The sequence below is a fragment of the Castanea sativa genome, chromosome 2 (genome assembly GCF_040712315.1).
Source record: "Castanea sativa cultivar Marrone di Chiusa Pesio chromosome 2, ASM4071231v1".
NCBI lineage: Eukaryota > Viridiplantae > Streptophyta > Magnoliopsida > Fagales > Fagaceae > Castanea > Castanea sativa.
Window position 1 is genome coordinate 492,619 of NC_134014.1, and position 71,089 is coordinate 563,707.

Consider the following 71,089-nt stretch of genomic DNA (forward strand, 5'->3'; position numbering starts at 1 on the left):
ATTATCTATGAGACACATTTATACCCACTTGCCTACACCATGTTTTAATGTCATATTATCAATAAGTGGAAGATGGTGAGAGAGTTAAGCATACTTTTATTTTATGATAAGCAATCTGTGAACACAACACAGATTATTTGATTTTTATTGTCCTATTATTCTTTTGCATTTATTTCTGGTTTCATGATTATTTTTTTTAAAATTAATCATACCTTAAGAGGGCTACAAATGTGTAATGAAGCTACTAATACCTCAAAATGTATATATTTCTTTACTCTAATTTAGTTTACTTTTTTTTTTAAATGCACAACATTTTTCAAAACTATCTTACATAAAATATAACAAAATTATCTATGTATCACATGAGTAACTTACTAGTTAATAATAAAGAAAAAGCAAAAAAGTTAGTTATAGAGAATCACTTACAAGGTCTACTTATACTTTACACTCCAAATTATGTAATTTACAATCACTATCCTAGTTGTAACAAAATATAAAAATTTCAATCCATAGTTCTAAATAACAGCTAAAATTAACGATTATGCGCAAAAGTCAATTCTTCATTTTGTCTTTCCATATAATTAATGTACTAAATTTTTTATGATCTGATTTTCCCCTGATTGTTAATTTGAATAGTCCATCCAGCTGTGCAGTGTGATTTATAAAGTTTGTTACAGTCGAAATGATGATACCAACCAAGTTTCCTAGTTTGGAAGGTGTATAAGTTACCCTAAAGTTGTGTCCCTTTTTTTTATTATTTAAATAGCCTCTCTGGCTCAGAACAATAAAATGCAGACGTTTCTTCATCTTCATCCTTTGAAAAAGATATGGAGTTTTCGTTTGGTTGACTTTATAAACAAATGGCGTAGAAATGAAGGTAATGTCATGTGGAAAAGGACAGTGCAAAACAGTAATCATGGAAACTAACACACACATGGCAAATAATCGAATCCAGTGGCTCCTGTACTGTGGTAACATGATGTCAACACGCGTGTAGGCAGCCACGTGAGAGTTTTCACAAAGGGTTTGAGTTTGGGGCTCACTGTTCTGTTCTGCTACATATACTTTTTTTTTTTTCCCCCCCTCCATTGTGTCCTACTCCTACTCCTACAGGTACAGGGCCACTGGCAAAGTGGGCATGGCAAGAAGGATATTATTAGAGAGAGAAGGTGTTTAGACTTAGGCCTGGGTGTGTTTCTTGAAAACCCTATCCATCTACTTCTAGCCTTAGATTATTTATATTACTGAAGTTGGAGATAAAAGTACCAGTGTAGTAGGGTGGTCCCTAATTATTACACTGCTACCACTGCATGTACTGTGTGCTTTGAGGAGGCACAATATATAAATATTTACTCTCTCTGTCTCTCTCTCTCTCGTCAAACGTCACATTAGATAGTCACATAAAAGGCAACACAATGGCGAATAAAGCAGCTGGGCACCCCCATTTAACAATTCAACTTAATTTAGTCTTTAGCTCTGGAAGAGTGTAAATGGGTTTCATGCAACTCTCTCATTGTCCATTTATGCTGCTTTTACTCTCTCTTTGAATAGTTTATAGGGGTTTGGAGGAAAAGTTTACTACCTTTTTCTTTTTGGCATAAAGAGGGTTAATTATTATTAACACACACCTACACCTTCTGCATCATGTTCATGTGGGACAGTGGGATCACACCAAGTCAAAACAATACACAAGTTGATCGACTGACTTTTTTTTAAACCCCAAGTTTTTTACTTTTTAAGAACAGCCCCGTGTTGCTTCTGCTTCTTTTCATGACACGGGTTGACTAGCCATGTTACTTTCATTTCTTTCATTAAACAGAGAATCTGCACACTGATTGTTGCCATCGTCTGAAGTAAAGATATCAATGGTTGTCTTTCTTCTCCGCATGTACCATTAAGCACTAAACCTATTAAGTATTAACAGTGGGCAACTTCTAGCAGATTTACCCTCGGAATTTTTTTTTGGGAAGAAAGAAAATGTTTCTATTCTGAAGTTAAAAATTAAGCTCTTGTTCATCTTGAAATTCTCTCTATATTTGAAATTGATCTATTTTATAAATCATGTTAATTATTAAATCTAAAAATATATTTAGTAATACATCATTAAATGATAGGTCTACATACTCTTAAATCCAATAACAAAATACAGAAGATGTATTCCCACAATTCCATAAAATCTCTTGACAAATGCTATAGTAGCATTTGTCAACTGTCATCAACAATTTTATTTATTCGAAAGGGTTAAACTTAAATACAATTCTTTAAGTGAAACATATTAGATTTTCAATTAAATTCAAACACACTACATTTAGTTTAACTGAACTTTGAAAATATACAATATTTTGTTTGTTGATCAATGCACGCAATTATACATTTAAATTTAATTGAGAAACCTAATTTACTACACTAATGCTTGCTTTTTTTCCATTCTAGAAATGGTTTTTGAAAACATTTTGGCAATAGTATGTATTGATATTATTTCTAAGGTAAAACTTAAATACAATACCTTAAATGTAATACATTAAGTTCCTCAATTGAGGAAAAAAAAAAGTTCCGCAATTGAATTCAAATACTTAGTTGTTTTGAATATAATTTTCCTTGAAAAAGACAATTCGATGTGTGTTTTATTGTTCAATAAAACCAAGTATCTGAATTGAATTGAAGAGCCTAATGTAGGCCTAAGATACTATATCTAAGCCTTTGGTTCCGATTTTTTTTTTTTTTTTTAGCAAGTATATTGGTTCTGATACTCTAGACAATCAGCGGCATCCACTGCCCCTCAAGGTCACGTAACGGTACGATTTTATTTTATCCCATTTCTATGGTAACACCCAATCCATTATTTGATCAGTTGCAATCACAATCAGCTGTTGTAAGGAAAATACAAAGGTGCTGAAATAAGGTGCAAGGGGGTTGAATGATTCATCATTGACTGTCCAATATAAAATTCAGATTGATAACTAAGGTAATATTACATTGATGAAAATTCCATGGTAAATTGGTAATTCAGTCTACTTGCAATAGATTAAGCATCAGAAGTTCAAAATGAAAACTTCAACTGAATATGAATATATATCCAGATGAAATTACTTAAACAAAGAGGATAATGTTCATTCAGAAATCTAGAGAACAATCCAGTCTAAACATAGATGTAATCAAAAGCGAATTCCAAAACTGCCAAATCAAAATTGGAATTACTTTTTATAAATTAATAAAGGTCTACTTACATTTGGGAAAGTTACAAGGACGCTTAAGAATTGCACAACCCAAAAACAGAACTACCTACAAAATTTACAGATCTCAATCAGAATCCATATTACTAACCCAACAAATAGAGGAAAACGGGTTACAAATAATTGATGTCCCGAATGTACCTAAACCTCAGATGTTACTGATACAGAAACATAACTCACTGTGGCTGCTAAACTAACCAGTGAAACTACAATAATTATTGGGCAAATCTAAATATTTGATCCCAAGATTTATAAATAAAAATATAAGAATAAGACATCCTAGTCACTAGTGCTACAAAACTTAAAAAATGTGAGAGAGATTATTACCCAAGGCAAAGCTACTTCTGTTCCTAACATCTTGAACTGGTAACATTGCTTGTGCGTGCAAGCAACATTTCATAGAGTTCTTCAGCTTTAGGACGGTTTTTTGGATTTTCCTCAGTACACCGGCGGAATAAATCAACAAGGAATCTCAATGTTTCTAATTCAGCCTCTGATTCCACCAGCTCAGCACCAGATTGAGCCATTGCTGGCTCACTGATTGAGCTTAAAGCCTCCAGCTCATCTGTCAATTGTGGTCGCTTGCTCATCTGTTTATATCAGAGGCAATAAACTGATTAGATTACAGGGCAGAAACCTAGTTTCAACCTAATAACAGCATATCAACATAAATGTAACATTAAGGCCTCAGGTTCACATCTATTAAGTGAATAGTATCGAGAATATGTCAAAAAGGAACTCTCATGATGAAACTGAAAATACTGGCATTCCAGTTACAGGAAAATTCTCTCTTGGTTATTGTTATTAACATAAAATATTATGATACAGACCAAATCCTATAAGAAAAAGAATCCATTTGCTAGGACGAAAGATCTCTCATGCCTGGATTCAGTTACTCTGAGCTCACCTAATCTTCAACTTTTCAAAGATTTCTAGTTTTTTTTTGTTTTTGTTTTTGTTTGTGTGGGGGGTGGGACACACACAGAGTCACAGAGACAGAGAGAGAACCATACCTGAAGGAGATCATATATATGTGAGTCAGAAAATCCAAGATACGGGACTTGCAAAGTTAATAATTCCAAAAGCACACAGCCAAATGACCAAATATCAACTTCCTGTAACCAAATAAATAAGAGTTTTACAATAAAAAACATGTCACATGAAGGATAAGAAGTAGCAAGTGCATAATAGCTGTGAACCCCCAAAACCCTAAGTTTACACACACACCCAATGGATTTTAAAACCACAACCTTACCCTCCACCCTTTCCTATTGGGGAGGAGGAGGTTCTGTTTGGATGCCCAAAGAAAGTTACCATCCTTGAGTTGAACGAAGAGAATTTTTACACAAACACCTGGTATGGGCCCATCAGATATCACCACTTCATAGAGGTCATCGGCTGATTATATGCTACTTTGATGCCTCTCCCATACTCCTTAACTCTAGATGATGGAAATGTATTTCTTTTCTTTTTTTTTCTTTTTTTTTTTTCCCCTCTTTGACAAGGAAATGTACATCTTTATACATGCATAATTCCTTTTTCCCTCCATTGCATTCAATCTTCTATCCTAAATACATTTTATTTGCCCTCAGTAAACCTTTGGCAAGTTCACAAGATTTCAGGGTTGCAGACAATTTCTGCAACATAAGAGATGAACATTTGTACCAAACATGCATAATTCCTTTTTCCCCCATTACATTAGATCCTAAATACATTTTATTTTTCCCTCAGTAAACCTTTGGCAAATTCACAAGATTTCAGTGTTGCAGACAATTTCTGCAACATAAAAGATGAACATTTGTACCAAACACATCACCTTAGACAGACACATATGCAAGTTTATGTATATGACAACACTGCTTGTAATGGCAATGGATTACAGAATGAACAAAATTTAGCTACAAAATTGGATGTAGCCTTAGGCTACAACCTTACTCAATATCTTTTTATTAGAGGTGACTTTTGACAAATCCACCATTGGATTGCATCTTCTTCTTATTGATATTTTATTTCAATTAAATATCAATAGCTATGTTATCAATAAATTATTTAAATTGCAAGTTTTTATAGTTTAAAATTATGCATAAAATATATATTTCTAGATCATATAGTAAATAATATCCAATTGATAAAAAATTTGATGTGTAGTAAGAGCGTAAAAAACATGTAATTTAACAGTTAGATTTTCAAAATATGTAGTAATGATTATTTTATTGAGTAAGGTTATAGTCTTAGGCTACAACCAATTTTATAACTAAACTTTGTCCTTACAAAATTAAGAATAATCATAAAGATCAGATGCTCTGAACCATTAGTCAAATTTTCTAACTGATTGGAGAAAGAACTTACCAGTCCATATGCATTGCGTTCATGCATTGCCCGCAGAACCTCTGGAGCCATCCAACGAGGTGTTCCAACACAAACATCAGGAGGAGGTACTCCAATATGAGCAAGGCAACAGGTATGTAAGAGAGAGCGAAGAGGCACTGCTCTATCAAAATCACAGAGCTTCACAATTGGCATTCCATCAGCTCTCTTCCTATCCAAATCAATCAAAATGTTTTCACTTTTTATGTCACGATGAATAATGTGTTTCGAATGCATCTCTGCCAATGCACAAGCAACATCTCTAGCGATGCACAATGTCAACTCCACTGGGACATGCTTCTCGCCAGCTTTTGATAGCTTCTCTACATAACTCTGTTACATAATGGGTAAGACAATCACTAAGACACGAATAAAAACTGATGAAGGAAAGGTAAGCAAGCTTGATAAACTAACCAAAATTACCTTTAAAGATCCCCCTTCTATATACTCTAAGAAAATTGCAGATGTTAATATACGACGCTCCGGATTTCCTTCCACTGAAGAAACCCACTTAGAAGATATTTGATGTCCATACATTTCTACTATGCAGGAATGTCTCAAAGCACCTAAAATTCTTACTTCCCCTAAACAACTGTACTCAAAATTACTTAATTTGTCCACTGAAGTCCCACATACTTCCAAAGTACGCACCTGCAACATCCAACAAGATAGGCATATTAGTGCTCATACTGAAGCATTTTACAATCAAGATAATGAACCATGATAAACTAACATGAACAAATAAACAAAAAATTTAATCAGCTACTAGTTACTTAAAGCAAGAAAAATATAGCATTCAGAACTACAAAAATTAAGTATTCATAAACTCTGCAATCAATGAATGTCTTAGAAGACCCATCACACAATCATTATCAGCAATAACTGGATGCAATAGTGCAGAAAAATGGAGACAACATTTTTCATTCAGTGATAATGGGAACATGACAAGACTTTCTGAGGTACACACCTTTGCTACAGCCTCAATGGGTCCGAATTTGCAACGAACAAGAGAGCTAGAACCCGCCTTCTCAATTTCATCACAACAAGATATAGATGGAAAAGAACAATCAGCACCTAATCCAGTTTCACTTGAAAGGGGAACTGGAGTCCGCCTGAGAGGAACGTATCTGTTACAAAAAGCAAATCCGTAAGGGGAAAAAAATAGATACGACTCTTTGGCAGAACAATATAATAGTTTCAGAAATATGTTATTGAACCAAACAGATCAGATGAGACTTAAGATAACAGTAGCCTATAATATCATGATGAGTGGAAGATCAGAACATCAAAATTAGACAAGACCTCATAAATTAATGATAGACTGAGAAACTTCCATATATTAAGGTTTACATTCAACCAGGACTGATCAACATGCTACATTGCAGTACATGATATGTGTTGTTCTAAAGGATAGCCAATCCCTTCACACAAGAAATCACACTAGTCAGCAGAACAATACTGTTTCAAAGAGGAAAAGGAGGAAAGAAATGGCTAAAACATACCAAACAAAGCAGAGATCTGAATATCTTAATTAAACACTTCATGCTTAAAGCCGAGCACTTCAGGGGGTTAAGAACATTAAAATATATATATATATATATATATATATATATATATATATATATATATATATATATATATATATATATATAACAGAAGCCAAAAGGCCCAAAACTATAAAGCACCTTTAGGGCATTATAATGTATATGAGCTGGGCTATGAACGCAGGCTGGCCTTGATAAGAAGCTTGCTCAAATGAGAAACAAGCCAAGTCTAAGCCTACTTTTAATTCTTTTCATGTTAAATAAGCATAACTCTAGTAGCCCTTGCCTCAATTCATTGACGACAAACATAAAGGGAAGTATCACTCTGGATCTATAATTTATTCTTATCTGGAAATGTAGAATACAGAGGAAAACAGTCACTCTAATTTTTGAACAGTCTTATAGATACAATTGTTACTCACATCAGCAAAGGGCTGACGCATATTTAAAATGTCTTCTTTTCATAAAGCATAATGGTTATTAGCTACAAGCAAAGGCACCACACTTCTACTTGGGCCTGTTTAAGTTCAGATGCCACAGTGAAGATGCTTGAGCCAAGCTTTAGCAAGCTTCTTATAGCATCAGAAATTGAGATCAACCTAAAACATGGCCTAAATCCTACTGTGCCAAGTGTGAGCAGTCAAATACTCAGCATGGTTTTCTATGGTTTAACATAAGCATCGCCCATTAAAAAGAAAAATCTAAAGGTGCTGACCTGTAAAAATATTCTGAGTCTGTCTCTTCTCTTATATCATGTGGACGACATGCATCAACAACCATGCGAACCCAAGAATCACCCCTCTTGATGGGAACAACATTCCAGGCATGTGGCATGAAATCCAGGTAACCCCTGACAAGCTCACAAGGTACAGGAGGCTCCATCCGGTCACATAAATACTGGAGAAAACATATTTCATCAGATCACGATAATAACTAGAAGGAAAAGGAAAAATAATAAACACATCCAAAACATATAGATCTTGAAACATAAACACATTAGAAGAATCACCTTCATAAGTAATGCTCTATGTCTGCACACACCAAACTGCAGGGCCCCTATAGGAACTATTACAGAATTTCTTCTTACTTTAATAGAGCTGATGGATTTCTCACAGAGATCAGAAAAAATAATATCTTCAACAGTGTCCACAACTGCCTTGTTGGTTGTACCAATACTCTCTTTGTTTCCAGTTGAGCAGGTGCAAACAAAGGGCTTTCGATAGTTTGAACCAGAGACCGCTTTTCGTGTCCTTTCAACGATAGCACCTCTATCGCTACCTCCAAAATGATCTGATACAAAAAGAGCGAGCAATGATGCAATCTGCAGGACATCAACAGCATCCTGATCCCTATTTCTGCTTAAACCATTTAATTGCTTGAAATGAAACACCAATGCTTGAACAGATAGTGTAATCGCATCTAACTCTTCATCCCTGTTCCTGAAGATCAAAATAAACAATCTCAGTTGTTTACATCAAGTGAAACATTACTATCTACCAACCCAGAAACCAAAAAAAGTGCAATCAATGTCTAAATCAATAAAACATTCATGTATAAAATGACCTGTCCACAAGAATGACTTCACGTGAATTAAGATGCAAGTTTTGCTCGTAATCACTCAGTGACATGAAGGGTCGGTCACGCCCTGCATCATAGAAACCATCTGGTAGATGATCCTCAATGCTACAAAATGAGTCATTACTGTACTTGTGAGACAAATTTGAGCTATCTTCAATTGGTTTACGAGACTTGCATGGCTTAGGATTATCAAGATCCCTATCACAATGCCTTTTTGACTTGGAGATACTTTTCAATGTTTCTGAAGATGAACCTTCATCTTCCTCACCAGCCCCATTCTGTATGGAGATCAGAGATAAGTCAGGTTCACAGCATTCATCTTCACCCCCTTTTCTTTTTGGAGCAGAGTCACCAAACCCCTTTCCGGAACCAATTTCATTATCCTCGGCCACGCTAGGCAAATTTTCACTTTCAGCTTCTCCAGAAACAATTTGCTTATCATCATCATCATCATCCACACCTACAATGTCTGAGGCACCTTCTACACAAGTTTCAGTAGCAGGGACATTGAGGTTGCTGGATTTGATGTTTTCTTCTGCTTTCATAGTTAACACCTTGTCACAATCTATACCTTTCCACTTTCTACTGTTGTTCAAGCGTTCTTGACGAGCTTTCTGCTGCAAATAATACCGTCGTTTCCACCGCTTGCCTGTCCTACGGGCTGCGAAACATCTACTGTTTGATGATGTCACAGTTAATAAGGTTGCTGATGTATGGCTAGAGCCTGCATCTATGAGTCATAAGATGAAACTGGTTTCACATATCCGAGCAAAAGCATATACAAAACAAAGTATATTTATTTTAAATAAAGAAAGGAACCATCCAGATTTAATAAAATAGAACTGAGTGCACAGGCCTCACCATTACAGGAAAGACTTCTCTCATTTTCCATGGTAGCGTCATACACATCCATTTCAACTGAAGAACTGATGAAATCATCGTTGGATGCATCTCTACCATTCCCTTCCAAATTGCAGCTTATCCATGAAGGTATTTGACAATAGCTGAGGAGCTTATTGTACTTCAAAGATAAAGAAGAATCAGGACACAAATTAAATGCTAGGCTTTAAACACAGATACAGAATATGAATCAAAGTTAAAAACCACTGAGTAATCCAATTCCAAGATAAGTTAGGATATTCTTTTTTTGATAAGTGAGATTTCCAAAATTCATGAGCATCAAAAACAATGTACATATATATGTATGTGACACAGAAACATTCCAATACATACAATATAGGGTCAGGTGTAATTCTATGTGAGGTTACACCACTCTATAACTTTTCATTGAAAAAGGTATTTTGACAGTTAAATTGTTGGATTACATTATCTTCTTATACCCTACATACTTGCAAAATATCAAGATTATCGGAGATCAATAACTATCTCATCATAAAATGTTTATATTTCAAGTTTATTAACTTTAAACTTACAAACAAAAAATCAGCTTGTGAATCAAATGGTAAATAACAACTGATTAACACCAAACATGGAGTGCACATTAGAAGCAACAAAATTACATAATCCAATAGTCAGATTTTCAGAACATTAATTCTATAAAAAAATTTATGGACTAGTGTAACATTGCAACGACTTACAACTAGGTAGCGTTTGAATAGCGTCCACGTTTGGACGTTTTGCGTTTCAGCCTCTTTTTTTTTTTTCTTTTTTTTTTTTTTTGGGACCAGCGCCTGGTGCACTGTTCATGGGACATGAACAGTGCATCAAGCATATGAACAGTGTTTTGTGAACAGTAACCAAAATTTTTTTTTGTTGTTTTCAGCAAAATAAGTGGTATCCAAACGCACCCAAGTGTAACTCAATCCTAATCCTACAATAGACACACACATGTTCATAAAATGATAATGACTGAATTAGAACAAAAAGATTAAAGAATGAAAATACTAGGAAAATAAGGAATGAAGTCGTCCATTTAAAAGTAGAGGTGGCTCCTACAGAGGAAAAAATGAGGGAGAGTAACTTAAAATGACATAGCCATGTGCAATGAAGACTGATTACTACAATAGCGAAAATGAGTGGTTTAATTCAAGTTGCAGCCTGTGAAAAGAGGTCAAGTGGATAACTGCAATAAGTTGATGAGGCCTATGATCAAAAGAACATAGATCAAAAGAATGGAAGCTAAGATTGAAAAAGAGTGGATAGCTGAACATAAAATTAGGATATGGGCCTAAAATAAAACTGCAATGAACCATAAAAGCAAAGAAATATGATATTAAGTGCCTCTGAAAGCAAGTCAGTATAAGTCATCATATATAAGTACCTGGAGATTTAACTTTTGAAGGTTATGCATTGAGTCAAGTTCAAGAGACCCTATTGATGTCAGCCTATTATTTGAGAGGTCCAAGTTCTCCAGCCTTTGCAAAGTGGACAAACCCGAAGGGAGTTCCACCAATTTATTATTAGCAACTTTAAATGATATCAAGGAATTCAAATTACTTATTTCAGTGGGCAAACTCTTCATCTTATTGAACGAAAGATCTAGAAACTCCAACTTATTTAAGCAGCCAATTTCTGGAGGAAGGTATCTGCAGGAAAATTTTCACCACAATTCAGTGGGTTAAAAGCTGGTAAAGTGAGTACAGCAATACTATTTTTCTATTCGTTACTGAAATGACAATGACAAACGGTCCTCAAATACTCAAGGCTTAGAATTTTAGAGCATTATTAATGTAACTTAATGGCTTCATCTTATGAGAACAAGCATTCTGCTAGAGATTTCATCACATGGTTCATGGTCGTGTGTGTGTGTGTGTGTGTGAGAGAGAGAGAGAGAGAGAGAGAAAGAGAGAGAGAGGTAGGTTTAATCACCTAGTTTATAACATGCTATACCATCACTATCCAAACAATTTGGAAAGACACCAGATTAAACATTAATGAATATCCTTCATAATGTTATGTCCTAACATGATAAGCTCTTACAGAATCTACTACAAGGTTTTTCACCCTTTGGCTTCAAATTAAACTTAAATGGATATCCTTTGAGGTGTTCTGTCCTAGCATGATAAGCTGTTACAGGATCTGCATCAAGGTTTTTCACCCTGTGGCTTCAATCCATGCTCCCTATAATTTCAAATTTCTCTTCTTTTCATTTTTTTCCTGAATTTTAATAACATTACTGTTTGGTTGTTGTGTGTCATGACAGTTCATGCACAATTAAAAAAGGACAACCACATAACCATATTGAACGATGAAAAGTCTACAAATTTTTAAGCAATCCAGGTAGCTCAAGCTTTGCCATTATAGAGCTCATTGAAAGTCACTCAGCAGCCTAGGCATGCATAGATCAGCCTGTTTATGAGTTTGATATTACATTATTACATGTCCTATCCAGAATAATGACACAAAATATACTGATGTATATGTAATTGAGAGCATTCTCTTTTAATTATTTATTATTATTGAAAAACTACTCACACACCAGAGTATGGGATTGAACATGTGAGCTCACCCTCCATCCCTTGTTTACAAGAGAAGGAGATGTCATTTGGTCCAAAGGCCATTAGCAACTTTTCCACTAATTATCTATGCACAGCCTTCATTGTGTCCCAGTTAATCTTGTATGATACATTATAAAAATACTCTTTCTTGTCAAAACTACAGAATTTGTATAATACTGGATAATTCACTTGCAGCAGAAACAGCTATATTTTGCATTTAGTTACATGATTATATAAGGGTATAACACTAAACCAAGACAAATGCTTCTTCTAGCTATTATTACATCCTCACCTAAGCCTAAAGTACATCCCTCCACACACTAAATTCTAAATATATACAACACAAGCCAAATCAACTGGGGCTGGCTTCAGCTACAATAATTATCTCATCAGAGACAGATTCCAAATAATCTTTCCCAGTGTCAATTAGATAAAGCATAACAACTGCTGAACAAAACAGAGTCAAATATAAATAATTCAATTCAACTAAACCAAACAAGTTACACAAACACCCCACACAAAAATTAAAAATTTTCAACTATTTTAAGTTCCATCTCAGCAGACAAGCAGAGAAGAGCAAAATACACACTTACCTAATGGAAAAATGGCAAACAGAGAGCTTAGTCAGGCACTTGAGGCCGGCAATCTCGCCAAGTATGGGGAAAGCCGAAGGCCGAGGCGGCACTTTAGAAAGCTCAAGCTCCTTCAAATCCTCGAGCTTATTCAGTGGCAACCCACCAAAACTGGGCGACGATATCTTAACCTGCAAGCACTCCAATCCAACCAAGCTCTCAAACTCCGAAGGAAACAAATTAATCTCATTCCCGAAGAACTTCAACCTCTTCAGCCGCCCGAGCCCGCCTAGCGACTTCGGTATCAAATTGAAGACGTTTTTGTACAAATACAAACCCTCCGCGGCGTCGTTTGAGTTCTCCAACGTGGAAACCTCGAAACTTTTCCCGGAAACATCAAGAACCGGTCGATCCTCGGCTTCAGCGTCGCCATCGTCAACCACAGAGGGTTTTGGGGGTTTTGAAGTTTCGGACTTTTCCGGGTTTTCGGGGGATTCGGGAGCGGGTTGGTCCGAGTTGGCGAGCTGCATTGGAATTGGAGGCAGAGATGGAGCGGAGCATATAAGCGAGGGATTTGTCAGAGAAGGAAACGAATTTTGTGGAATTGGCAGGAAAAATCAGTGGGTTTTGGGGGGGGTAAAGATCTGTTTGGAAGGTAAGAAAATTAAAATAGTACAAATCATGGAAAGAAAGAATGACGGAAAATCTAAAGGGTTTTACTTTTTGTCTGTAAAAGAGAGGAGCGTAGTAGTACCGCTCCTAGAAAATTAAAAAAGTTACGAAACGAAACACAGATAGCATATAAAGTAAGAGGGAAACCCTAGAATCTGGTTGTACCGCTTTTATTTTGGGGTATAAATAGAATAGAAGAGGAGAGAGAACGAATTTAAATTTATATATAAATTTTTTTTATTTAAAAAAGTGGAGGACGGACTGACTGATTTGACAATTTGGCCACTATTCTTTTCCTGCCTCCTTCGTCGCCACTTACCAACAAGTTTCAGCACGATTGTAGGTAAATTTTGGCCCGAGAGTTTTTTATTACGTGTACGTTTTGGGAAGGTTGTTTTTCGCGTTTTTCAACCGTTAACGTTTTTTTAGTGGGGTTTGTATATTCTTTGAATGCGTTTGGATAGCACAGCACGTTCACGGTCAGTCTTTTTTTTTTTTTTCCACGCTCATATGTTACTGTTCATTAATCATGAATAGTAATTTTAGGCCAATAAACAGTACTTTTGGGATGAACAGTAATTTTTATATATTAAAAAATTATTTTTGTACAGTGTTTTCAGTTTTCAGCAATAAGTTCTATCCAAACGGACTATTTATGTGATTTATAAGTATTTTTTAATAAAATTAATTTTAAAATTGAGCCTTATGATACTATTTATATATTTAAAAATTATTTTATTGCAGTGTTTTAGTTTTTAGTTTTAAATAACCACCGCACATTTTTAATGTGATGGTCCCTTTACAAATATTGTTTGTGGGGTGTGAAAGGGGAGAGCCAAGGTTCAAGTCTTTAGAAGAAAACTTCACACACATATATACTTAAGATTAAAATAAAGTATAGTTCTATCTCGTATAAAAAAAGTTTTCACTTTTGAGCAAATAATGTAATAATTTGTCTGCCTTTAAGTAGATAATAATGTGGTTTTCACTCTGTTTTGGAAAAGAGTAAACCGATCAATGTTACATCATTACATGTGCCAAATTTTTTAAAAGCAATGATTTGGTATTAAATATAGCAGTTCAAATTTTCTTTCAAACATAAAATGTATCAGCAAAAAATTTATAAGAAAATCTTAAAGATACTACAACTTTTTCCGACACATATTTATGTTGCTGGTGGATTTTAATAACATACAAATGAATATTTGAAAAGTAAAATTTTGGTAATTACCGACATATTGTTTTCTAGATATTATGTAATAAAATTTATAGCATTGGTGGATTGGAAAAGTATTAAACCGATGTTGACCCGCTAACTTTTAAAACCAGACAGGTTGGTTGAAATTTTACATAGCTTTTTGACTCGATGGGTTGGAACTTTCATACAATACGCCTTTACTTACATTTGGTTATCTCTAATTGGGCCATAAAAGATTCTCAAAAAAAAAAAAAGGGCTATAAAATACTTGACATTCAAGGGCAGAATTATGAATTTTTATTTGGGCCCACTTGCAACATTAATATATTAGTCAAGACAATCCCTCTCCCCTTCACACCCACACACATATAGGGTCCGTTTGGATAGAGTTTATTGTTGAAAACTGAAAATTGAAAACTGAAAACACTATACCAAAATAATTTTTAAATGTGTGAATAGTACCGTGGGACCCATTTTTAATAAAAAAAATTCTGTAAAGTGAAGTTTGTGGGTCCCGTGAACAGTATACGGGACCCACAGAGGTACTGAAAAGTCAGCAAATGCGGCTACTGTTCATGCACAGTAGCATGAACAGTAACCGCTGTCCCCCCTGAATCGTGCATCAGCAGAAGAAAAAAAAAAAAAACGCAGAAATTTTTCATCAAAACGCAAACGCCAAGTTATCCAAACACACGCATAAACACTCTTTTATTTGATAAGTTATATATTTACACACACCCACACACAAAAAAAAAAAAGCATTTTCTACCAAAATTATTTTTGGTGACAATCTTTCCTACAATAAAATTCATCTTTTACCATTTTCATTGTGAAATTTTTAAAAAGTTTCATTTTTACTACAAATTATCAATTGTATACCAAAGTAAATAAAAAATATTTCAATTAAATTAATGAAATTTTCAAAAACATTAATGATCTAATACTTGGAGAAACAAGTTTGACTTTAAACATATTTGGAGTTATCTTGCTCTAACGCATTATGTGGCAGCTAAAAGACATTTTATGTCTAGTTTTAGACACAATATTTTTTTAATAAGCCTGTGACTTATTTAATCGTCGCATAATGAGTTGAAAAAGTTAGATCCAAACATGTTTGGTGCCACCGAAAATTTAACAAATATAATAGCACATTTTACAATAAAAAATAAAATTGGAAAAAATAAAGTATTATCTCTATAACTATTAGACCAATTTCTTTTAAGTACATCATTGACTGACCCAAATATTTGGGGGGGGGGGGGGGGGGGGAGCTAACCCCTATTTTAATAGGCTAAATTTTTAGAATGTTAAAATAATTATATATATACTAAGAAAATTTTCAAAATTTGGGGACGGGGGGCCATGACCCCCACCCATGTGTGTAGCACCACTTGTGTTTACGTTTTTAATTGGTATTACTTCTAAAAATTATTTATTTTCTCATATGAAAAAGAAAAGAAAAAATATTATCACTATATATATAGGCAAACAAATCAATTCTTGGTGGTTTAGAAAAATCTTAACTTGCAAGTCAACCTGACACGCTAATTTAATGGTCATAATCGCCCAACCCGCACTGCTCATATACTAAATGCATGGGTCGAAGCAAGTCGACATTAATAAATGAGTTAAGCAAATATATTGCATAACCTTTAAATAATGATTTTGAAAACTAAATCGAATCGGGGTAATTGAGAACAAGCCACTATTCCAGCTTTTTAAGTTTATAAAACCAAAAATAATAGTTTTTTGTTGTGAATCGTGCTCAAATCGCCTGGTTTAGCAAACAAGTCACAGGTTTATTAGTTTCACCTCATCTTCATAAGAGGGAGCAATATCCCACTGCTCACCATCGAAAGCCTAATACTCTAATGTGTTAGTCACCAATAGCTCACTATCACTAGATCTTGCTATTTTTGGAGGGGTTTGATTTGTTGAGAGAGAGAGAGAGAGGGACTAATATTTTATATTTTTAATGGGGGTGGGAATAACATCTAACCCGTTGGAGACTTTTTTTTTAGAGAGTTTCAACCCATGGCGTCGACTCCTAATGATGCTCTTTATCATCAGATCAAGATATCAATTGGTTTTTGGTGTAGACATGGATTGAACCTCAGATCTTTTGGGTGTGGTTTGTGGATGAGATTTAAAATAAATAAATAAATTATAAACCTCTCTATCCCCCTCATGTAATATTAAATGATTGGACTTTTTTCTTTTACTTTTTTTTTTTTTTTTGTATAGGCTAAGTATTCATATATCCTAATGAATAAAAAAATTCTCATAATTTAATTTTAAATTTGTGTTTGGAGGGGGTGATTTGGGGGAGGTTGGAAAAGAGGAAGTAGAAAATAGGAGATATTTTGAATAGAGGGGTTGTTTTGTTCAAAGTGGAATGTGAGGTCATTTTGGTGGAGCCCAAGTGTTTTATCTGTATGGCTATCAAAATTGCATTTTCCCAATTTGGGGAGAAAATGAGAGAGGAGAGAGTGTAGAAGTAAAATTATTCATCTACCCCTCTCTTCCCTCCATTGTCTATGAGATTTTTTTAAACCCACCATGCACCTTTTTTTTTTTTAATCCATTGTGTATGTTCTATTTTAAATTTTTAACCTCCACTTTAGTTTTTTTTCCCCTGTAAATTATTAAAAAGAATTTATGTAATAAGGCATGAGAATAAATTTATACAAACTATATATATATATCACTTTTCTTCTCGACCAAATAAAATAGTTTTTTTCATCCCTTTTCCACACCCAACCAAACATACATGAAAGAAAATTAAATATTTTTTATTTCTCATTTTTCCATCCTCCAACCAATTAAAGCCTAAAGTATATTGAAATTTAAAAAAAAATTATATTAGTATATTGAACTCTCTGTTTTTTTTTTAAAAATTTTGTCATATAAATCTGTTAAAATATTTGAAATAATCAAATAATAATTGTCTAATCATTGCAATAAATTTTGAAAAATATCATCTCATCATTAGTGAATATATAATTAACCCATTTAAATATTTTTTTAGTCAAGATTACTAATTTTTATATATTTTATTAAGTGAATTGAAAATTATACCTGTAGGAGCGTTGCCCTTATTCTTTTGGATTAAAATACTAAGCAAAACATGTGTTACAATTAATTTGTGGTATGAGTTGATATTGATCCACAATGGGAAGTTTGGACAAGAACACGTAAAAACCAATCTCCTCTCTTAATTTCAGTATCATATGTTACATGCCCCTTTTGAGTCTTATTTTCTTCCTTTTGGACGAGTCATCTTCTTCTTCTTCATCTTTTGTCCCAGTCCACTTGGATTGCTACATGGATTGTCTCTGGTCTTATCGGGCTCTTCTTTCTATGGCTTTTCATTATGAACAAAAACTTCTAAGGTATTTTTCACTGTTCAGATGTCCACATGTACAACTCCTAGTCTTATCCAACTCTTCTTTTGTAGGGTTTTCACCATGAATGAAGACTTTTGGGGCTCCTCCTACTATTTAGACTTGTCCCTTTGCATTGAATGCGGTGATGTCAAGCAGACGACCTATCTCAATGCAGAGGTCGTTATGGAATCACTAGGAACCTTTAGAAGATTATCTTGGAGAAATTTGGTCTTTCTACTACTTATCTCAGTAGATCGGATAGACCTCGGAGGTGACCTCTGCGTGCTACTTGGGTGGATGTTGGGCCTAATCAAGGGTCCGAGGTTCTGTGTGCATTGATTAAGAAATGGGCTGGCCATCACGGGGTTTATCCCCACTACTTGGGTTGATATTCTAGTTGGGCCTAGTGTTTGTATTTATATAATTAGGCCCAAGACTTGTTTTGCATTCACCCCATTATAATATCTCTAAAGTTTGGGAGCATTTGGATTTTACACTTTGAAATTTCAAAATTTGGAATTTACCCCCATGAAATTTGGGGGTGATTGGATTTTACATTTTAACGTTTCAGAATTTAGATTTTATCCCTTAAAGTTAGGAGTGTTGGATTTTACACTCAAAATTCAAAAACTTTAGAATGTTAAATCCAAATTCTCCTAAACTTTATGGAGTAAAATTCAAACACCCATAAAATTTGGGGGGCAAAATTCAAATTCTGAAATGTTATGGTGTAAAATCCAAACACCCCAAACTTTAAGGGGGTAAAATCTAAATTCTAAAATTTTAGGGTATAAAATTCAAACACCCCTAAACTTTAAGGTATAATTTGAAATTTACCCTTTATTTATTATTTTCATATTAATTAATATTAAAATAATACTACATCATCATCGTTTGACCTTTAGGTTAAACCCTGGTCCAACCTTAAAACTTTAAATTCTTCCTTTTTTTCAATTCTTTGAGCAGTTTAAAAAAAAAATTATTTTTGAATAGAGTGGTTTTGTTTTAAAAAATTGTGCTTTAAATAATTAAATCATTAAAAGGAGAAAAAAAGAAAAAGCAATATAACATATACAAAAAATTTCATGATACTTTTCACAACAATTGAGTTAATAATTTTTTACGAGTTTTTATATTGATACACCACTTATATTCCATTTTTTACTAATTAATTATTACAATCAATCGGCACGTTAGGAGGGCGCGGAATTTGTTGTCAACTTTTTAGAGTTTATAGCCTTTCTTTAAAAAAAAAAAAAAATTTGAGAAGCATGCATTTCACCAACAATATAGGGTCCGTTTCTCAAAAAACAATATAGCCATATAGGGTCCCATCTATTGGTTTGGCGGTCTAAATTTTGACTGAAGCTGACATGGCAAGATCAGAGCCGCTACTGTTCCAAGTCCAACCAATAACAGGAGGGAAAAAGAGCCTAACGAACTTCGTCCAATACTCGATCCTGATTCCCGCCCTTTAAATTCATTTGCACACTCACATTCTAATCCATTACATTTCAAATCTCTAAATATTTTTCTCTCTCTCAGACTCAGAACTCTCAAATTCTGCTCCAGAGTCTTCCTCAGAAACGAAGATGATTGCAACTCTCAAGTAAGGCACAGAGCCGTACACTTGTTCCTCTTCGTTCCTCTTTGATTTTTTTGAGCTTCATTCTAGCTAGGTATTGATCGTCACCGTCATTTTCTGTTTCTGAATCATGTTTTCTCAGAGCCGAAGATCAAGGCCAGTTACAGCTCATGGAGCGCGAAGACATCGATGACGAAGAAGATTTGTTTGAAGCGATCGACAAATGTATGATTTGCAATCTTCGATTTTCTCTTTCATTCTCGATTTCCGAGTGCCTTTGCACTGATTTCGTGTTGTTTTACTAGAAATTCGATTTGTTCACAAACTCTGAATTATATATACTCTCTCTCTCTCAAGCTCTGAATTATAATTTTCTGTAAAGTTCGGATAATCTCATTCTCAGTTTGGCTCTGTTTGCGTGTTGATGCCTCTAATCGTTTGGTTTCGATTTTGAATGAAATTTGCTTTGCTTTTGTGAGAATTTCAGAAGTCTGATTCACTGTCTATCGTTTTGTTTATGATGGTAGAACTTGAATTTCTAGTGCATATGAAGTTGCCTTCTCTCTGTTTGGACTAAATTTTGATTTTGAGTAGCTTCACTTCAATCACCTACAAGCTTGTTCAGGAATTTGAAGTTTCCACTGGAATTACTTATTAATTTTCTTGTGTTTCTTTGCTTCTGTTATCGTATCAAATGAGCGAATTTAGCCTAATTGACGAGAACATTGAGTTCCTATTGGTTTAAGTCACTCCTTATTAGTTTCCATTCAAAACCTGTGCATTCTTTGCAGTGATTGCTCAGGGAATCAATTCCGGAGATGTGAAGAAGCTTCAAGACGCAGGGATCTACACCTGCAATGGCTTAATGATGCATACAAAGAAGGTATATAGCTTAATTTTATGTAAAAATCCTTTTGACGGTGACGGTTTTGGAGCTGTTTGGTTTCTATGATCTATCTGTCTCCAATTTGCAGCACCTGACTGGAATCAAAGGCTTATCTGAGGCCAAAGTTGACAAAATCTGTGAAGCTGCTGAGAAGATTGTGGTTAGCGTTTAGATAATCCATAGTCTCTGTAATTGCTTTGATTTTTAATCAGTTTAGCTTTGGATTCAGTGACTTTGATTGCTCCTTTGTTTCTTTATTCAGAATTATGGTTATATTACTGGAAGCGATGCTCTTCTCAAAGTAAGTTTGAATTTATTTATAATTTTTTTGAATTGAAATTAGATCCATAAGATCTAAGCAGTTCTATTAATTATATTTGACAGTGAGTCTAAAATCTGTTCTCATTTTTTCTTATAGAGAAAGGCAGTGGTCCGCATTACAACTGGAAGCCAAGCCTTAGATGAACTCTTAGGCGGTAATTCTTTGCTCTGAGACGTTCATTCTCTGAATTATTGTTTTTGTGCGTGTAAAAATTTATCTATAATTGATTTGTGCGTAAAATTTGAAAAGGTGGAATTGAAACAATGGCGATTACTGAATCTTTTGGAGAATTTCGGTGAGAACATCGCACATTTTACTAATATGAATTACTGTTGTTTGTTCCTATTGAAACTTGATACTGATTTGGCTTTACACAACATTTAAATTTCTATATTTTGCCACTTCTCTATTCAGGTCTGGGAAAACACAGCTTGCACATACTCTATGCGTTTCTACCCAGGTTCCTTTTCTCACCTAGCATGTACTCTTATACAATTGTGAATAGAGTGGCTATGCTATGTAGTGGTCCTAAAAGTAGCTCTGAGATAGTGTGATATTTTAAGTGAAAGGTGTTCTATTTTGAAGAAATCGAAGTTCATGTTAATGGTCTTTCAGGCACGATCTCAAGCATATTTTATAATAGAAATCAGTAATCTGTGGGACACAAAGAGGGCACTTGCACGTAATGGTTTATAGACTTCAGCATGTCAAGTATGTGTGAAGTTTAATGATTTGACGCCTACATTATGTACTGCTCCTGAAGCTGCTCAATTAAAAATTAGCAATTACAGAAAATCTTGTATTACTGCCCTTAAATTTGTGTGTAATAATAACAAACTTGATTCAATAATATTAAGCTTTGCTGATTGTGCATCCTGATGATTTGCTGATGAATTTGGCAGCTTCCTACCCACATGAGGGGAGGGAATGGAAAGGTTGCTTACATTGATACTGAGGGAACTTTGTATCCTTTTTATCTGTTTTATTTTGCTTTGACATCTGGTTGGCATATTTAGTTTCTTTTCAGGAAAAATTCTAACCAAGAATATCATAAAAAAAAAAAGCGTGTGTTTTAGTATGTTTTCTTCTTAACTATGTCAACTTTCAGCCGACCTGATCGAATTGTACCCATAGCTGAAAGATTTGGCATGGATCCAGGATCTGTCCTGGACAATGTAAGCTTCATTTATTGCATTAGATATCAATGGAAATAGGAACAGCACATATATAAGCTAACTTTATGTTTTCTGTGAATGTGTTAGATCATTTATGCTCGCGCATATACATACGAGCATCAGTACAACCTGCTTCTTGGTTTGGCTGCAAAGATGGCTGAAGAACCATTTAGACTTCTGGTGAGTCTTACTGAAAGAACTACACACTAATTTTGTGAGACCTGGAGAGTTGATGTTTGCATGAATTCGTTATGTCAGATTGTGGATTCAGTGATTGCACTCTTTCGAGTGGATTTCACAGGACGAGGAGAACTTGCAGATCGCCAGGTTAAACTTCAGAAATTCTTACAATGCCTTAGATGTTTAGAACGTTGTCCATATATGTATGCCATTTCTCTTGAATGAAACAAGTCATTTGTAAATTTGCAGCAAAAGTTGGCACAGATGCTCTCCAGATTAACAAAGATAGCTGAGGAATTTAATGTTGCCGTCTACATGACCAATCAAGGTAAGCGCCAACCAGTCTGACACAAGTTTCGGTATGCCCATTTGGTCTCTAATTATTCTTGTCTAGGCAAAGCAAGATAATAATGGAAAACCCATTTGGTTTTCCATGAATAATGGAATACATGAATAAGATCTTTTCTTTTTTGAATGTGGCTAATTGAGTTCAGATTGCAAGTGTATTGGCCCAAAATATATGCAATGAAGCATCAGCGAGCAATATTAATTAATAATATATTTTACAGTAACTCAAGTGAATTTAACATGACAATCCTGAACCGTATTGTTGGACTGTTGGTTGCAGTCATAGCTGACCCAGGAGGTGGAATGTTCATATCGGATCCAAAGAAACCAGCGGGTGGGCACGTGCTTGCTCATGCGGCTACAATAAGACTGATGTTCAGGAAAGGCAAAGGTGAACAGCGTGTCTGCAAGGTGTTTGATGCCCCAAATCTGCCCGAGGCTGAAGCTATATCCTTTTCACTAGTGCTATAATTCAACCTTTCAAATTTTCGATTGACTGAATCAACTTTCATGGAAAATCAACCCTGTAATTGTGACCTTCTGGTCATGAGAGAGACAAGTGGAATCCCAAAAGATCAATTAAAAACGGACATCATGATAAGTTACCCTAAAATCAGGAATTCTGTGTCTTCCATATCAACAGTTAAAAGCTAATACTACTTTTCAGTGCCCGACAAGTTTGTCTTAACAGAAGCACGTGTTTCAGATAACACCAGGGGGCATTGCAGATGCGAAGGACTAAGCTTACGGCCCTTCTGCAGCTCTAAAGTAGCAATATAGTGGAATATACATTTTCCTAATATCTACTTACTGTAGTTTACTTTAAAGTTGTAAATCACGAATGCTATAACCTGTTGGTCCGATTCACGAATGCTATAACCTGTAGTTTACTTTAAAGTTGTAAATCATGAATGCTATAACCTGTTGGTCCGATTCATGAAAGCATTGAAGAGCTTTAGCTGCCCTGGACTATGCTTTAGATACATCTTAACTTCTTTGGTGAATATAGTAGCCATATTAAAAATCAATGGACTTCATTATTTCTTTTCAATGGTTATTGTGTGAACAGGAAACTGACCCCATGTTCAGAAATGGATATTATTGTCATAACGAATGTGACCGTAATAATTATCATCATCACAGCCTGATTCAAGAAGCGATAAAAATAGAGAAATAAATTGAATAGAAATCTACCACAATATCAGTCTTGAAGAGCAATCATATTATTTCATGTATCAAACATGAGATCCTGGCTTAGTTTGACATTACGCAACATGTACAGCAGCATAAAATCATGTCTTAGTTTTGGTAGTACTAAAAAGGATATAAAGCTAAGCACCCAATAAAATGCTTTCAAGCCATTCAAGGTGAGAGTAGTATGATGAGGAAAAGAGATCAAAAGCAAGGCCCACTAACAATAACAGCCATGCCGTAAAAGGAAACTATAATGATATCAGTAGTTAGATGACCAGTTGGCAGCACTTCCAACTCTTGGCATGCCAACAGTCTCCCTCTTCGACTCTTCATCCACGGCAAAAGTTACACCACACACCTGACCAGAACTGTCCACCCTTGGCACAGGCTTCACCTCATTAAGGGGGTGTTCATAACTCCTCAAGCCTCCAGATGATGTGAAGAAGCATCCTTTGGAAAACAACAGAAACAGAGAAATCAGCAAGCTAGTAGTCATGCTCATGAAGTAATATCAAACAGATAGACCATAGTATTAGTATCTGGAAGTCCATGCTAATAATTACACAGAATCAAAACAAGTCCTAATTTTTTTTTTTAACCAATGAGGTAAATAAATGACAGGGAAGATAAATGGGAAAATCAGTCGATCAGAAAGTAGATTTTGAAGCTTATTCTTACTATAGCAGTTTGATATCACCCACATACCCAAAGCTCACATAAGCTTTTATCCCCCATATTTTAAAACCAATAATTTTGACATCTGGATCATTATGAAAAGCAAAAAGAATCCTAAATGAACTCTCCATGCGGGCAACCATTTCCCTAACATGTTAAACATATACCTTTAGGAAATGGTGCAAAAGATTTCCCACAGCCCTTCTTCACAATTTCTGCCTCATCTGAAAGAACAAGATGGCCTTCAGAATCAGTACCCCAGAAGAAGGGAACACTTACATCAGCATCCTGCATAAGATGAGAGTAGAATTAGCTCCAGTAAAGCAAATGATGATCATTACAAAGAAACAAGATAGAATTAAGAGGTGCCCAAAACATGGAGCATATCATTTTAGGAAGAACAATATACTCACAGCAGCTATAAATGCAGTTTTTGCAGAGCTGTCATAGAGAATAAATGCAAACTTCCCATGGATATCTCTCACAACCTGGTCGGCAGGATAAGGACCTCTATCTCGCAGAGTTCTGTAAGCTTCTATAACAATGACTACCTCATTTGCGGTTTTGCTCAATCCATATTGTTGCTTAAGCTGCGCAACATTTTCAATGTGACCTTGAAACAAGCAGAAAATGTCGTCGACCACTGCAAACAATCTGACAGTGTATGATTTGTTAATATCAGAAATTAATTTAATGTGCCAACAAAAAAGATCGTCAAGCTAAAGACCAAAAACTTAGATGCAGTGAAAAAATAACACTGGAAAACAAGATCAACAGTAGTGCAGCAGAAATTATACATGTGGTTCTTCAATGGGATGTGAAACCAAAACACTGTTTTAGAATGTCCAAATTACAAAATAACAGACAAGCCACAAAACCAACAAAATCATGTTTAACAAGAAACCACAATATGCAAATAATATCTTGTGCAAGTAAAAATGAGCCCTTAAAACCTCCAGAAAAGAAATGTTTGCCCATTCAAATGTAGTGTAGAACAGTCATAGAATAATTTAATTCCATTGGGCATTCAAACATGTTCAAAAGAATTGCAAACATATTAGAAAAACAAAAATGACCATAGCCAAAGAGTTAAATCAATCCATTGTCTCATATCAAAATCAGTATTGAGACATGAAACTGAAGACAAAATACAATCTTTACATTTGAACTATATACCATTAAGACAAACACGATCCATAATACACACACACACACACACGCGCGTATATATAACTCTCAAAACATTCACAATTAAAATTTGATTGAATAACTATGATGATAGAAACACTGATCAAACAAGAATTTGATGTCGTGAAGATTGCAGGCGGGCCCTGCTTGCCAAAAGTTCTAGACACAAAATCTAACAACAGCAAATTCAAAGCAAACCCCTCAAGGACACCAAACGAAGCATTAACACTTGCAGCCACAACTCACAGTGATCAAGGACACCTAGATCCATGAAGTAATAACCTAAAAGGTTAAAACTTAGGTTTTCCTAAGTGGATTCCAGTTATCTCATCACTTGTCATTGAATAAAAGTCCTGGTTCGCATCCTGCTTACACTAAAATCGATTGGTATGTTGGCCTAATTATAAACAGCAAGAGATCATCATAGAATGGATGCCATAGGTTCAAATCCTATCTAATCCATCCAAAAATTAAAAAACAATAGTCTAAAGATCACCAAACAAAGTAAAACAAACCCAACAAAAAATCCAAGATCCCAACTTTCCTTTCTTTTTTCCTACCATTTCTCGCCAAAAACCAAACAGACCCAAGAATCAACAAAATCAGATCAACCCAAAAAAATCATAGAACCAAGAAAAAACACAGAATGGATATACCATATTTTTCAGTTTCTTTTTAGTTTGTAGGAGCGTAAGAGAAATGGGGTATATGGATTGTAGAATACCTGGGTAGGAGTGGGTTCTTATTTTGAAGCGAGTAGGCAATGAGGCCCGAAGATGCGAGGTTAACAGTGACAGAGCCAGGGTGGAGAGAGCCAAAGTGGTTGGCCAAAAACCCATCTTTCAAAGTCGCGACCGATTCCGATTTAGGACTCTGAAGAGCCTCGGGACTCTTGGCCACAGATTTGTCAAAAACAGCCAGCATTTTCGCTTTCTTTGATCAGAGTTCACAGAGAGAAAAAAAAACAAGAGAGAGAAGAGAAGAGTGGTTTCGCAGTTTCTAGTTTTTGCAGTTGTATAATTGGAGGAGAGAAGAGAAGAGACTTTGTGACTGGTCATACTTACAATATAGCATTTATCTTTTTCTGAACCGAAACATTTTGGTTCCCTATTTTGCCCCTTCCCTCGATTCCTATCGTATGTTCTTATCCGCAAGATTGACATTAACAGTGACTCAGCTGTTTCTTTCGAACCGACCTCACTTTTTCATTACATTAACGGTTTATAAAATAAATTTTTTTTTTAAATGAGTGGGTAAAATAATAATATATATATATATATATATATATATATATTTTACTTTGGCATCTTTATTTATTTAATTTTATAACTTTTTATTTCATAATATATATATTTTTGTTGCCTTAATTGGGTATACTTTCTATCTTAGGACTATTCCTATGCTAATATTGTTTTTATTTATTTTTGAGTAATATTTGGGGTATTATAGTTTTTCATACTTTTTTTTATAACATAAATTTCCCTGTGTAGTAAATTTTATACACTTGAGTGTCAATCTTTAGCACAAACTAAAAAAATACTACCTTCCTTACACATTATTTGTTTTGTTTAGAAAACCTAACTTTTTAAGGTAAACATTGTATATGATCTTGTTTCTTAATTAAAAAGATAAAAGTTTCGAAAGTTACCATTAAATAAAACTCTCACAAAAAGTTTATCATTCAAAATGCTTGTGTTTGGTAGGGGTATAATGAAAAACTCAAAAAATAAATGGCCTTTAATTTTAGAAACACGACAAAATTTTAAGATGTCTCAAAATAAAATATAGGAGCAACAATTTGAAACGAACAAGAGTAATTAAGAAACAAATTTTATCATATTTTTTTGGGATATAAGGAAGATATGCCACATTCTTATTATGTATATAATAAAATGCTTCCATCCTATCTCACTTCTAACCTACAAGGAATAAATATTTATAATCCAACTTTGTATTACTTTGCTATCATCCTCAGTTCCTCATTTTACCTATTCTTGTTAAAAAGCAGTTATCTTTTACACTAGCATTTAGTTTTGGGAAATTGTTGGAGTATTAATCAAAGGGAAATAGTATGTTCGTATTCTCTCTCTCTCTCTCTTTTTTTTTTTACCTATATTTTAAATCTTGCTTTTTAAGCAATTAAATATATAAAACACCAATGTTTCTATTTTGTATTTGGATTTTTATATTCAGCGCTCTATATAATATTACATTATTTAAATTTTTAAATAATGTAATTTTTTTTTAGTTCAGAATTATGTAAAATTTAATTTGAATAATGAAATGAGTTTTTTTTCTTAATTAAAAATGGATGGAATCTAATCCATATTATCAACCCTTAAATTACACCCCTCCAGAGTTCAAAAAATAATTAGTAAATAATTCAACCGTGTACAATAAATTAGCAAGTTCACAACACAACAAATTATATGAATTTTCACTTATTATTTTAAATCACACAAAACAATAATTGCATAGCACATGCAAAATTTAAAATAATTAAGTGTAAGTAGTCATTAATTAATTGGATATCAACGCACGTCATTGCAGTTTCCGGTGTGCCACCTTTAAAAATACTTTTTTTTTTTTTTTTTAACTGACCCTTTAAAAATACTTACTTGAAAATGAACCTAATCCTAATACACGGAATTCAATGTATTAGTTGACTAATACATGGTCTTAAGAAAGGGGTGTTGTAGTATTGAGTTTATCTATGGTCTTTTTTTTGTTTCTTTTTAATCCATGGTCTTTATCGTACAAATACAGCAAGTTTGATAAGAGAAAGATAAAGCTTATCCTGCCAAAAGAAACTGGCGTGTCATGTGGCGGTGGTCGGTGGTCACAGCCTCACAGTTTAATAATTAATATAGAATAAGAATAGTAGTTTGAGAAAGTAGAGGCATAATATTTTTTTAAGAAATAATTAGAACATGTTAACTTGTAGCTCGATTCTTTTTTCTCTAGATTTTCAAGTACTTTCTATATGAGGAGGTGTTAATTCAGCTATAAGGCCTTTGACAAATAGAGGCATAAATAAAAAGTTGCCGAAATAATAAATTAAAAATAAAAACGTAAGTAATCCCACGGATTAAACTGTTAAAAGTTGGTGACATATTAAGCTGTGATTGGTATTAATAAAAATGACATTTAATTTATGTAAAAAAAATGTTGTTCCAATTATAATTTTTTAGTTTAAAATTTGTAAAATTTATTTTGTTCTTAATATTACCTTTAGATTTCTCTTTTCATTGTATAGTATTGCTGCATTTGGAATGTTCAGAATATTCACAATGGCAATGTTCATGGCTTTCAATAAACTTAAAGGCTACTGTTATTTTAGAATAGTTCAACTAAGCATGCTTCTACTTATTCATGAGATTTTGTAAACAATAAGATTAAACAAATATATAAAATTTCATCAATAATTTTTTTTGATTTCTATACTTTTATGTGTGCATACCTTTCCAAAGTTTTAAATGGATATATATTATTAGACGATTAAAAGTGTCAAATAAGATTTTATTAGTTGTTTATTTTATTTTTTCCGAAATATGCAAGGGATTTTATTTTCCAATCTTATGCAGATGCAGTGAGCAATTGAATACTATTATTATTATTTCAAGGCCAACAAAAATGATTGAAACTAGTCTCTGCACAAATATAATATTGTTTGACATGTCTAATAATAGTTTACGTTTGGAAAGATAGAAAAATGAATTATAGAATAACTCAAGAATCTTGTAGCTCAACTAATTTGTATCTTTTAGTGTTTCCAATGGATATTTATAGATTTGATCCCACCCTCTCCCATTATAACTATTGATTTTAAAAAAGAAGGTAATTCTAGTTTGTTCAATTCATAAAATCTTGGAATGTTCTGTTGAATATAATTGCAAGAATATGTTAAAAACGTATTTATAAACCCACCTCTATAGCGATGCAATACACTCACACCAAAAAAGAAAAAAGAAAAACTTGTGTATGTAGGCCTTGAGAGCTAAATCACATTAAAAATGTTGCTTAGTTTCTCTATTTGTTTATACTTTTATTACATGGTATTTGAGTGAAATCAATCTAGTTGAAATCCTCCTCAAGACAAAGCAAGGTTTTGGCTCTATTTGAATTTGATAGGGCTTGTTGCGATTTGCTTGGGGGAGTACTATTGGTGATTTCTCACTCTCCCTTGCCTTTGAAATTTGAATGATAGGATCTATTGGTGTCAATTTGGGTTACAACCCATAGGCATCTAAGTACCAAGTGATGCATAATCCAACGATGTGCCCATAGTTCATGAGTAATCAATGATGCACAATTTAAAGATGTGCCCTTCTATTATTTATACACATGAAAAAAAAAAAAAAAAAAAAAACTGAATGAACGTCTTTGAGCAAAACTATGGGTTGAATGCTCCCTTCTTTAAGCTGTTTATGCTTTGTTTATTTCAATGAAGATAGTTTTCTTGCATTTTTTTAGTGTTTGGTAGTATCACGAAAAAACAGTTCTATCTTTTTACTTTCCTTATTTAACTTGACATGAGATAGAATTGTATTTTACTAAATTTTTTTGAAAAACAATTCTATCTTACCCAAAACTAAATAAGAGAAGTTAAGACATAGTTTTTTAACTCAATGTTAATGTCAAAACAAACAAATTTTACTGACATAAAATCTTACCAACATAAAAGTATATGTTTTCAACATCTGACCTATAGAATAATATAGCAAGACGTTTTATTCAAGCTAATCTTTTAAGATTCATTAAATTTTCATAGGATTTATAAATATTATGATTCTTAGCCATGAATAAACTCACAATAATCTAAATACGAATGGTATTTCAATTCTCACCAAGTCTCCATTTTCATAAAATCTCAGATTCTTCTTTTAAAAGATTGGTATCCACATTCACCTTTCATGTATTTGGGAGATTGAAAATTTTTGCTTTTAAATTACTGCAAACAGAGTAAAACACATTATTATAATGCACAATATCTGAAGAGAGGATGATTTTAAAAAAATAATTTTTATGGAGTAAAGTTTTTGGGCCTACGATCTCACCTTTAACTCTTGAACTTTCAAGAGGAAGAGGTTTTAGTTTTAGTTTTTTTTATTTGACTTGAGCTTATACATCATTGGCAATGCACTTAATATTGTATTTATAAACCTCAGATATTTTGGGAAGAAAAAATAATTATTAGCAATAAACCAAAGATGGGGTTTCATATTCTCAAAATTCTAATTACATTACTAGTCAAAACAAAGTAAACATAATAACATTCCCGAGCATTCAAACTTCCCATGCATTTTATCCTAAAATAGAATCGGAAGCCCAGGCATTATATATGAAAGGGCAAACCCGGCCCAACTTTGTCAACGGCCTGGTCAGGTTTCTATACGCCGATGGACTAAATCATATGCTTCTAATGTTCAAAACATATTTGACATTCCTGGCATGGCCCAAAAGGCAACCTTCAATCTAGTCCTGAGGTTACCACAATTTTATCAGAGTTGAGTCCCTTAAACGTCCCAATAGCTATTGGATCCCATTGAATGGTATGCATCTCTATCCATTGTCAAGTACCATCCAATAGCTATTCAAATCAAATCATTTCTGGCATCCATTATTAGCTCACACCATGCATGATTTGAATATTCTTTATTTCAAGAAAAAAAAAATACCATTTGGTATTTTATTTTATCTTATGTAATTAAAAAAAACCCTACTATTGTTTCTATTCATCACAATCCACACCCATTTTCTAAAACCACGAAAATCTGAATTTGAGGTAAGCTAAATCAGTCATTTTGCTTAAAACTCACATTATAGTTCAGAAGCAATAAATCAATAGTATAAAGTATAAACCAGCATATTTTTGTTTCACAAAAGAAACTCATCTATAAGCCTCATCTAGTGCTAAACAGACATAAACATTAATCAGGCAGCTCAAACTCGGTTGTACCCCACAGATTTGCTGAAGAGCTGCCGTATATAGATAACTTGCAGACCACTTGCAATAGACAGCAAAAGATACTCTCCAAGAGTGTAGAATATAACACGCTTTTGGGTGCTCTCGTTTGCTGCAGCAGAAACACAATGGTAAGAAGTTGTCATTTTGCCCAACATAAAATCTCATATATATATATATATATATATATATATATATATATATATATGAGAGATGGGTTCAAGTTACACATGGTGTAACTTTTATAGAGTTACACCCTTTTTAAGCCATAGATTCCCAAAAGATTGAACGGTTAAAAAGAAAACACTGTTATTCATTATTATATCATTAAATGTTTACCAAATTAATAGCATACACATTATCTCTCTCCTTATTAAATGCTTTTTGTGTCTCTTTTTCTCTCTCCGTATTAATTTTTTCAATTTTCATTGTAATTCCTTTTTCTATGCAATTCCTAGTACGTTTCTACCATCTCCATCTTTCTATGCTTTTCTTATTTTAGTCAGTTTTTTTCTCCACTAAATAAAACCTATCACTTTCCTCATCCTTTTTAACAAAATGTTCAAGCAATAATATTCACAGCAGGACTACAAATAGCATCAGACAACTACAACAAGACCACAAATTTCTTGAAAAGAACTTCTAATTATTTTTAGTTTAGGTACTTTGTATCTCGTGTTCCAATTTTACTTGCTCAATTTAACAAAGACTAGCATGTATGGATTTAACAAACAATTTTAAGGCTTACAAGTGAATTAACAATAAATTACTGTAGAGGGCACGCATCATGCATTTTTTTATACAACAAGGAAATGAATCTATCTATCCTATTAACAGCTTTATGTTACTGATGCTAAAAACATCATGTTATGCATATTTACTGAACATTTCCCTGAACTTGCACACAAAAATGAGAGTTTATATTTTCCCTGCAGTAATCACAAAAGCAAATACATGGATGTCTAGCATGTGTGAATCTCACATGTTTCACTAGTGTCAGACACAAAAAAGACACTAAATTCTATCAATGATTTAAATTTTTTTTTTTTTTAAATTCTCAAATTTTTTTTATAGGTAAATAAATAAATTTTTAAAAAAATCCCAAAAAGGAGAAATCCCAAAAAGGGGTGCAACCCTAGTAGATGGGAAATAAATTCTGTCCATGAATTAGGCATATATCTACAATTGCTTGTAAAACACCACAAAAGGACACGATTATTTCAAACCATGATCATCAGTTAAATTAATAGAAAAGAGAACTACTTACTATGACGATGCCGAGTATCACGTGCTTTTAAGTACTTCTGCTCTGCTGTAACAGACTCCAATGCCTCTCTCAGCTCAGCAATTTTAACATTTACTGGGTCCAAATGTTCTGAAAAAGCCACCAGGTAATGTTAAAAGGTAGGGCAAAACAAGAGCGGGCGTATCAGCCTCAAACATGTTGTTTGGGCAAACTGCGCTTCATTAAAATAAATGGTAAATTCTATTTCTTATAAAATTTCATATTTTAATATATGTAGATGATGGTAGATTATCAGAATCATCTAATAACAACAAATTGTCAGAGATTTTAACAAACCATCTTTAGCGAGGTCGTGCTCATTGGGAATATGACCAACATGAATGTAGAAAGAAACAGTCTCTGGTGTTGAGTAAGGATTATGAAAACAGAATTTGTACATTCCGCTTCGTGGGGCCTTGAAGTCAAACTTGTCCCCAGAAACACCCTTTAAAGTTTGCACCACATTACCTGCGGGAGATGTCACCTGCACAAAACACCACAATTAGGATGTATTATTCATAAATGACTAATTTGAGACTAAATATAGAAACTCCTTCAACTGCCAATGGCCCTTTGGCCTATTGACATGTCCACCACCATGGTGGGTATACTTCCAGTGTTTGATCCCCCGCATCTTCACTTAGCAAACACAAACACACACACACACACACACACAATGAACTCTTTCAACTTTTCCTCCTTTTTTATTTTATTCTTAAGTTATTTAAAAGTGGGCAGAACATCATTCAAACTTCTTAGGCATTGTTTGATAGAGAGGATAGAAAAGTGAGAGGAAAGAAGATGTAAGGAGGATGGGAAAAAATAAGGAAAGAAGAGAAAATACCAAACAAGAGAAAATAATCATCTGTTCTTATTTCCTTCCTTTCACTTTTCTACTCAACCAAACAAGAGAAAATACCAATCCATCTTCCATTTTGTCTCCATCCTTTTCTGTCCTCACTTTTTTTGTCCTACCCAATGCACCTTATAAAAGGGATTATTGGCCAAATCTTTTGCATCATTAAAAATTCACTAGGACTTTATTTCTCAAGTCGCTATGAGAGTTTATGATTCAACACCAAGCAGTCAAATTAATTATTAGAAGACATCCAAACACATCTAATTAAAGATATCAGGGTTAATCTTGGATTTGGGGACAATAGAAGCAAATCAAATCCGCAACAGTCTAGTCAGGGTTGACCGCATGTATTATTTTCTCTGCTGTTCTATTCTATTCGAAGTCCAACACTATGTTGTATGCCCTCTTTTGAGTGCAGCTGGGGTTTGATGCAATGCGTCGCTAGTAAGGGAAACCCTGTGTATTTGTGTTGGATTCATTGATAATATAGTGACAATAGCAGCATATATAATATCAACAATATTGTGTGTAAAGAAAACCTTAAAACCATAAACTCACAATACAGATTGAAACGCATACAGAACACTACAAGTTGTAGTTTTGATTTGGATATCGACAATACATAGAATAGAAAAACATAAAACCCTTTCTTCTATTTCTAACAAAGCTATAAATTTGTTGATGCAAAAGATAACAGAGCACTCAAATTCTTGAATTGCAAAACAAATCCCTCGCATAAAAGTAGCATCAAGCCCAAAATTACATGCTTTAGAACAAATCTATGCAACAAATGAAACCGAAAAAAAAATAAAGTTATAAAATTTATTTATTTGGTGATTTCCTAAACTGAATTTGAGCTTAGATTTGACAAGAAATCCATAAAAAATCTAGGGCAAGCAATCAAAATTGAATCTTTTTTATTTAAAAAGAAGAAGAAAAAAAAGAAACACTGAATTGAGGTAAAAAAGAGGCCTAAAAAGAGAAGAGATTAGCGTACGGTGAAATCGATGCCGGGGTGATCGGAGCTCCAGAAGATGTCGTGGTCAACCACCACGAAATTTCCTGAAACGGTGTCGCCTTCGTAGAGCACGTACTCGTACACGCACTCCAACTCGTTTACCGTCACCGATAAAGACGATATTTTTCCAACTAAGCTCAGCGTTACCATTACCAACACCATCCACATCTTCTTCTCAGACCTTACCTCCATTTTCCTTCAATTTGGTTTTGGTGGTTTCGTTTTACAGATTTCAAGGACAAGAGGGAGACACTGTCATAAAGAGTGCGTGCGTTACGACTTCACTACACGTCGATACGACACCGTGTAACTCGGGGTCATCAAACGATGTCGTTTTGTTTTTCTTAATTAGACGGTGCCTTTTTTTTTTTTTTTTTAATTTTTCTGTAAACGCACGATACGACATAGTTTGGCGTTGGGGCCACCAAATCGTTGGTCATACTCAATATATAGCGCGTTGCCGCTGCACTTTCTGGGAGTTACTAAAAAAAGAAACTTGTTAAAAAAGTAAAAAAATGATCTAGTGTCAGAAGTCAGAACCAACGATATGATAATAGAATTTCACTAGATGCAATTACTATTGACATTGATAGTTTAAAAAATAACTTTTAATCCTAACCATTAATTAAAAAAGTTTAAGATAAAAGTTAATAAAAGTAAAATATAAAAGTTTAAAAAGTAAAATGTAAATAAATTTGTGAGGGAGGGGAAAGTAAATTGCACCAAGTGTCGGATCCTAATCTATATGGCTTGTGTTAAGAGGCACCGTTTAGTGCCTGTTACCACAAAACTTTTTACTTTTGTTTTTTGACAACATTTTTGTCTTTTTTTTTTTTGGTAATTTATGTCATTTTTTCAATTTTGGAAGTATTATTTGAGATTATTTTTGACAAATTTTTGTCTCTTTTTGCACTTAACAAGTCCATGTTAACATTCTCCTGTATATATTGTGACTTGTCTGTTGTAATAGCTAGCTGGATTTCACAAAACAGTGTTGGACTGACTGTAGATCCGAGTCCGAGAGTTAACAATGGAAGTGAAGCTGCTGCATCAGATCCAAATTCCATTACCATTACTCAAACTGGGCACTCAGGGATTAGAGGTCAGCCTCAGCCTCTGCCTCTTCTTTCTTTTTCTTTAAATTTCCTACCAGTCTAGCTAGCTAGCAGTTGCACCGCTTGGGTACACACACACACACACACACACATATATATATATATATATATATATATATATATATATATATATATATGAATATGATGATACCATTAGATGCGAGAGTTGAGTTGGCTACTGATCACTACTCTCTTCTTTCATCGTCTTTCATTGAAACAACAATCAATACACGACGTCCCCACACAAGATTTGCATGCTCTTCTGATTTCTGATTTTCAATTTATGGATCACCTACATTACATATTGTCTCTAAACATTTTTACTTTTCAGTTTTTCCGTTTGTTTCCTCATTTTTTATTATTATTATTAAATTTACGCTAATTTAAAACCGCTATCATTCCTATGAATGCATATGTATAAGTCTCCGACTTCCAAATCCTTATGGATCCTTTTCTGCTAAGTAGGTTTCTAAATTGGGCTTTGGATGTGCTGGACTATCGGGACTATATAACACTCCTCTCTCTCATGAAGCTGGATGTTCAGTTATTAAGGAAACATTTGATAGGGGCATCAATTTCTTTGATACATCAGATCTTTATGGCCATAATCATGATAATGAAATCATGGTTGGAAAGGTATGGCGTATATTAATTTACAGAGAAATATGTACTGATTATGTGGTAATCGAGCGAGAATATGAACGAAGAAAATTAAAACACAGTAAAGACAATAATCATAATATTATTAAAATTAGTGACTGGTTAAGTTTATCCTTACTTCTGTTGCTAGAATATTCAATTTTAGAATAAAAAGAAATGCAATACTACATAAACATGATAGTTTTGGTGAGAAATGCATCTCTTGTAGCGAATATCTGATGGCAAAATTAACATTCTCACATTGATCGAGTGATTCACATTTGTTATTATTATATATATTTTGCATTTTCAGGCATTGAAACAGCTTCCTCGAGAAAAAGTTCAAGTGGCAACCAAATTTGGTGTAGTCAAGTTAGAGGGGGATCAATATGGTCACTATGGCGTTAGGGGCACCCCTGAATATGTACGGCAATGTTGTGAAGCTAGTCTTAAGCGACTTGACATCGACTACATTGATCTCTACTATCCACATCGCATTGACATTACAGTGCCAATTGAGGATACTGTAAGCATCCAAACATTTTTTTTGTCCTCTTAAAATCTAGTGACACAACATTTTTATACTAATATTTTTCCCAATTACTAACATGGTATGTTATAATTGATGCATAATAAAAGAGATGTTAGTAATGAGCCTATGTTATATAAATATATATATATATATATATATATATATATTTTTTTTTTTAATACAAGATAGAATTTCTACTTTAGTCTAATTTAAGTGTATATGTGTGTGAAGTTCCCTCCTAGAGACTTGAACCTCGGCTCTTGCTCCCCACACCCCACAAGCATTTATACTTATAGAGTAATCATTGCACTAAGGGTGTGCGATGTTGAAATGAATTGCCAGCTTAATAAGTTGTGATAAATGTTGAAATGAATTGTGTTCCTAGTATTGCTCTTTACTTATTAGGCTGATAGGCACTATCCATTAATTACACGTACCTACTGTTCAATCTTGATTAATGCTGCTTTGTTTAACTTTTATGCAAAGAAGATTGGGGAGCTTAAGAAGCTGGTGGAAGACGGAAAGATAAAATATATTGGGTTGTCAGAAGCTAGTGTAGACACAATAAGGAGAGCCCACGCAGTTCACCCCATCACTGCCTTACAAATTGAGTATTCTCTTTGGGTCCGTGATATAGAAGAAGAGATCATTCCAGTTTGCCGGTTCGTTAATATCTACCTATTTAGTGTGTGTACATTTTTAATCCCAATATATAAGTTTGTATACATATGTGAAATACTTCAATCTTCATGATATTACAATTCTGCTGCATTATATAGCTACCAGAGGAATACTACAAAATGGGACTAAACATTTTTCATAGAAAAAAAGAAGGAATTTAGGATGTCATTTATTTTGTTAAGTTGTGGAGCAGCTGATCGAGCTGGCACGAGATACAACTATGCAAGCCTTCAATTACACATACACATGAACATATATTGACCCAAAAAGTTAGTCCAACAAGTGATTTTATGGATATGGCCTAATACCAATTGGGTTTAAGACACAATGAATTCATATATATGATTTAGTTTATTTTATTCACTTTGATATGTAATTTGCTAAACATCATTTCCTTTTCCTAGTTGGATTTATTTATTTTTTCTTACTAAATAATAAAATTAATATCATTTGTTATATTGTTTCCTTTCCTTACTGATCTGATAAGTTTGGAACTCTATTTAAAGAATTTATAGAGTTCAGTAATATTTACAGCTTGTTTGATTAATAAAATTTCAGTTGAAATTTTTCCAATAGTTTGGCACCGAGTTCAGCTAACCCTAAGTGATGATTCTTAGGTTTTTATCCCATTTTAATTAATGCTGATTCCTAAGTTTATTTATATTTTTCTGTTCTTGATTATTCTCAAACCTCTTTAAGATATAATTTGTGCTGCATGATTCAAGTGAACTGCCACCTGTTAATAACTTGCAGGGAGCTTGGTATTGGAATAGTTGCATACAGCCCTCTTGGTCGTGGGTTCTTTGCTGGGAAGGCAGCTCTTGAGAGCTTGCCCACTGAGAGTGTTTTGGTATGTTATGTTAGAATATAGCTTAGTCTAGCTTAGTCCATTGAGCTTAGCCCAGTTTACTGTACTTGTAGTATACTTATATTACTTGTACTTCACACATACTTAGCATCTATAAGACTTTCTATGATTATACAATACACACAAAATATACATCAATATACAGACTATTTAGTGTTTCTATCTTTCACTTTATATTCTTAACATGTTACATTAAATAAAATGTAGTCTTAACTTTCTGCTTTTGGTGGAATCACTTTGTTGTGTATATATATTGCATAATGCTTATGGATAGTAAGTGACCGTTTGGATCACTACCACGTTTTAGCGTTTTACATTTCAGCATTTTTTTTTTTTTGGGACTAGCGCTTGGTACACTGTTCATGGGACATGAACAGTGTATCAAGGCATATGAACAATGTTTTTTAGTGTGAACAGTAACTAGAAATTATTTTTTTATTGTTTTCAGTTTTTAGCAAAATAAGCCATATTCAAACGCACTCTAAGTAATCTTAATTTTTGCTAAAGAAAGAATCTCTTACTAGCACGAAAATATTAGTGAATGACTTTTTTTTTTTTTTTTGTTGGTAATATGAATACTAGAATGTGCTTTTAAAAGTCATATCTATGTTCTTGTCACAGAATAAATTTCCAAGGTTCAATGGGGAGAATTTAGAGAAGAACAAAATTCTTTATAACAAACTTGCTAAACAGGCTGAAAAGCATGCCTGTGCTACTCCTCAGCTGGCTTTAGCATGGCTTCTCCATCAAGATGACGACATCATCCCAATCCCTGGTATAATTGACTCTTTCAACTTCTACTTTTTTTTTTTCCACATAATTAACTTAATAATAGTTTTATTTATTAGATGTATTTCAATTTCTACTTTCAATTTCAATTATTTATCTGGTTTGATGTATTTCTGTTTTAATATATTTATGAGAAAGAAACTACAATTTTTCTTTATCAAACTGTGCCTCTATATGATCTTGATTGATAAGCATTGCTTTTAGGCATGTTTTGAGATTTTTATCCCATGGATGATTTTTCTTCTTTCTCTATCTTGTTGATGTTATACAGGTACAACTAAAGTTAGAAACCTTGATACCAACATTGGTTCCTTGGCTGTAAAGCTCTCTGAAGATGATTTGAAAGAAATCTGCGACGCTGTGCCCATTGATGAAGTTGTTGGCCATAGACTAATAGCCCTTCCTCAGTATGCTTGGAAGTTTGCAAATACCCCACCAAAGTAATCACAAACTATAGTCATAAAGGCAGACCAATATTAAGATCCTTTGAACTTTATAGTGTTTCTCTTTCTAACTTCTTTTTTTTTTCTCTAATTTTTTTTGTCTTTCGGAAAAACTGCAGATAAAGAATAGAATATGGCTTGAATTAGGAGTTTGACTTCTTGTTGGATTTGGATAAAAAAGGAATTTTATTTCTTTTGGGGTATTATTGTTTGAAATTATCAAGCTCTATTAGAAGTCTTGTTTACCACTTGATTTTGAGTTCTATTTGGAATATGAATGATTCTCCTTTTGTGTGTGGAAAAGAAGTTTAGTTCTTCTTGGTTTTGGATATGCTAGCCAACTCAAGTTTCCTATATAAACATAGTGCTGTTGCGGCAAATTTAAGAGTTTTGTGTGCTCTCTCTTGTTTTTGGTTCATCGATATTTGTGGGTTGCAATTTGAAATAGTGAGAGAGGTTTGTTTCCGCTTGGTTTTGGTTTTGCAGTTTGGTGATTTGCTCTCTTTTGGTGTGTTGCAAATTGTGGATTTGATTTGTGGTTTTTTCTTTGGTTTGTGTGCAATTTGTATTTGATATTTGGTATTCGTATTTGGTATTTGTGAACCACTGGTTCTTTGGTTTGTATTTCTGTGAGAGAGAGCTGTAGACGACTAAATTTCTTAGTTCGAAATAAATCAAACAAGTAAAATAGTTTTACAAATGCGAATTTGTATTGATGAATATGTGGTACAATTCTCTGTAATTACAAAAGAGTGATCCTTTGATTCGATCTCCTTGAAAGATTTGTTGATTGGAATTGTGGTAATGTGATTTTGATTTAAACACAAGATATCCTTCAATTTGGCTGAGGAATGGATCGAAGATCTTTGAAACGGAATTACAACGAATCTCTAGCTATGAGCTTGTTAGAAATTCTTTGTTCTTCGTGTGTTCTTCGTGTTTGAAGGTTTGTGGTGGAAGTTCTTCGGTGCTTTAGAGGCTTGATTCCGTAGAGCTTCGTTGATTTATGGTGTGTTGAGGTTCCTAGAGGCTTTTGAGCTTGATTCTAGTGAACTTTGAGATTTAGGCAAGTAGTTTGGATGACTTTGCTTCGAATGTTGTTTGTATTTGAGGTTGAAGTTCTTGAAATTCCTAGAGGCTTCGGGGTTTGATTCCGGCAGAGTTTCTGGATTTCTAAACTCAAGATATCTTCTTTCTTCTGTCCTCCCAAATGTCTTAGGAAGGCTTCTATTTATAGGAGTTTAGGGGTGGGTGAGCGACACGTGGCGGAGTCTGATTGGTGACACATGTCACAGCCCGATTGGTCCGCTTATGTCATCACTTATACGTGCTGGATTGCTTGTATCATCACTTACACGTGCAGGACTGCTTGTGTCATCGCTTACGCATGCTGATGCAGTTTCATGCCTTTATTTCAATGACACTTGGCAAATTTCTATTGGAATCTGAATAGTGATGGAAAAACCTAGCAGCAGTACGTGGCACTTTGTAATTAGTTGTATTTTGTGGACTTGGTAGTATGATGTGTCAGCTTGTGATAGGTCGGGAATTTTTCCTCTCTACAAGAGCTATTTAAGTGTATTTGAGATTTGAGTTCGTGAGAGCCTCTACACCAATTTGTATTATTCCAAATTTGATATAATTAAATTTGTTCGTCATCGCTCATGGATATAAGAAATTGCTGTAAATCTTGGTGCTTTGTGTCTATTTTTTATTTGGATTAATTTTCTTCAATTCTATTATTTGTTTGGAGATCTTTTTCAAGCCTAAAATATTTTCACAATTAATCTTGGTAATTTAAGCTTCCTCTATTTTACAACATAGCCTACGCTGATGAGTGAATAAGATCCAACGAGCTGGCTCTTAGAGCACTAGCATTCGGGATGCAAAAAAAAAAATCTATTTTATATCCTTAAACACCACTTTATTTATTTTACCAACTCATTTTACTACTTATCCTATATTCCAATTTTTATTTTTAAATACAACACAATAAAATAATATAAATTGTCTAATAAAATAATTAAAAAATACTCAATGAAGTCTAAAAGTGAGAGGAAGAGAGAGAGAGAGAGTGTGTGAGATTAAAATATTATATTTTGGTTTACAACCCCATGAATAATAAGTTGCTATAGCAAGGATGGAAAAAAAATTGGGTTTACGTACCCGGATGTAGCATGATTTTAAGGGTTTATGTTTGTATAATAGCTACTAAGAGGTTTTTACACCCCCAATACTAGTGCTTTTATTCAGTTAGCGAGGAGCACTAAAACTGTGTGTGGTGGAGTTGAGATTGTTCATGAAAAAAAGTCATGCCAAAGGGAATTTTCTTGAAGAAAACTTATGCATGTTTAATCAAACAGTTGTTATACTCATATTACCAGGCAGCATCGATTGTTTTGTAATTCTTTTCTGTTCTAAGTAACTGATGCATAACAGCATAAGAGAGAGAGCTCCTCCATAAATGAATTTTGGTGTACGCTGATTTAGTTACTATGCTTGACATTATTTTATCACTTCGTGAAGCTATCATATCTTAATTTCTTGGATGTAAACAATTTTGAAATGCACATTGCTATGTATCCTCTCCAAAACTTTTCCTAGCGGAAATAATTGTTATTAGGCATCTTTAAAATAAAAATATCAAGTTCAACTTATATTATGCTAAATTAGGCATAAGCGGGAGTTATTCAAAAGGACAGAACTTTATAAACCTACATGATTTAAACGTAATCAATGTCAAAGGAAAAATGCAGGCCATGTCATTTGTATAAATCTTGACTGTGTCGGCCTTGTTTGCGTTATTATATTTATATTCCCTTATGTCATTTTATTTTATATGTTGTGCATATTATATTACATATTATCTACATTATAATATGCAAAATAATAGTAATATTTGGGTTTGAATCCTTTGGTGTACCCACTGGAGTCATCAAGTTGTCAATACCAAATTTTAGTCGGTGAGGTTTTTCTTCTGTGTTGGGTTGTTGAATAGCCACTAATCATAGGATTTTATAAGCGTCATTCGCCACCAAACGTTTTTTTTTTTTTTTGTTGTTGAGAAATCCGACATCCCACCAAACGTTTAATTGATATTATTTACTAACCTTTTTTTTGAGAAACAATATTATTTACTAACCTAGGTGAAGAGAGTATAACAATTTTCTCCCTCTTCCAAGTGTTATTTCAACTCCGTGCGCTTGTATTTGTATGGCATGTTTGGGAGTTTAGAAAGGGAGGAGAGTAGAGGGGAGGGAAGTAGTGGGGAGGAGAGTAGAGGAGAATGATTACCCTCCACCTTGTTTGGATGTTTTTATAATTAGTAAGGGGGAATGGAGTAATTAGCCTTTCCCCTTGTTTTTAACATTATAATTTTATAAATATAATAAGGGTAAATTAGGTAATTTACTTTATTAATAATTTTATGTGCTCTACTCTCCCTCCAAATCTCTCCAATTTGGGGGAATTAAAAATGAGGGGGTTGGAGGTAGTTGAAACCCCTTCAAACCCCTCCAAACCCCTCCTTCCTTAAAAAACTCTCAAACAAGGTAATTGAATTACTCCCCTTCCCTTTACTCTACTCCCCCTCCTTTTTTAAACATCCAAGCAGGCCAGTAGTGTCATTTTCGTGGTGTGCTCATTCTTTGCACGTGATCTTGATTGAGATCTTTTCTAGTTATAGCTCTTTTTTTTTTTTTTTTAGTTGCTTCTACTATGATTGTTTGACTTTGCTTTACAACAAGTCCAGCTCTTATGGTCCGTTTGGATTGAGAGGGAAGGAGGGAAAGTGTAGGGGAGTAGAGTAGAGTTGGTTAATAATAGGCTAATTTTGAGTCAAATCTACTCTACTTTATTCTACTCTCTCTCCCTCTCCCTCAATCCAAACGGACCATTAGAGTTCTAGAGTCTCTTTCTCAAACATCAACATAGTTTCTAGGTGATCAAAAGATGTGAGAAGCCATGCTAATAGAAGTGTCATTTTATCCTCAAGCTTTACCCCAAAAGATAACCAAGTATTCAACATGTAAACATGTTGAAATGCTCCAATAGATACGATCATTACTTCATTTGCAAGTCATAAAGTACTTTTTTGCAAGTCATAAAGTACTTTTTTACGTACAACTTGTTTGTTTGATTCTCATATAGAGACCTTGTAATTTCTTCCAAATCCGTCCATTATGCTTTTTATACTCCCAGGATAATATGAATGAGCACACCACGTACGTTGAGACAAATTGCATTGGCTGCATTCTCATTCATCTCTGCTCGGATTTCATCACTCATCTTTTCTAGCTTAAGATATTTTCTAACTCCTTGTAAGATTAAGAGATCCTTTATTCACTAATTCACCTTTACCAAAAAGAAAAATTTTCCTTACCACAAAATTTCTCTGCTCTATGCTTGATGCCTTGATGCTTATAATCATTACTATAATCTAATTATCTAAAAGGTTTAATCTTAACCCTGCTTTGATAGCACTTGTTGTGCAACTAGTACCCACAAAATTCAAACTAGTCATGGTGAAGACTTTTTTATTATTATTATTTTTCGGTTAGTGACTTAATTCTAATAGTACTAGCACTTTGAAAAAACTCCCTAGACTAGCGATTTACTCTGTTATGGGCACACCCGTCGTGAACAGTGATTAGTCTTTGATTGAAAGTTTTGAGAAAACACTATGAAAAAAAAAAAGACAAAAATAATTAATAAGCACAATTCCAAAAACAAAAATCACCAAAGTTTACATGATTTGACAAGCCTACCTCCACGGACAACAATAGGGTTAAAGTTTAACTATATATAAAATCAAGAGATAATAATAGTGGCACAAAAACTCTCTTTAGAAAACCCTATCTGCCAAACCTCAAAAACTCTAAGTACGCATCTAAATCCATATTTAATTTCACAACATATTTAAGCATGGACTAATGATTAGTGCACTATAATTCTACTTTTTCATAAGGTGATTCTAAGTATAAATATTGTAATCCAGTCACAAGTTATCACTAAAAAATATTAAATTATTATGTGTGGATTTGGGTGTGTAGCGGACTGGTTCCAGTAACTATTCTGTATTCACTATTCAGTCAAAAATCCATGACCTGACCGACTTAAAAAATCCTTGTCTCATGTGTTACATGTGTGCCGTGTGCCTCTCCTCTCACGGACTACAATGTGCTTCATGTAAAAAACCAGGAATTGAAAAAGAAAAAAAAAAAGAGAAGCCAATCTCTGCACTCTGCTAGTGGTCCATAAAAGTAGCATAAAATCCTTGAATTGCAAAACACATCCCTCACATAAAAGTAGCATCAAGCCCAAAATCACGTGCTTAGAACAAATCTATGCAACAAATGAAACCCAAAAAAAAAAAAAAAATTACAAAATTTATTTATTTGGTGATTTCTTAAACTGAATTTGAGCATAGCACTCTGTTTGTTTCGATGAAAAATCTTGTGTAAAGTTTTTTTTTTTTGTACTTTTCAGTATTTGGTACTATCATAATAAATGAGTCAATAAAAAATTATCTTTAGTTAACATAAAAAGTTAATTAATTTTTAGAGATTGTGTTCTATTAAATTTTTTTGAAAAACAACTTGATCTCACAGCAAGCTATATAAAAAAGGTTACAAAAATTATTTTTCAACTTATTTAAAATTACTACAAAATATTAAAAAAATAAAATAGTTAAATAAAAAATACTTTCCAAAAAATAGTTATTTTCTAAAAAATATTATCACCGCAACAAATAGATTTGTCTTGTTCCCGACAAGAAATCATAATAAATCCAGGCAACCAATCAAAAGGAAAGAAATTTAACACAAAAAATTTAATCCTTTAAAAAAAAAAAATCAAACACTAAAATTGAGGTTAAAAAGTGAATTATGGTCTAGTTTTCCCTAATTTAGGTGGTTATGGAAGAGAAGAGATTAGCGTAAGGTGAAATCGATGCCGGGGTGATCAGAGCTCTAGAAGATGTTGTGGTGAACCACCACAAAGTTTCCTGAAATGGTGTCGCCTTCGTAGAGAACGTACTCGTACACGCACTTCGGCTCGTTTACCGTCACCAATAACAATGATATTTTTCCAATCAATCTCAATATTACCATTACCATCACCATCCACATCTTCTGACACCTTACCTCCATTTTCTGATTCTCCTTCAATTTGGCTATGGCTTTGCTGCTTTGTTGCTTCGTTAATTTGGTGGGTTACTCACTTTCTTCTCAGATTTCAAGGACAAGGAGACACAGACAGAATGCGTTTCGGGTTCATTAATTAGACGACGTTGTTTTTTTTAGTTTTTTTGTTTTGTATTAATTAATTAGACGATGTCGTTTTATCTTCCGTAAGCGCACACGTCGATACGACATAGTTTTAGGTTGGGTCACGGAGTTGCAAAAAAAACTGAAACATGTTTAAGAATAAAAGGTTAAAAAATGATCAAGTGTTAGAACTCAGAACCACTGAGATTGTGACTTTATTCATTGCTGTATTAAACAAAAAAAAAACAGTGTTTGACTGACTGTAATACTAGAACTGTAGATCCGAGTCCGAGAAAAGGAGTTTTGTTCTTAGCAATGGAAGAGAAGCAGGAGGATCAGATCCAAATCCCATTAGTCAAACTGGGCACTCAGGGACTAGAGGTCAGCCTCTTCTCTTTTTTCACTTTCTTAAGTTTCTTACCAGTCTAGCTAGCTAGCAGTTGCACACTTTGAATTCATTATTGAAACAACAATCAATACACGTCCCACAAAAGATTTGCATATGCTCTTCTGATTTTCAATTGATCACCTACATTACATATTACTCTCCCTACGCCTTGACGCACTGTTCACGTATCATGAACAGTGTACCAAGCGCTGGTCAAACAAAAAAAACAAAAAAAACGCAAAACGTAAAACGCATCGGCTATCATTCCTATCTTTGAATGCATCCGACTTCCGATAGATTTCTTCTAATGGGTCCTTTTCTGCTTAGTAGGTTTCTAAATTGGGCTTTGGATGTGTTGGACTATCAGGACTATATAACGCTCCTCTCTCTCATGAAGCTGGATGTTCAGTTATTAAGGAAGCATTTGATAGGGGCATCACTTTCTTTGATACATCAGATCTTTATGGCCATAATTATGATAATGAAATCATGGTTGGAAAGGTAATATTTGATATTCCTGTATTTACTTTGAAATTTTAACCAAATTATGACATTAAATGACCATTTTTCATTAGTGTGTGGCTCAAAAAATAGAATACTTTTATTTCAAGAAGAATATATAGCATAAGCGTGCTTGAGTTATAGCCTCTAATTTTATATGGGAACATATAGATAAATCCTAATTCGTGTTAAGTACGAATTTAGTTAAAAAAATGAAAATTTGAGAAAATCACATAAATTGATACCGCTTAACCTAAGAAGCATTATAAAATCCACAATATTTGAGTTCTAAAACAAAAATGATAAAAAAAAGAATAGAAATTTCATAAATTACAAATTTGCTAAAATTGAGATCTAATGAAGCAATTTGTGTAAAAACAACTAAAATCATGGCAAAAAGCCATGAATTTTGCTCTCACATCATTTCTTTTCAGGTCGCCAAATTTCATGCAATTCTATCATTAGTATTTGGAATTTCTATTACTACCTTTCATGACCCACACTTGTATTGGGATTAATGATAGTCTTCTTGATTAATGAAGGCTTGGGTTACTAATTCTATGTAAGTGTGGATCAAACCAATACCAAATGTTTTGATTATTCAAATGTTTATTGTTATATTCAAAATGCATCCTTCTCCCAAAGGAGGTTTATGGAGAAGTTGCTTGAGTTGTTGGGCATGAGCAAGGCAAAGCCGGTAAAAACACCATTCACACATCACTTCTTGTTGTTTTCCAAACAATCACAAAGTTGGAAGAGGAAAAGAAGATGATGGATCGAGTTCCTTATGTGAGCCTTGTGGGACGCTTGATCATTGCTATGGTATGTACTAGACTGGATATTGCTTATTTGGTAGGTGTTCTAAATAGGTTTAAGGTGATGCGGCAATTGAGCAAGAATATGAATGCAAATAATTAAATACCGTGAGGACAAAAATCATAATGTTATTAAAATCAGTGATTGGTTAAGTTTATACTTACTTATGTTGTTAGAATATTTGATTGTAGAATTGAATCAAACGCCATACTACGTAAAAATGATTAGTTTTGTTGAGAAATGCATTTCTTGTAGCAAATATCTGATGGAAAATTTATGTTCTCACATTGATTTCACTTTTGTAATCATTATATATATTTTGCATTGTTAGGCTTTGAAACAACTTCCTCGAGAAAAAGTTCAAGTGGCTACCAAATTTGGTGTGTTCAAGTTAGAGGGAGATCAATATGGTCACTATGGCGTAAGGGGCACCCCTGAATATGTTCGGCAATGCTGTGAAGCTAGTCTTAAGCGACTTGACACCGACCACATTGATCTCTACTATCCACATCGCATTGACCCTACAGTGCCAATCGAGGATACTGTAAGCATCCAATTTTTATTTGTCTTCTCAAAATCTAGCGACACAAAATTTTTATACTAATATTTTTCCCAACTACTAACATGATATGTTGTAATTGATGCAATGATATCAATAACAAGCCTATGTGATATTGCTTTAACTACACCTTGCCAGCTTAATAAGCTGTGATAAATGTTACTAAATTAGTTTTGTTCCTAGGCTCTATCCATTAATTTAATGTACCTAATGTTCGATCTAGATTAATGCTGCTTTGTTTAACTTTTATGTAAGGAAGATGGGGGAGCTTAAGAAGCTGGTGGAGGAAGGAAAGATTAAATATATTGGGTTGTCAGAAGCTAGTGTGGACACAATAAGGAGAGCCCACGCAGTTCACCCCATCACTGCCTTACAAATAGAGTATTCCCTTTGGGTCCGTGATATTGAAGATGAGATCATTCCAGTTTGCAGGTTCGTTAATATCTACTTATCCAGTGTGTTCATTTTTAATTTCAATTTATAAGTTTGAATACATATGTCAAATACTTCAATCTTCATGATATTAGAATTCTGCTGCATTTGCTACATGAGGAATATTACAAAATCGGACTAAACAAAATTAGGAATTTTTTTTAATAGAAAAAAAGGAATTTAGGATGTCATATATTTTGTCAAGTTGGGGAGCAGCTGAGCAGGCACTAGATACAACTATACAAGCCTTCATGGCTTCAATTACACATACACATGAACATTGACCCAAAAAGTCGGTCCAACAAGTGATTTTATGGATATGGCCTAATACCAATTGGGTTTAGGCTCAATCAATTAATTTATATGATTTAGTTTATTTTATTCACTTTGTTATGTAATTTGCTAAACATCATTTCCTTTTCCTAGTTGGATTTATTTATTTTTTCTTACTAAATAATAAAATAAATATCATTTGTTAGTATTGTTTCCTTTCCTTACTGATCTGATAAGTTTGGAACTCTGTTCAAAGAATTTAGAGTTCAGTGATATTTACAGCTTGTTTGATTTGTAAAATTTCAGTTGGAATTTTTCCAATAGTTTGATACTGAGTTCAGTTAACCCTAAGTGATGATTCTTAGGTTTTTATCCCATTTTAATGCTGATTCCTCCTAAGTTTATTTATATTTTTCTGTTCTTAATTATTCTCATACCCCTTAAAGAATTTGTGCTGCATGATTCAAGTGATCTGCCACCTATTTACTTGCAGGGAGCTCGGTATTGGAATTGTTGCATACAGTCCTCTTGGCCGTGGGTTCTTTGCTGGGAAGGCAGTTCATGAGAGCTTGCCCACTGAGAGTGTGTTGGTATGTTACATGAAATAAAATGTTGTCTTAACTTTCTGCTTTCGAGGAATCACTTTGTCGTGTATTTATACTGCATAATGCATATAAATAGGAAGTTATCTTGATTTTTGCTAAAGACAGACTATCTTACTAACGTGAAAATATTAGTGAATGACTTCCTGTTTTTTTTTGTTTGTAATATAAATACTAGAATGTGCTTTTAAAATTCATATCTATTTTCTTGTCACAGAATAAATTTCCAAGGTTCACTGGGGAGAATTTAGAGAAGAACAAAATTCTTTATAGCAAACTTGCCAACCTGGCTGAAAAGCATGCCTGTGCTACTCCTCAACTGGCTTTAGCATGGCTTCTCCATCAGGGTGACGACATCATCCCAATACCTGGTATAATTGACTCTTTCAATTTTTTTTTTCTTCATGTAATTAACTTAATAATAGTTTTATTCATTACCATGCAAAACTGAGTTATTAATAATTATTTATCTGGTTTGATGTATTTCTGTTTTAATTTATGAGAAAGAAACTATAATTTTTCTTTATCAACCAGTACTTATATATTATCTTGATTGATAAGCATTGTTTTTAGGCATGTTTTGAGATTTTTATCCCATGGATGATTTTTCTTCTCTCTCTCTCTCTCTCTTGTTGATGTTATACAGGTACAACTAAAGTTAGAAACCTTGATACCAACATTGGTTCTTTGGCTGTAAAGCTCTCTGAAGATGATTTGAAAGAAATTTGTGATGCTGTGCCCATTGATGAAGTTGTTGGCCATAGACTAATTTCCCTTCCTCAGTATGCTTGGAAGTTTGCAAATACCCCACCAAAGTAATCACAAACTATATTCATAAAGGCCGAACAATATTAAGATCCTTTTAACTTTATAGTGTTTCCCTTTCTAACTTCTTTTTGCTTTCTCTATTTGTTTGGCTTTTTTTTTTTCAGGAAAACTGCAGATAAAGACACGTAGCCTACTCTTATTCAGTTAGCTAGGACTAAAGCTGTGTGTAGTTGAGTTGAGATTATTCATGAAAAATAAAAAGTCACGCCAAAGGGAATTTTCTTGAAGAAACCTTATGCATGTTTAATCAAACAGTTGTTATGCTCATATTGCCAGCTTCGATCGTTTTGTAATTCTTTTCTGTTCCAAGTAACTGATGCATAACAGCATAAGAGAGAGAACTCATCCATAAATGAATTTTGGTGTATGCTGATTCAGTTACTATGCTTGACATTATTTTATCACTTCATGAAGCTATCACATCTTAATTTCTTGGATGTTAAACAATTTTGAAATGCACATTGCTATGTATCCTCTCCAAAACTTTTTCTAGCGGAAGTAATTGTCACGCATCTTTAAACCCTACATGATTTAAAAGGACAGAACATTCTTGTTTGCGTTATTATTCCTTTATTATGTTATTTTATTTTATATGTTGTGCATATGATATTGCATATTATCTACATTATAATATGCAAAATAATAGTACTTTAAGATTTGGTGTAGTAATAATGTAGATAATATCTCAATCCCAAATATGCAGTAAATGCACTTTTAGTCCCTACATTTTATTTTTACCACTTTTAGTCTCTAAACCAATTAATGCGTGACGTTTAAGTCCTTACCGTCACCCAACTAACAAAAAATGCTGACGTGGCTAACGGAAGCACTATTTGCACAGTAAATACTGACATGTTCATTAAAATAATATTAAAAATGCTGACGTGTCCATCTACGTCAGCTTCCACATTAGTATCTAACCTTAAAAAATAAATTTACCAATTTTAAAAGTTATAAAAAACTAAAAAACATAATTAAAAACAAAAAAATGGGGAACTTAGATATGTTATGTAATGTTCGTCCCTAGTTTCTTTTTCTTTTTTATTTTTCTTCTTCTTCCCACTTTGTGACTCTGTCAATTCCTTCTTCTCTCTTTTCACAAAATTAAACATACCAGTTTTTAGACACAAAATTAAAAAAAAAAAAAAAAAACTTTTGAAACCCCACAAACCTAGATCAAAATCCCAACCCACTGTCTTAAGCCCTTTCTCTCCAGCCTGGTTTAAGTTCAGACTCTCTCTTTAACTCACCCTTTCTCTTCACCTCTCTTATTGACCCTTCATATTAGATCGTGAAGAGAGAGAGTGAGCTTTCTTTTCCTCTCTTACTAGCACTTCAGATTAGACAGAAAAGAGAAAGAGTGGGCGAAGGCGAAAGAATTAGAGAGGGAGGTGTGGGTTTGGGAGCTACTGCCTAGGGTGGCGGCGTTGGTGAACGATAATGGGCGAAGGCAAAGAAAATAAGGATGGCGGCTTAGGGTGATTTTGGAGTGGCGGCTTAGGGTTTTGGTGGACAGGGATGGATCTTGCGGCGGCGCTCTTCTTCAGATCCCAGCGAGTCCACCTCCACCACCGAAGCGGCGGCGCTCTTCTTTAGATCGGTCATTCTATTTGGGTCTTGCTGGGTTTTGTTGGGATTTGTCTTGTGGGTCATGCTGTTAATGAAGAACAAGTTGAAGAACGTGAATAAATTTTTTGATCTCTATTTTTTTTTTCATTTGTGTTGTTGTGATTTGGGTCTGTGTTTGTGTTTGATCTTTGTTTTTTTTTCTTTTTTGGTTTGTGTTGTTATAAACTGGGTTTGAGTCATTGCTGGGTTTGTGTTCTTGTAATCTGGGTTTGAGTTCTTGTTGATTGGGAAGAACAAGAAGAACAGGATGTAATGTTCTTATTAAAATTATTAATGATAAGTAATTTTATTTTTAAAATTAAATTAGATTTAAGATTTTTTTAAAATTTTTTTGATAATATTTTAATTACCACGTTAGTGCCACATCAGCGCCACGTCAGCATTTTAAATATTATTTTAATGAACACGTCAGTATTTACTATGCAAACAGTGCTTCCGTTAGCCACGTCAGCATTTTCTGTTAGTTGGGTGACGGTAAAGACTTAAACGTCACGCGTTAATTGGTTTAGGGACTAAAAATGGTAAAAATAAAATATAGGGACCAAAATAGAAATCGGGTCAAAATGTAGGGACTAAAAATGCATTTACGCCTAAAATTTTTCCTTACCACAAGATTTCTCTACTCTATGCTTGATGCTTATCATCTTTACTATAATCTAACTATCTAAAAGATTTAGTACTCGTTTGGGTACCAATTAAAATTGTTGCGTCTGCGTTTTTGGCGTTTTACGCATTATTTATTTATTTTTTAAACCAACGCTTATTGCACTGTTCATGGGATATGAGCAGTGCAAATAGGCAAATGAACAGTAACCCACATGTGAACATTAACTTTTTATTATTTTTATTATTTTTAGTTTTCAGTAAAATAAGCGGTATCTAAGTGCACCTTTAATCTTAACCTTGCTTTGATAGCACTTGTTGTGCAACTACCTCCCACAAAATTCAAACTAGTCATAGTAAAGACTCTTTTTTTTTTTTTTTTTTTTTTTTTTTTTTTGTTTTTTTGTTGGGGTTAGTGACTTAATAGTAAAGGCAAAAATAATTAATAAGCACACTTCTGAAAAGCAAAAACACCAAAATTTACATGATTTGACAAGCCTACATCCATTAACAACAATAAGATCATAGTTTAACTATATATATAATTAGGAGATAATAACAGTAGTACAAGTACTCTCAACTATATATGAAGTCAGGGAATTTTTTTTTTTTTTTTTTTTCATTTGGCCTTAAATTTTTAACAATTTCCTTAGTGGTGATTATCGCAAAACAATGTGGAAAAATAGCATCTCGAGAAAGTATTTGTCTCCAAAACCTTAAACCTGATTAGTGCCAAGACCAAGCACCTTAAGTACCTACAGGATGAAATGAGATACAGGAAAGTTGAGGAACAACTAACTTGTAAAACCATCCAAAATAAGATCAGAAAGTTTGAAGAAAAACTTAAGCAGGAAGTCTGTTCTGATCTACCTACAACATTTTGGCATAGAAAGAGACACGAGATAGCTCTCCCATATGTCAAAGGTTTTAATGAAAAGGACATCCCCACTAAAGCCCGACCTATCTAGATGAACCAAGAACTCATGGATATTTGTAGAGCTGAAATAGAGGATCTCCTTAAGAAAGGAAACATTAGAAAGTCTTGATCACCATGGTCCTGTCCGGCATTTTATGTCCAAAAGAATGCTGAAATTGAAAGAGGTGTTCCTAGACTAGTCATAAATTACAAGCCCCTTAACAAAGTCTAGTTCAAGGAAAGGAATATTAGCAACCAATTCTCTGTATCCTCTGGTAAACTCTATAAATGGAACATAGATGGTTTATCAGAATAGGAAATCCTAAACAAGATCCAGCATATAACCATGGTAGCCAATAACTACTTGGACGAAGGTCGTCCCCACAAAGAGGTCATAGAGCTCATAGCTTTAGGATTTACAAGAAAACTTCTGCAATGGTGAAATAATTGCCTAACAGAAAAGTCGAAGGAAGACATCAAGTGTGCAATTCAAAAAGATGAGGAAGGACTCCCAATATTTGAAGATCCTCCAGGAAGTGGAATTCTTGATGGAGTCAATACCTTGATCTATACGATCATGAAACACTTTGTAGGAAAACCCAGCAACATCACATGTAGGATTTACGAATAGTTGAGTAACCTTAGATGTAAAACCTTAGGCGACTACAGGTAGTATGAAGATGTTTTTACTACCCAAGTCATGCACAGAAGCAATTATAAATCTCCATTTTGGAAGGAGAAGTTCATCGATGGCTTATCCACACTCTTTGGCCAGAAAGTTAAAGAAACCCTTTGTAGCCCCTTAGGTGTCATAGATTATGATAACCTAACCTATGGAGATATCTCTAGCACCATTCGAAGTGAAGGAATGAAGATGTGCAGAGATTTGAAAATCCAAAGCCAAGCCAATAAGAATAAAGCCAAGTATGAAGTAGGATACTTCTGTACACAGTATGGCTTACCCTTAGTTAACCCTTCCAAAAGGAAATCTAAATACAGAGGAAAAGAATCCTCTTAGAAATGCCATAGGAAGAAGACAACAGCCAAGTATTCTAGAAAATAGAAGTACAAGACTGATGATTTCTATAAGAAAGGAAAACCCATTCCATAAGCATCAGGAAAATGCTTCAATTGTGGAAAGAGAGGTCATTTCAGGAAAGAGTGTAGAGTAAAGGCCAAATCCTTTATCAACACCCTTGTTAATGACCAACCCAGTAAGAATGAGATTTTTAAATTATTAGAACTTGACCGCTCAGATAGTGAGTCATCTAGCAGTTCTAGTGACCAAGAGATCCAACAGTTATACCAGACATCCTATGAAACCTCTAGAGCCTCCTCCAATACCTCTAGTGGCCTGGATGCACCCACACCATGCAAAGATAGTTGTTGTAGGAACAAAACTATCAATGTTCTCAATAAGCAAGAAGAACTCCTTCTAGACCTTATAGAGGCAATTGAAGACCCAGTTATCAAAGCTCAGAAGCTTAGCAGAAAACCAGTTTCAGGATTTACAGGTAAAAAGGCTTTACCACCCCAAAGTAAATCCAACTAGTTTAACCAAGAATTGGTACCCTTGACCAACACATCCTGACCTCTAGTTACTTCCTTCAATGAATTCTAAATCAAAGTCAAAAACTGAAAGAATGGCTTGCCATCGTGCAAATATTTGTTTTGATGCAATATTTTGAACATTTTTTTCCAAAACATGTTTTGCAGATTTGCAATCAATCCTTATCAAAAACTTTTGGTTCAAAACATCACTTTGAAATTTTGAAATGCATAGTACTATAGATAATATTTCTTTCTTAATAGTACTATAATTTAGCTAAGTGGGAGTCCAAATTCCTGAATGGTAACAGACTATCTGTTCAGGGGAATTAGGACTGACATGTTGGAGAAGAATGCCACCATATCCTATGTTAGAGGCATCAGTCTGAACAATCTTGAAGGAATTGTCTGAGGAAATTCCTAAATAAGGGAGTGTTTTGACATATTTTTTGATTCCCTGGACGACTGCTGTGTGATTTGGAGTCCAAGGAGGTGGGTTTGTGTGAAGTCTATCAAAGAGAGGTTTGCATTGCTACCTGAGATTTTGATAGAAATCGGAAATGTAATTGAGAGATCCTAGAAATCTCTAAAGTTGGGTTTTATCTAGGATTTCATCTGGAAACTTATCCGCAAACTGGATAGCTCTATCTATGGGTTTGATGACTCCATGATGAATATCAAAACCTAAGAATTGAACTTTGGTTTGGAAAAGTTTAATCTTTGGGGCTGAAACAACAAGACCAATGAGCTTAATGGTATGGAGAAATGCTCTTAGGTGTTTCTGATGTTGTTCCAAGTATTTTGAAAAGATGAATACATCATCAATGTACACAATGGCATGATTGGAGAATGGATTGAAAATTTCATTCATGATATTTTGGAATTCAGAATGTGCATTCTTGAGACCAAAGGGCATTACATTCCATTCGTAATGGCCAAAGGGTGTGGTGAAGGCTGTCTTATACCTATCAGACTCTTTGATTTGTATCTGCAAAAACCACTCTTCATGTCAAACTTACTGAAAACCACTGCTGTACTAAGCCTATTGACTAAGTCTTTTTTATTGGGAATTGGGTACCTTATCCATTCTAAGACTTTGCCATGGAAGTTTTGCCACAGGGATGGCATTTCTTACCAAAGCACCTAGAGAAAAATATCAAGTTCTATAAGAGCATCCTCATCTAGGAAAAGTCTGCTCGGATAGAAAATTTTTTCAACAAAGGGGACCCCTCAGTATTCCTCTATCATAAGTTCATCATCACAGGATTTGTCAGCTACAAAGATTGGGGACAACACCCCTCCTTGTTAAAGACACTCAAGGATTCCAAGTCTCTCCCAGGTTCAGAACTCCATTATAGTTATTATGACTACATGGACGCCTTTGAGAAAGTTCTTTTTTACCAAAATCAAAACTATGATCATTCATGGTTCTTGATGTTTGACAAAAGATTCTTTGGTCAGATTCCCTTACGGTTTCTCAAATGGTGGGAAATGTTTGGATCAACCCCACAGATTTTCCTAGACCCCTATAGGATGCCTTAAGGTACTTTGACTCAAGTTCTTAGATGGTATCAAAGAACTTCTCACTGGACGGTTCCTAGGCCATGTCTGCTGTAGGGTTAACAGTTTTATCAACTTCTTCATCAGAAGGGTTCTATAATGAGGGACCTTCCTCATTGCCTTGATGAGACTTATTTTCCAATTGTTGGACTCTTTGGTTAAGGAGATTGTGATCAACCCTAAGAATGGTTAGTTCTTGCTTTAGGGTTCTAATTTCTGATTTTGTCTCCTTAGCTTCTTTTTGAAGGTCTTTAACCGTAACTTCTTTCTTGGACTTGGTGAACCTATTGTAGATTTTCTCTAGACCTACTTTGGGTTGTTGGATTCTTAGTTCAGGTTTACTGGTTTCCTTTACTAAGGTTGCCTCACCTTTCAACTTTCCTACCAGTGATGAGAAACCAGTTAAGAAATTGATAGAGCAAAACAACTACACCAACCAGTGTTTAGATGTCATAGAAAAACAGCTTGATAGGATAGAAGATAGGATTGATAACAAGGTCATCCTATAGCCAGGAAGCCCTAGCAAGCCTATCCAAACCCTAGAGAAGCCTTTAGTCAAGTTACCCACAACTAGGCACACAAGCCTTAAACCTAAGGACAAGACGACCTTAGAAATTGTCACCCAGAAGCTAGAAGAACTAGTGAAGAAGGAACTTGTCACCCCTTCACCAGTTTCAACTAGTAATCCCCAGGTTAATGTCTTAAGCACAACCTCTAAGAGCCTGATAGCCTTGGAGATTGTTACCCAAAAGCTTGAGGAACTATATATATATATATATATATATATATATATATATATATATATATATATATATATATATATATGGGGTTTCCCACTTCACACATTCTCTATAATTAATTATCTTTTCTCTTTCTCAACTCATCATCTTCCCATCATTAATTTCCTAACTTATTTTTACACATTATCCAATCTTTCCCATCTCTTTTGTCTTTTCATATGCTCACTACTATCTACCTTAATATCACTCATCCTCTATCCCCTTATCTTCGTTTTATTTTTGGCTTTTCTTATTCCTGTCCTCTTACTTTAAATTTGCAATCCACTCTCATTCTATATGCATAGTCTTCCCACACACAAAAAGTTATTTCTCTCTCTCTCTTTCTCTTCATTTTTTGGTGGATTTTATTATTTTTCTTGCATCTCTACTTTAGGTTGATGAATTTTTGTATTGTTTATAACTCTACTTAAGGTTGATGTGATTTAGTTTTGTATTTTAAAGTTGTTATATTTTTTCTTTTCTTTAATTTTTCATATATGTTATCTTATTGAATTATAAGATAGTATATAAGAAATATAATTGTAGGGATGATAGGCCTAGTAGTATATATTGGGTCGGGGGCCCGGTCCGAGGAGGGATGCTTCCTTGGCTATGCGAAACAGAGGTCAGAAGGTACGGTTTGCCATCCAAAAGCAATGTTCCAGGAGATTCTATTGATAAGGATATACATCGTGAGAGCACATGACAAAGGATAGCTATGAAATATTTAAGAGAAAGCTGCTACCATCATATTGAATACTCTGTAACTAACTCTCTAGCCGCATTAATGAAGAAGTGATACCTGAACAGTAGTTTTCAGCCTTACAACTACTCCCAAAAACTTCAGAAAGGTGCTGATGGAACAAGGATTAACACAAGTAATTTGATCTATACGTGGAGGGTAGAGATAAAAGAGGGAAGATAGTATAAAATAGAGGGAAGACCCTGAGGAAAATGGATTGGAGAATGAAGAGAAAAACACTGTAGAATTAAGAACAATATTTGTAATCAGTTCCAAAAGAAATAGATACAAGAATCAACTTCCTCGGATTGTGTCTGAGGACGATTTTTCTTAGATAAAATCAGTTCATCTTTATTTTATTGTCATATTTACCCACTACGATTGTTGTCTAAACTTATTATAATCTAGTTTTCTAATCCACTCTCTACAAATTCATTGTATTGGGCTCTTTGGGCCTACTTTCTTTCTTCCTTTGGGCTTAGGTACCAAATTGTGTCCCTACAATAATGATCTTCTATTACATAGCATGACTTAGATAATTTAATTTTTATTACTATATCTTTTAGTTTTACTCTTTTTCTTCTCATCTTATTTTCTATAAATTTGCTATTCTCTCTTGAAAAAGTGATTATTCTCTCTCTCGATTTTATATTCTTCCTTGCAACTTTACTTTAGGTTGATGAATCATTGTGTTTTTTAAAAACTCTATTTTGGGTTAATACGTATTGGTGTTGTATTTTTTAATTCCCCATCACAAGTAGTCTCTCTCCCTCTTATAACTTTATTTGATTTTTGTTTGAGTTAATACTTAGTTATTTTGGAAGTGATAATTGAATTTATATCAAAGCACAATATTGATTATGCATTTGAGTGTGCCTATATTTGTGTAATATTAAGTGTAATTTTGTTAGGATTTTTTATTGTCATGATAATCTCCTTTAAGAGGATGATGAATTTGAATAATTTATTTGAAACTTAAAAAGTATAACATAACTTTGAAGAATCTGTACCACCTCATAAAGGAATAGTACCAATCAAACACTCCCAAAATAATTGCATGATATATTTGTAGAGATAGAAAGATGAAATAGTTTAATAAAATGTTTAACGTATTAAAGGTAACTTTTTTTTTTCTCTAGAAATATGGCTTTGTTGTATTTTAGGTTCTGAAAATAGTTGTTTCATTTTTTTCCTTTGGCTTATATATATTTTCATATATGTTTTCTATGCTTTTGATACGAGGGAGAGAAAGTTTGGCTATAGAGAAACTTTGTCAAATTTCTAACAGAGCTTATGTACAAAATTCTATTGGTAAATATTATATGGGAAAGGATATTTTTATGCTTCACCTTTTATGTTCTTGATTAATATTGTTTTTTTTTTTTCATTATTTCTTGCAACCCTACTTTAGGTTGACGAATCATTGTGTTTCTTATAACTCTATTTTGGGTTAATACTTTTTGGTATTGTGTTTTTTGAGTTCTCTATTACAACTCCTCTCTCTCTCCCTCTTATTGCTTTGGTTTAATTTTTGTTTGAGTTAATATTTAGTCATTTTGGAAGTGAGAATTTGAATATATATCAAAACACAATCTTGACTATGTATTTGATTGTGCCAATCAATTATTTGAGTAATATCAAGTGTAATTTTGTGATGAGTTTTTATTATCATGATAATCTTTTTTAAGAGAATGATAAATTTGAATAATATATTTGAAACTTAAAAACTTTAGTTGTAAAAAAAAAAAAAAAAGGGAAACATATCAAATTGGTCCAATTTGGTTCACTTCAGTCCATCCAATCTACTATGATCCATTTCGGTCAAATTCAATCCAATTCTGTCAATTTGATCTACTTTCTTCACTTTGGTCCAAATTAGTCCACTTCGATCCCATTCAGTCCACTTTGATCCATTTAGTCCATTTGGACTACATCTAAGCAATTTGGTTTATTCGGTCCAATTTCATCCTTTCTGTCCACTTCGGTCCATTTTGTCTAATTTGTTCAATTTCAATTCACTTTGGTTCATTCGGTCCAATTTGGTGTACTTAAGAATGGAAAATGACAAATTTTGGTTGAGAGTATTATCATTATTTGAGTAATATCAATTGTAATTATAGGATAAGTTTTGGTTATCATAATAATCTCTTTAAGAGAATGAGAATTTGAATAATAAATTTCAAACTAAAGAATTTTAGTTGTACCAAAAGAAATAAGGAAAATATAATGCATAATAACAATAGTTATAGGAATATGGACCATTTCAAAAAGAATAATAATTTCAATAAAAAAACAAAAAATTATAAAAAATTATATATTTGTAAAAATAGATTGATGAAAATTACTTTTTGAAATTTTTTAATTTACAGGAAGAACAAGTTATATACAATAAAATTTAGAGAATAAATTATATAAATTTAGTATAAGTTTGTTGTTGGGTTCTAAGACTTTAGGTTTAAATGTATTAGAATTTTAATTTGTAATGTTGGCAAACCATGATCAAAACGTTTAGTCTTGTTTTAGACTTGCTCAAAGTATGTTTAAGTTGTAAAGTTGGAATCGAGTGTTCTACAAGATTTACTGTGTAAATCTGTCTGGCTCGATCAATCGAAAATTAGACTTGATCAATCGAAGCTCGTGCAGATTGTTTTTTGCAGAATTTTCCAACTCAGCCCAAGCCCGTTTTACGTGTAGGGTTTTATGTTTTGCCCTAGGTATAAAAGGGAAAACCCTAGCCACATTTTATGGATGCTTTTTATGCTGTGTGTGTGAATTTTTTGTGAGATCTAGAGGTGTTTGCCTTCACATACACTTAGAGTTATCAAGATCTAGATTGATGCTAAGAGCTTGGTGATCAATTCAGTTGCAGATTCAAGAGCTTAAAGATATACAAGTGGGAGTGCTTGTGTTTGCTGGGAATTCAAGAAAAAAATAGTCCATGGACTCGGAGCTACCATGTGGTCGTGGTAGTAAGTTTCGTACTCGAGGTAGCAATAGGATGTTAGTGGTTTAAGTCGTTATTGCATAAATTTCAATTTTTTCATAGTGAATTTTGTTTTACCTTGAGGATAGCTAGGTTAAATCCTTCCTAGGTTTTTTATCGGTTTGGTTTTCCTGGGTTATCATATCGTTGTGTTCTTTATTTTTCGTACTTTACAATGATATGATTTATATGTGTTAACCTAGATCTGCATAATTTATCTAAGTTAATCACTTGGTAAATAACTAGGTTAATCTGGTTTTGTTTAAGGAGTCTAAAAACGTACATTTGTTATGAATTTTGATTATCATAATAATCTCTTTTATTAAGAGAACGAAGAATTTGAATAATTTATTTGAAACTTAAAAAGTTTAGTTGTACAAAAAAAAAAAAAAAGAATCATAATATAACATAATTTTGAACAATATGGAACACCTTATACAATAATACTATCAATCAAACACATCAAAAATAATAGAATGATATATTGTTAGAGATAGAAAGATGATTTTTTTTTAAAAAAATTTATAAATTGTTTAATTTTTAGGGAGAACAAAATTCTTGTGAGGATACTTCCCCAATTAATCGGATTTATCCGCTTTGGGGAGCCAGTCCCTCACGGTTTATCGGCTCGTCCCCGAGTGCAGGCAGGATTTTCACCAGGAGCAAGGGCTAGACCTTGGACTCGCAGGCTTGACACCAAGTCCCACATCGGTTAGAGTTCCCTCCCACATATGGTTTATAAGCTTCTGGAGCGACCATATGTGTACCACTATGTGGGAGGTAACTCTAACCGATGTGGGACTTGGTGTCAAGCCTGCGAGTCCAAGGTCTAGCCCTTGCTCCTGGTGAAAATCCTGCCTGCACTCGGGGACGAGCCGATAAACCGTGAGGGACTGGCTCCCCAAAGCGGATAAATCCGATTAATTGGGGAAGTATCCTCACAATTCTCTTCAAAAAAATTTTAGAGAACAAATTATACATTATATTACAATTACAAAATGATTATCTATTCTCACGTATCGCATAGATTTGCAACTAGTCATCAATCAATCAATATATATATATATATATATATATATATATATATATATATATATATAAAAGCAGAATGCTCACATAAGAGAGCATGAGGTTCTACCAAGTGGCGCATTCTTTTAGTCTCTCTCATTTAGGCTTTTACCTCATCAAAGTTTGCATTTATGACAAATTTTTAGTTTGTTGAATGTGTCATTGGAGTAATTGCACATATTAATTACTATAGGTGTGCACTAATTTTATATATATATATATATATATATATATATATATATATATATATATATAAGAATTTTATATGGTTTTAAAAAAATTTATATGAGAAAGTAAAAACCTCATGTGGAAGACTATGTAGTTCTACCATGTGGCACTTTGTAAAAGTAAAATTTCATTTAGCTTTCCACCTCACATTTTTTATATATTTTGGATTATAATAAAATTCTATTCGTAGGATATTACTATTTTAACTGAGTGTTTAACTGATCACTATCATACTTCAATAATGTAAACATAACATCATAAATTTTCTATAATATTTTCATAAATGAACTATACATTAACATTATATTATATATAAAAAATTATGCTAACCCCAATGCATTGAAGAAACAAAAACAATGATTAAATAAATAATCAACTTATTACACATAATAATTAATTTCTAATTTTATGACATTTATTTTACAGTCTAAATTTTTCGTCCCCTTAATTTTGTATTACATCAGTAAGTAGAGATCTCATGTGGGACATTCCTTGAGTCTCACTCATTTCTTGAGTATGAGATTTTGTCAAGTGACACATTCCTTGAGTTTTTCTCATTTAGACTTTCACCTTATCAAAATTTGTATTTATGTCAATTTTTTATTTCATTGAATATGCCAATGGAGTAAATCCACATATTAATTATCTATAGGTGTGCACTAATTACACACACACACACACACACACACACACACACACACACGTGTGTGTGTGTGTGTGTGGGAGCCAAGGAGTTGAGTACGAATTAGAAACTGTGGGCCTAGCCCTAGGAGGAAAAAAGGAGCCACACACACGTCAGATCTTGACCCGACTCGAGGACCTAAGCCTGAGAAAGAAAATATAAAGAAGCTGATCCCCCGAGGAGCGAACATCCCTTGGGAATCCCCAGGCAAGCCCACAATAATACGAGACAAGAAACCTAGTGAGGAGGAAGAGACAAGAAAGCAAAGAGGAGGGGAAATATTTGAATAAAATAACCATCACCTTCGCATTAAATGCATTGTAACAACTCAGGTGGCCGTATTAATGAAGGAATGACTCCTAAACAGTGAACTCACAGCTTGCAGCACAGTTTGCCACCTCCAGCACAACTTTGATGGGACAAGTATCTAAAGGAGAAATCCTGGCTGTACAAGTGGAGGGCTAAGATGCAATCCTAAGACCTATATAAAGAAGAGGAATACCACCAAAAGGGGGGATGAGAAAAAAAACACTAAACCAAAAGAAATATAAATTGAAGAACAGGACTTTGTATTATAGACTTAAGCTTTTCTTTGATTAATACATCCTCGGCTAGACCCAAGGAGGAGTTGTTCCTTCATCTTTGTATCTCTTTTGTTATCTTTGAAATTCTAACTATACTAGCCCTCTAATTGGACCATAATCTTGTGTCAAGGTTGATCTTGCAAGCCCATACTCTAAAAAAATTAATTGTACTTTGCCTAAAGAATCTGACTCCACTATTCTAAGTGGGCATTATGTTTTTGGGCCCCTATATATATATATAAGAATTTTATATGGTTTAAAAAAAATTATATAACAAAGTAAAAACCTCATGTGGTGGTAGAATGTTACTATTTAACTGAGTGTTTAACCTACCACTATCATATTTTAATAATGTAAACGTAACATCATAAATTTTCTATAATATTTTCATAAGTCAATTAAACATTAACATTATATTATATATAAAAAATAATGCTAACCCCAATGCATTAAAGAAACAAAAACAATGATTAAACAAATAATTAACTAATTACACCGCATAATAACTAATTTCTAATTTTATGACATTTACTTTATAGTCTAAATTCTTTGTCCCCTTAATTTTATATTACATCATCAAGTTGAGATCTCATGTGGGACATTCCTTGAGTCTCACTTATTTCTTGAGTATGAGATTTGGTCAAGTGGCACATTCATTGAGTCTCTCTCATTTAAGCTTCCACCTCATCAAAATTTGCCTTTTAGTCAAATTTTTAATTCATAGAATATGTCAATGGAGTAAATGCACATATTAATTAGGAAAAAATGCAAAACTGACCCTCTAACTTTTAGCTTTTGTCATTTCAATCCTCTAACTTTCAGTTTTGTCATTTCAGTCCTCTAAGTTTCAATTTTTGTCAATGTAGTATTCTGTTAGGTTTCAGCTACTGCTACCGTTAAGTTTGACCCTTGTTTTTTTTTTTTTTTTTTTTTTTTTTAAATTTTGTAATTAAAAGAAAATAAAAAAGCTTGAAAATAAAAAAACATGGAACTGGAAGGTCCCCTTCAGTCTTCATTCTCAGCCTCCCCGTTCTCTGCGCTTTCTCTCCATTATTTAACACAAACACACGCTATACAACACCACCAACAAGATTTTCATTCTTCTTCTTTTTCTCTCCCTGAAACAACGTCATAGTGAGAATATGAGCGACGATGAGTGGGTCAAGGAGGCCATGACCGACGACACGGTGGTGGTGGATTTTCTGTTAAGGCTCTTCCAAGCTTAGCCTCCTTTGCCGAAGCTTGTTCAAGCTGTTATCCGCCTCAGTTGGACTGTTTGCCAGTGTCGTTCCAAGTTGGCGCCCAGACACAGTGACTCCACCACGAAGAAGAAGGCTGAGCCTGCGCGAGCTAGTCCTACCACGCCGTTGTCATGGAGCGGCGCCACCTCTGCTAGCGGCAGTGCTTTCTATGGCTTTGAGGAGTCAAGTCGTCTTTCCAAACCGACTGAAAGCTTGAGATCTAAGGTTTGTTGCTTTGATTTTTCCGAGCAACAAAAAAAAAAAAGTTCCATGTTTTCTTTTTCTTTTTTCTTTTTTTTTTCAAGCTTTTTTTTTAATTACAAAAAATATTTTCAAAAAAAAGAAGGTAAAACTTAACGGTAGCAGTAACTGAAACCTAATAAAATACTACATTAACAAAAATTGAAACTTAGAGGAGTGAAATGACAAAACTGAAAGTTAGAGGACTGAAATGAAAAAAGCTAAAAGTTAGGGGGTCAGTTTTGCATTTTTGCCTATTAATTATATATATGTGTACACTCATTTTATATGTTTTTTTTTTTTTTTTAAAGTTTATATATGAAAGTAAAAACCTCACTTGGGAGACCATGCAGCTCTACCATGTGGCCTTTTTTTAGAATAATTTTTTATTTAGCTTCCACCTCACATACTATTATATATTTTGGATTATAAAAAAAAAATTCTATTAGTAGGATATTACTATTTTTACTAAGTGTATGTTTGACAAAAAAAAATTTTGCCCACTTATTTTACTATTTAACTTATTTTTGGTACTATTCATGAGTCCACTACACTTTTTGATACTATTCATAGGTCCTATTCTATTATTTCAACTAACTTTTACTTTTATTTACAGCACTTTCAGGTAAAAGTTTTTAGTTTCAGCAAAATAAGCGGATCCCAAACAGACCCTAAGTGTTTCACCTACCACTTTCATACTTCAATAACGTAAGCATGATATTATAAATTTTTTATGATATTTTCATAAGCCAACTAACCATTAACATTATATTATAAAAAAAATTATGCTGAATCAAATGCATTGAAGAAACAAAAACTATGATTAAAAAAATAACTAACTTATTACACCACATAAGAACTAATTTATAATTTTATGACATTTACTCTATAGTCTAAATTCTTCGTCTCCATAATTTTATATTACATCATTAATTTAACAAAAACTTCATCATGTTATGGCACTTTATGTTATTACTTTAAATTATTTTGAGCATTCTGTATAAAAATTCTCACATGGTACTATGGTAGCCTATAGTATTATTATACGCCCATCGCCCCGGGCACATTGCTACTTTTTATATAATTTGGTACGAACAACATCACCTAATGCTACTTGCCAGTCCTAGCAAACCCAGTTTGATTGCCATTCACATCACATGGTAGTTTGGTACCCGTTCCTATCTAACCCAGTAGCATCTGTATAATAGCACCATTATTGCTAGTTTGTTACATGTTTTCAACGCACTCCATATCATGTAGCACTATTTTCTTTTAATAAAAAAAAAAAATCACATTTTTGCAATGTTTCTATAAGAACAAAGTTTAGCTACAAAATTAGTTGTAGCATTAGGTTACAACCATACTTAATAAAATAAACATTAATATATATTTTGAAAATCTAATAATTGAATTGCATGTTCTTTACGCTTTTAATACACATATCAAACTCGTGTCAATTAGATATTATTTACTGTATTATTTATAAGTTTATATTTTATGCATAATTTTAAATTTAAAAAAATTTGCAATTTAAACAATTTATTGATGACATAATTATTGATATTTCATTTTTCTATCAAGCATGAAGAGTATAAAAAGAATATGTCACCCAATAGTGGATTTGTCAAAATTCACATCCAATAAAAAAATATTGAATAAGGTTACAGTCTAACGTTATAACCAATTTTGTAGTTAAACTTTGTCATTTCTATAATTCTTTCACAAATAGTTTTAACTTGGGAAAAAAACTAATTTGTTACACATACTTTAGTTATTATATTTGAAAACGTGATAAACACTCATTTTTAACTTTTAACTAACTATAAGCCTATAACCAAAGTCAAAGAATTTGATACCATTTTTCCTTTCAATTTCTTTGAGTTTTAAAAATGTAAGTAAATTTTTATCCCCTCCTGGGTATCTGGGTGGTAGGTTTATTAGCTTAAAATGTGACATAAACCATACCAATCTAAAGTCAATTGACCACACTATAAATCAATGAAGTTTCTGGGATGTCTCATTGGCAGAGGGTAAAATAGTCAGATAAAAAGCAAAGGCATCACTTATAAATTTTGTAAACACAGTATACCTCATGCTACTTGCCAGAGCTAGCAACCACAAAAAAGTAAGCAGTGTAGTAATTTGTTGAGAGTAATGGAGGAGAAGCCTCATATCCAAATTCCAAGAGTAAGACTTGGCAGTCAGGGACTGGAGGTAAGCTTCTTTTTCTCCGACTGATGGGTATTCCAGTATTATAAATTGGAGGACTACCGGCAAAAAGTAATAGGCACTAGTTTTTTCACCAATCCAATATTTTTTTCTTTTGGACCAGTTACTGTAGTGTACATGTTGGGTTGAATTGCATCTCTACGTCTCCTTATTGTTTGTATTTTGAACCAGAAAGCTTAAAAACAAAGAAGTCTCAATGCTTCCCTGTTTGGTGTCCTTATCAGGGTCTTACGATCTTCAATTTCTCACCCATAGTTTGTAAAGAATTGCTTTTGTGTTTGCATTGTTAGGGGCTTTAGATATTTACACCAGAATAATAGTATATATGACGATCATCTGCATGCATATGGATGTAATATGACATATGACTATTCTGTATAGTACAGTGGGTGTGGGTGGGAGTGTCATAGAGTAAACCACAAGTATCACCTTGTACTAAGGGGGTGGCAAAAAAACCTTAGATAGAGAAATCAGACAATTGAAATGATTTAGCATAAGACCTCTACACCGCACTTGTGAATCTCATATGAGATGGACTGCTGTTTCTGTTATGAGAATTGTGGAAACAGATGAAATTTTGTCATTCAGACAAAGCCTTCAGAGTTTGTTGTAACATATGTGAACGTAGAGAGGTAAGGTTTATACAGATAACAGATTTAAATTTGTTTATCAAGAAAAAAAGATAACAGATTAATATTTAGCAAGACAAAGTGAATATTCTTTTAGATTATTTTAACTTCATGATAGCATCTTCATCTCATCTGTAAGAAGCATAGAAACAGACCAATTGTATTGATCAATTGAACACACCTCCAACCTGAAGACTATATAGAAACACGAGTTATCGGACTGGTATGAATTTTACTTGCAAGAAACCGCCTCAATGATCTTCTTGTGGTTTCCTTTTTTGGGTGTAGGTTTCAAGATTGGGCTTTGGATGTGGCGGACTTTCTGGAATACTAAATGCTCCTTTATCGCATGATGCTGGATGCTCTGTTATAAAGGAAGCTTTTCAAAGGGGTATAACCTTCTTTGATACTGCAGATGTCTACGGAGATAACCATGATAACGAGATCATGGTTGGCAAGGTACTTCTACTTTCTAATCACATTGAAATGAATAATGTCATTTTAGGTCACACCTTGCTTGCATGCCGATTTATTGATTATGTATGTTTAGTTTCGATTTGTGTCCAATTGAACAAAGCAGCCCTAGGAACATACATATTCGAACATTGATTAAAACAAATTAATTATTTTGTCTTTTTAGGCTTTGAAGCAGCTTGGTAGGGAGAAATTTCAACTAGCTACAAAATTTGGTATTACTAAAGCAGAGAAAGGTCAAGTTGGTGTCAATGGTACCCCTGAATATGTACGGCAATGCTGTGAAGCTAGTCTTAAGTATCTTGACGTGGACTATATTGATTTGTACTATCAACACCGGGTGGACACTTCAGTGCCAATAGAGGAAACCGTGAGTGTCAAGATATTTGTACTTTTATATTTATACAAACCATTTATTTTCATCTATTTAATGGATGAACTGTACTGGATTTAAACTTTATTTCCTTTTGCATTAGAAGTTATATCCTATTTTGGCATGGTAGATGGAGGAGCTGAAGAAGCTGGTGGAGGAAGGAAAAATAAAATATATTGGGTTGTCAGAACCTAGTGTAGACACAATAAGAAGAGCTCATGCAGTTCATCCCATCACTGCCTTAGAAATGGAATATTCTCTATGGACCCGTGAAATCGAAGATGAGATAGTTCCACTCTGCAGGTCTTTTAATTATTTATTTATTTTTTAAAATATAGCTTTGTTATTTGCATTTTATAGCCAATTGAATTCTTAACATAATTTAATGTCTTTGTGACCTGAGAATCGGTTATGAATAAGATATTTTTGGAACAATAGACTATCAGGAAATTTTCACATCATGCATCATTAAAAGTTTTGGGTAATCTCAGAGAGCTTGGCATTGGGATAGTAGCATATAGCCCTCTTGGTCTCGGGTTCTTAGCTGGGAAAGCAGTCGTTGAGAGCTTGCCTAGTGAGAGTGTGCTGGTATGTGACTACTAATCTATATAATAAAGTGATTCCATGGTTTTTGAATACAAACATATATATATTTATATGGCTCGGTTTAAGTTACACTTTAATGTAACTTTTAACAATGCTACACTACTCAATTACTTTTGATTTGAAGTGTTTATTATCAAATCTACCATTGGATTACATTATATCTTTATGCCCTTTAAGATAACAATGTATACTTATATATTGGTATGTATACCATACACATTGATATTTATGGCATAGGCTATACATCCAAGGTTCATGGGGGAGAACTTAGAGAAAAACAAACTTCTATATGCACGGCTTGCCAACCTGGCTGCAAAGCATGCTTGCACTCCGCCTCAGCTAGCTCTGGCTTGGCTTCTCCATCAGGGAGATGATATAATCCCAATCCCTGGTATGTATATTTGTCTCTTAATTTCTTTTGCTATGTTCGCAAATATGTGATTGAATTCTTTATGTGGTTACTTGCTCACTTCTAGCAATAGCTCTTTCTTTTTACCAAGAGAAATAAAAGTATACTTTTTAATTGTATGGTCAGAGAATTATGTTCCTACTACATCTGCAACTTAAAAAACTTACCCTTTCTTGTTAGACTTTGCTTAATTGAAAATTTCTGTTTCATGAACTTGGATTTGAACATGATGTGAAATTCATTGATTGATTGATTTACAGGGACAACTAAAGTTAAGAATCTTTATAACAACATTGGATCCTTGGGAGTGAAACTTAAACAAGAGGATTTGAAAGAAATTGGTGATGCTGTGCCCATTAACGAAGTAGGCGGTGAAAGAGATCTGGCAATGTTATCTAAGTATAACTGGAAGGATGCAAATACTCCATCAAAGTGATCGCAAATTGTAGATATGAAAACTAAAGCACAAACCAACGAAGGGAAACATCAATTCTCTGTTGTGCTGTTGTCTATGTTTGCTTGGGATGAGCAAAGGATGTAAATATGTCCTTATCATGTCCTATGCTGAGGTGACAGCGTCACCAACTTCCTCATCAGTTGATTAATTAATCACTATGCTTTGTGTTATCAGTATCGCCTATTCCTGTGAGTCGTCTTATGGTGAACAAAAAGATGGACCCTACAGCAAATAACTGGGTGTTTTGTATTGTATCGAAACCTGCCCCCCCCACCAATGGTAGTGTCTTCCTTCTGTTTGTTTCCCTAATACGATAAGTGTCATTCATTCCATTCTTACTTTGGGCTATTTTCTTCTTCAGTTTATGAAGCCTTTTTCTTTTCTTTATCTATCAAATTTTCCTCTTTTTGAGTTGAAAACGCCCCATAGTTCTAGTCCCAATGTAATGTTATTTTGTTTCCCCCGAACTCTCCTCTCAGTACTTCCGTTGCAATCTTTCTAAAATGCTAACAAGCAAGAAAACGGATGCGCTAACCCGAAACGGCTTTTTAAAGCTGAATTCGTTGCTTTGTTCTATAGTAAGGGGCCCTTGCAGGATGCCGGGTGCTTTATGCCACCTGAGTGAATGGACATCCCAGGCATTGAAAGCCTGTCATGTCAGGCAATTCAAGTGCTGGATGACTCGGCAC

General features: G+C 33.7%; 7 protein-coding genes across 8 annotated transcripts in view; 4 read left to right on the forward strand and 3 right to left on the reverse strand.

Annotated features, from left to right (window-relative positions):
* Positions 1–3,175: 3,175 nt before the first annotated feature.
* On the reverse strand, positions 3,176–13,426 carry LOC142624277 (uncharacterized). Of its 2 annotated transcripts, XM_075797804.1 has the most exons (12): positions 12,774–13,426; positions 11,004–11,268; positions 9,584–9,743; positions 8,708–9,452; positions 8,154–8,583; positions 7,860–8,041; positions 6,568–6,727; positions 6,024–6,251; positions 5,583–5,933; positions 4,247–4,348; positions 3,561–3,823; positions 3,176–3,282 (listed from the first exon to the last, which is right to left on the reverse strand). In XM_075797804.1, the coding sequence occupies exons 1-11, from the start codon at positions 13,280–13,282 to the stop codon at positions 3,584–3,586; spliced, it is 3,372 nt and encodes a 1,123-aa protein (XP_075653919.1). In that variant the 5' UTR covers positions 13,283–13,426; the 3' UTR covers positions 3,176–3,282; positions 3,561–3,583. The 2 variants fall into 2 exon arrangements, with proteins under 2 accessions (XP_075653919.1, XP_075653920.1); XM_075797805.1 differs by having other exon boundaries at positions 3,176–3,823; positions 8,708–9,446.
* A 6,091-nt stretch (positions 13,427–19,517) lies between these two features.
* On the forward strand, positions 19,518–23,528 carry LOC142624081 (meiotic recombination protein DMC1 homolog). Its single transcript, XM_075797585.1, has 15 exons — positions 19,518–19,617; positions 19,736–19,818; positions 20,385–20,476; positions 20,568–20,639; positions 20,742–20,780; positions 20,898–20,955; positions 21,051–21,096; positions 21,216–21,261; positions 21,704–21,765; positions 21,910–21,976; positions 22,064–22,156; positions 22,235–22,303; positions 22,406–22,484; positions 22,785–22,951; positions 23,202–23,528. The coding sequence occupies exons 1-15, from the start codon at positions 19,601–19,603 to the stop codon at positions 23,244–23,246; spliced, it is 1,035 nt and encodes a 344-aa protein (XP_075653700.1). The 5' UTR covers positions 19,518–19,600; the 3' UTR covers positions 23,247–23,528.
* A 177-nt stretch (positions 23,529–23,705) lies between these two features.
* On the reverse strand, positions 23,706–26,679 carry LOC142624082 (stem-specific protein TSJT1). Its single transcript, XM_075797586.1, has 4 exons — positions 26,286–26,679; positions 24,787–25,027; positions 24,541–24,661; positions 23,706–24,148 (listed from the first exon to the last, which is right to left on the reverse strand). Exons 1-4 carry the CDS (start codon positions 26,483–26,485, stop codon positions 23,958–23,960), a joined length of 753 nt encoding a protein of 250 aa, XP_075653701.1. The 5' UTR covers positions 26,486–26,679; the 3' UTR covers positions 23,706–23,957.
* Positions 26,680–31,340: 4,661 nt separating this feature from the next.
* LOC142625597 (transmembrane emp24 domain-containing protein p24beta3) lies at positions 31,341–45,913 on the reverse strand. Its single transcript, XM_075799246.1, has 5 exons — positions 45,904–45,913; positions 34,668–34,880; positions 33,109–33,295; positions 32,794–32,901; positions 31,341–31,638 (listed from the first exon to the last, which is right to left on the reverse strand). The coding sequence occupies exons 2-5, from the start codon at positions 34,878–34,880 to the stop codon at positions 31,505–31,507; spliced, it is 642 nt and encodes a 213-aa protein (XP_075655361.1). The 5' UTR covers positions 45,904–45,913; the 3' UTR covers positions 31,341–31,504.
* On the forward strand, positions 35,719–39,885 carry LOC142626188 (perakine reductase-like). Its single transcript, XM_075799983.1, has 8 exons — positions 35,719–35,790; positions 36,269–36,439; positions 36,756–36,968; positions 37,464–37,636; positions 38,409–38,505; positions 39,145–39,298; positions 39,584–39,752; positions 39,864–39,885. Exons 1-8 carry the CDS (start codon positions 35,719–35,721, stop codon positions 39,883–39,885), a joined length of 1,071 nt encoding a protein of 356 aa, XP_075656098.1.
* Positions 45,914–46,215: 302 nt separating the features above from the next.
* On the forward strand, positions 46,216–50,867 carry LOC142625596 (perakine reductase-like). The gene is made up of 8 exons (XM_075799245.1): positions 46,216–46,402; positions 46,740–46,910; positions 48,058–48,270; positions 48,545–48,717; positions 49,484–49,580; positions 49,810–49,963; positions 50,239–50,407; positions 50,525–50,867. Exons 1-8 carry the CDS (start codon positions 46,337–46,339, stop codon positions 50,547–50,549), a joined length of 1,068 nt encoding a protein of 355 aa, XP_075655360.1. The 5' UTR covers positions 46,216–46,336; the 3' UTR covers positions 50,550–50,867.
* A 16,419-nt stretch (positions 50,868–67,286) lies between these two features.
* Positions 67,287–71,089, forward strand: part of LOC142624122 (perakine reductase-like) — a 3,888-nt gene continuing 85 nt past the window's right edge. The window contains exons 1-7 of the mRNA XM_075797632.1: positions 67,287–67,437; positions 68,370–68,540; positions 68,722–68,925; positions 69,059–69,231; positions 69,420–69,516; positions 69,772–69,925; positions 70,204–71,089. The exon at positions 70,204–71,089 is cut by the window's right edge and continues 85 nt beyond it. Coding sequence (XP_075653747.1) covers positions 67,378–67,437; positions 68,370–68,540; positions 68,722–68,925; positions 69,059–69,231; positions 69,420–69,516; positions 69,772–69,925; positions 70,204–70,379 — 1,035 coding nt within the window. The 5' untranslated portion in view covers positions 67,287–67,377 and the 3' untranslated portion in view covers positions 70,380–71,089. The remainder of the gene's footprint in view (positions 67,438–68,369; positions 68,541–68,721; positions 68,926–69,058; positions 69,232–69,419; positions 69,517–69,771; positions 69,926–70,203) is intronic.

Excerpts from the sequence above, each read along its gene's own strand:
- LOC142624277 (XM_075797804.1), bottom strand. The coding sequence starts at position 13,282 with ATGCAGCTCGCCAACTCGGACCAACCCGCTCCCGAATCCCCCGAAAAC. Across the intron at positions 8,042-8,153 it reads ATAGAGCATTACTTATGAAG|TATTTATGTGACCGGATGGA; the intron begins GTGATTCTTCTA and ends TGTTTTCTCCAG. Across the intron at positions 3,824-4,246 it reads ATATATATGATCTCCTTCAG|ATGAGCAAGCGACCACAATT; the intron begins GTATGGTTCTCT and ends TGATATAAACAG.
- LOC142624082 (XM_075797586.1), bottom strand. The coding sequence starts at position 26,485 with ATGCTGGCTGTTTTTGACAAATCTGTGGCCAAGAGTCCCGAGGCTCTT. Across the intron at positions 24,662-24,786 it reads AAACTGCATTTATAGCTGCT|GATGCTGATGTAAGTGTTCC; the intron begins GTGAGTATATTG and ends CATCTTATGCAG. Across the intron at positions 24,149-24,540 it reads TTTTGCACCATTTCCTAAAG|GATGCTTCTTCACATCATCT; the intron begins GTATATGTTTAA and ends TGTTTTCCAAAG.
- LOC142626188 (XM_075799983.1), top strand. The coding sequence starts at position 35,719 with ATGGAAGTGAAGCTGCTGCATCAGATCCAAATTCCATTACCATTACTC. Across the intron at positions 35,791-36,268 it reads TGGGCACTCAGGGATTAGAG|GTTTCTAAATTGGGCTTTGG; the intron begins GTCAGCCTCAGC and ends TCTGCTAAGTAG. Across the intron at positions 36,969-37,463 it reads CAGTGCCAATTGAGGATACT|ATTGGGGAGCTTAAGAAGCT; the intron begins GTAAGCATCCAA and ends TATGCAAAGAAG.
- LOC142624081 (XM_075797585.1), top strand. Across the intron at positions 20,640-20,741 it reads AAGCTGCTGAGAAGATTGTG|AATTATGGTTATATTACTGG; the intron begins GTTAGCGTTTAG and ends TTCTTTATTCAG. Across the intron at positions 22,485-22,784 it reads CGTCTACATGACCAATCAAG|TCATAGCTGACCCAGGAGGT; the intron begins GTAAGCGCCAAC and ends TGTTGGTTGCAG.
- LOC142625596 (XM_075799245.1), top strand. The coding sequence starts at position 46,337 with ATGGAAGAGAAGCAGGAGGATCAGATCCAAATCCCATTAGTCAAACTG. Across the intron at positions 48,718-49,483 it reads GAGATCATTCCAGTTTGCAG|GGAGCTCGGTATTGGAATTG; the intron begins GTTCGTTAATAT and ends ATTTACTTGCAG. Across the intron at positions 49,581-49,809 it reads TGCCCACTGAGAGTGTGTTG|AATAAATTTCCAAGGTTCAC; the intron begins GTATGTTACATG and ends TTCTTGTCACAG.
- LOC142625597 (XM_075799246.1), bottom strand. The coding sequence starts at position 34,880 with ATGGAGGTAAGGTCTGAGAAGAAGATGTGGATGGTGTTGGTAATGGTA. Across the intron at positions 33,296-34,667 it reads ACCCCGGCATCGATTTCACC|GTGACATCTCCCGCAGGTAA; the intron begins GTACGCTAATCT and ends TGTTTTGTGCAG. Across the intron at positions 31,639-32,793 it reads TGATACTCGGCATCGTCATA|CAAACGAGAGCACCCAAAAG; the intron begins GTAAGTAGTTCT and ends TTTCTGCTGCAG.